This window comes from Cynocephalus volans, chromosome 5 (assembly GCF_027409185.1).
Source record: "Cynocephalus volans isolate mCynVol1 chromosome 5, mCynVol1.pri, whole genome shotgun sequence".
In the NCBI taxonomy this organism is placed as follows: domain Eukaryota; kingdom Metazoa; phylum Chordata; class Mammalia; order Dermoptera; family Cynocephalidae; genus Cynocephalus; species Cynocephalus volans.
This window is the reverse complement of record NC_084464.1, coordinates 102,441,358-102,507,807: the sequence shown is the minus strand read 5'-3', so window position 1 is coordinate 102,507,807 and position 66,450 is coordinate 102,441,358. Positions and strand designations below refer to the sequence as shown.

The 66,450-nt window shown below is 34.3% G+C and overlaps 2 protein-coding genes and 1 pseudogene across 4 annotated transcripts; all 3 read left to right on the top strand.

Moving 5' to 3' along the window:
• The first annotated feature begins 9,555 nt into the window (after positions 1-9,555).
• On the top strand, positions 9,556-28,985 carry LOC134379112 (ubiquitin carboxyl-terminal hydrolase 45-like). Its single transcript, XM_063098344.1, has 9 exons — positions 9,556-9,691; positions 11,604-11,695; positions 12,929-12,985; positions 13,341-13,484; positions 19,982-20,651; positions 22,367-22,464; positions 24,750-24,836; positions 27,660-27,813; positions 28,442-28,985. The coding sequence occupies exons 1-9, from the start codon at positions 9,556-9,558 to the stop codon at positions 28,570-28,572; spliced, it is 1,569 nt and encodes a 522-aa protein (XP_062954414.1). The 3' UTR covers positions 28,573-28,985.
• An 11,095-nt stretch (positions 28,986-40,080) lies between these two features.
• Positions 40,081-43,977, top strand: LOC134379111 (ubiquitin-conjugating enzyme E2 variant 1-like; annotated as a pseudogene).
• PNISR (PNN interacting serine and arginine rich protein) lies at positions 40,154-66,189 on the top strand. 3 transcript variants are annotated; one of them, XM_063097077.1, is made up of 13 exons: positions 40,154-40,242; positions 48,314-48,390; positions 50,421-50,535; positions 51,999-52,187; positions 53,552-53,775; positions 55,493-55,664; positions 56,797-56,987; positions 58,676-58,813; positions 59,786-59,885; positions 60,605-60,658; positions 61,828-61,998; positions 63,333-64,419; positions 64,660-66,189. In XM_063097077.1, the coding sequence occupies exons 3-13, from the start codon at positions 50,448-50,450 to the stop codon at positions 64,688-64,690; spliced, it is 2,445 nt and encodes an 814-aa protein (XP_062953147.1). In that variant the 5' UTR covers positions 40,154-40,242; positions 48,314-48,390; positions 50,421-50,447; the 3' UTR covers positions 64,691-66,189. The 3 variants fall into 3 exon arrangements, with proteins under 3 accessions (XP_062953147.1, XP_062953144.1, XP_062953148.1); XM_063097074.1 differs by having other exon boundaries at positions 50,417-50,535; XM_063097078.1 differs by lacking the exons at positions 53,552-53,775; positions 55,493-55,664; positions 56,797-56,987; ... (4 more) ...; positions 63,333-64,419; positions 64,660-66,189 and adding an exon at positions 52,409-53,267 and having other exon boundaries at positions 50,417-50,535.
• Positions 66,190-66,450: the final 261 nt, after the last annotated feature.

Sequence of the window (66,450 nt, the reverse complement as noted above, 5' to 3'; positions counted from 1 at the left end):
TTTTGTAATGGTGAGAAATAGGGGCCTATTTTCATTCTTCTGCATATAGATCTCCAATATTTCCAGCACTATTTATTGAAGAGACTGTCCTTTCCCCATTGTATGTTCTTGGCTCCTTTGTCAAAAGTCAGTTGGCTGTAGGTATATGGATTTATTTCTGAGTTCTCTATTCTGTTCCATTGGTCTATGTTTGTGTTTTTATGCCAGTACCACGCTGTTTTGATTACTGTAGCTTTGTACTCTATTTTCACGTTGGGGAGTGTGATGCCTCCTGCTTTGTTCTTTTTCCTCAGGATTGCTTTGACTATTCAGGGTCTTTTATTCCATATAAATTTTCTAATTGTTTTTTCTATTTTTGTGAAGTATGTCATTGGTAGTTTGGTAGGGACTGCATTGAATCTGTAGCTTGCTTTAGGCAGTATGGTCATTTGATTCTTCCGATCCGTGAGCATAGGGTGTCTTTCCATTTTTTTGTGTCTTCTTTAATTTCTTTAATCTGAGTTATGTAGTTTTCCTTGTAGAGATCTTTCACCTCCTTGGTTAAATTTATTCCTAGGTATTTTATTTTTTTGTTGTTGCTATTGTAAATGGGATTGCTTTCTAGTGTTAAGGGACGCCCCAACCCCTACTGACCTTAACATATGCATTCTGCTTCTGTACAAGTCACTTGCTAAAATAAATGGGGGAATAAACAGAGAAGCATGGCCAACGCTATTTTAGGCGGCTCTGCCATTTTAGCCTGAAAAGTCCCTATGGGGAATCCAGGGTGGGGAGGGGCTACAGGGCTACCCACAAAATTAGCTTATGTATCACTGGCTTGCTTGCATTGGCTAGATTGTGTCAGGTGCGAAAAATTCCCGCCTAGCTAAAAATAAAAGCTGCGAGAGGATTCAACTCGGGGCTGCGCACTTCGATTGGCCTGCGTAGCCCTGGCTGCCAGAAATAAACCCTTTTCCCTTTCCTATCACCCAGTTCTCGTGGGCAAATTTCTTTTACCCGTCGGACGTTGGCCATAACATTAGATTTCTTTCTCTGCTAGTTCATTGTTGGTGTATAGAAATGCTACTGATGGGCCGAGCCCGTGGCGCACTTGGTAGAGTGCTGCGCTGGGAGCGCGGCAACGCTCCCGCCGCGGGTTCGGATCCTATATAAGAATGACTGGTGCACTCACTGGCTGAGTGCCGGTCACGAAAAAACGCCAAAAAAAAAAAAAAAGAAAGAAATGCTACTGATTTTTGTATATTGATTTTGTATCCTGCAATTTTACTGAATTTGTTTATGTGGTTTAGGAGGTTTTTGGTAGAGCCTTTAGGTTTCTCTCTCTATAAAATCACATCATCTGCAAACATGGACAATTTGACTTACACCTTTCCAGTTTGGATGCCCTTTATTTCTTTCTCTTGCCTTGTTCTGGCTAGGACTTCCAGCACTATGTTTAATAAAAGTGGTAAGAATGGGCATCCTTGTCTTGTTCCAGTTTAGTATGATGTTAGCTGTGGGTTCGCAATATACAGACTTTATTTTATTAAGATACTTTCCTTCTATACCTAATTTTTTGAGAGTTTTTATCACAATGATGTTGAATTTTATTAAATGCTTTTTCTGTGTCTGTCAAAATGATCATTTTTTTTATGGACTTTACTATTAGCTAAATTCAGCTTTTTTGGGGGGAGTGTCCTATGCAAATAGAGTACAGTTTATCAGAGAAAAAAGCAAAATATTAAAATGTCAAATACACAGCACTACTCCTCCACTTTCCCCCTTTCTCACTCACAGCAGACATTGCTAATTGTTCTTAACAGTCCTGCTGAGTCTGAATTCAGCCTCAGAATTATTCTCTGAATAAAGCACTGTGGGCAGCCCTTGTCAATCATAATTGGCATAATAGGCAAAAACCTGTTTTCCATTCAAGGCAAATACATTTCTTAACCTATATGTTGATATGTAATAAAACAGCCAAGTGTAAATGAAGTGCTCCTGTGCTTGTGAGAGGCATTATTAGGCAAGGTGGACCCTCCCTTTTTTTTTTTTTTTAATCCTCCTTCATTTGAATTTCAACATTGCAGTGTCTCTTTACTCCTAATGGCCAGTTTTCAGTTAGGTTTCTAATATTTTCTTATAAATTATCTTAAAAAATAATGAGTTCATCATTTCTTTCTGCTACAAAACAGTGTGTATTACAATCCCATCCTCTAATTGGCTGTTTATTGATTTTCATATTAAATTAGTTGAATTCAACTTTTCGGGGTGTTACTCCCTTTCTACCACCTCTCTACTTTTATATATTTTGATTATGAACTCTACCACCTTCTATTAGAGTTATGTCATTACCTGTCACCTCTCTTAGATTGTGCTCTTCTTGAGGAATGGTACTGTGTATTATCTCTATCCCATGTGCCTTGCACATAGTAGGTGTTCCATGAATATTTTGTTGAATGAGTTGTCCGCTTAACCTTAAATATAATTTCTTTTGACAATTTAAATTGGGAAGAAAACAAAATTGTCTCTTAAGTTATACAGTTATTGCTAGGTATCTGTGGGGGATAGGTTCAGGACCACACCCCCCCCATGGATACCAAAATCTGCAGATGCCAAAGTCCCTTGTATAAAATGGTAAATGCGGGGCCAGCCCGTGGCTCACTCGGGAGAGTGTGGTGCTGATAACACCAAGGCCACAGGTTCGGATCCCATATAGGGATGGCCGGTTTGCTCACTGGCTGAGCGTGGTGCTGACAACACCAAGTCAAGGGTTAAGATCCCCTTACCTTTAAAGAAATAAAATAAAAATAAATAAATAAATAAATAAAATAAAATGGTAAACGGAAGTACAGTTTGCCCTCTGTATCAGTGGGTTCTGCATCCATAAATTCAACCTACCCCGGATTGAAAATTCAGTGTATTGGCTCATTTATTGGGGATTTGCACTCGTTTTGAATATGTTATAATTTGAATAAATTGATAAATTGATAGAATAATACTGCATTATGTTTTATCTGTATCTTGTTTTTAAAAATCAGTAAAGAGATTTATGCTAATGTCCCTAAAACTTAATTATAACCTCTCTGAGCTAACATATGACCACATTTTCTTAGAGCTAGGAAATAATACTTAGAATGGAGATTCAAACTGAAGTCTTTCTGACTCCCAAACTAATGGTCTTTCTAATTCTATACAATACTGCTTATTAAAGTTTTGTTTTAGAGCTTGGTAATCTGTGCTCAGTATAATTTTTTTTAAGCCTATTATTTAAAATTTAACCATAATTATTTCATTATTTGGAAAAATATTATATCTGATTCAATAACTTTGGTATGTCGATATTCTTGTTGAGGGGGTAGATACATGGTGGCAAGGTGGGGAGAGATTGTTCTTTATATTATGAATAGTAAATTCAGTATGATTCTCCTGGGTGTACAGATGATATAAGAGTTACTTTAAGATTAACTCACACTATCAGTTGTTAAAATGATTTTTCCCCCCTGTGATTTGCTGAAATTTGTTTACTATGTGGTGTTTATGTATCATTGTAAATGGAATTAAAAATGATCTCTTTGCATTGTTTTTCTCTGTTGATATTACAAATAAAACAATAAAATCTGTGCCTATCATCTTTTTTTCAATTTCACTCCTATAAGTTTATGGCTGTTTTTATTATAATTAAATTATTGTTTGGTCGTAATAGTGCATTTGGTTGCATGGTATCTTAAAAACTCAGGCAATACATCAGGACACATCAATTTTAAAAGCTCTAATCTGTCTTACACTACTTGAGGGCTTTAGATGGTGTGGCAAAATTAAAATGTCAAGTCTGTGGATCTATTCAGTCTCACAAGCAGTGATAGTCATGGCAGTCGGTTACAGTGAGTATCCATCCAGGCAGGAGCTGCATTGTCTGGTCTGGGAACTCCACAGCTGTTAATCGTGCTGTTTTTGTAGTGAGTCATTGCCATGTGTTTTTTTATTGAAGAAAGTCTACTGTGTTATATCTGCCACCAGAATCTTTTAGAAATGATTAAAAACTGCTGATCTTCTTTCATATTGTTTCATTAGTCTTTTCTTATGACTATAAAGTTGAAGAATATACTCTTGCTAAATACAGTGATAAAGGGATCATTTGTGAAGAAATTTATGTACAAAATAAAATCAAATTTACTAGAAGTTCTTTTATAGGCAGTCCTTTCAATTTACAAATATGTGCTGCTTTGTTTTTCCTTCTAATTTGAGCTGTCACTAAATTAATGATATTACATTTTTATTATCTTCTCAAAAATATGTCACCTTAATACACTGTTGGATAGGATTATTTTAAAGGCAGATTATCTCAACTAACTTAATCTATACATTGCTTGCATTTTGTGTTCAAAGTTTAAAATGGAGGTTTGAAATAGTTGAATCTTGATACTGCTAATTGATTAATGTGCTGCACTTCTTAGCAACTCCCTAACCAAATCTGTATCTTTTTCTTTTAACCTAAGTAGTTCACAGCCCAAGTCTTTACAATGAAATGTTGTATATGGACCTGAACACCATTTACTTCTATTCAGCTTGATGAATTACCTGTTAACTCTTAAACAGTTTAGAACAAAATGTAAATTGGTGGTTAGGATACAACAAGAAAGCTAAAGTCTAATATTTAAAAGTTAATAATTTAAGCAATTTCATTGTTTTTACTGTTTTTAGAGTGTGGTGTAACATCTTTTTAGATTTTTTTAGAGTTGGTTACTACAGTTCAGAATATAGCAAAGGCTTATTAAATCATGTTGAAAGTCGTGTGAATTAGTAAAATGTTTAAGTCGTAGAATAAATTTACAGACTTCTAAGTTGAGTTAAAGGGTTTTATCTTTAGTTGCTTGAAAGGCTATTTATTGTTATATTAAATATTTACAGGTGAACACTGGTATTAATTGGGATTTTTCATTTAAGTTCATTAAATATCTCTTTTACATGGAATTTACACTAGCCTAGTTTATTTTAGTTCAATAAATTGTTTTTTCAAGGTGGAGAAGTCAGCTTTTGCTTAGACAATCTCTGCATTAATATCATGTTACAATTTATTGAGTCTGAATAGGAGGTTATTTCAATATTTAATAACTTCTGGGAGAAATTTTGATTTCTTCAGCATATATTTCAGGACAGTGTAATGTATGAATTGCTTTATGTTTACTTCTGTACCCTAATTTGTAAATGTTTAAGTGTTTTGAAGTTTGCATTAACTTTCAAAATATACTTTAAGAGAATAGTGAGCAATTATGGGAAATATAATGTGCTAATCATAGGCCAGTTAATAAAAGAAACTTGTTTTCACGATTATTAGGGTTGGGGTGCTTTAAAAACTTATAAAACATGTACCATACGTAGAAGAATGTATATAAATACATATACAGTTTAAAGCATAGTAAGAAAAATCATTTACCACTACCACTCCTTCCAACCACCATCCACCAAGTTAAAAAATAGAATATTAGAACCTTAGAAACTACCTTTTCCTTTTTTAAATATTTCTTCTTTTCTCATCTGAGGTAACCACTATTTTGACTTTTACAGAAATCATTCCATTGCTTTTTCTCATAGTTTTGAGAGTTACCTATGTATCTTTAAACAATATAAATTGTTTAGTTTTTCAAAACTGAGTAGCAAGCACAAACCTATTATCAGCTGAAGGCTTCTAAAAGAAGATAAACCGAGAGTCTCTGGAACTTAGTATGGCTTTGGCTTCCCAGAGTTTTCAAGAGTGCTTTCTGGCTGGGGATGTCAGTGGGCAAGATCATGAATGTGTTCTAAACCAGGTTTGTCCAAGTCAGAGCATCTGGCAAGTGTAGGAGAGACCAGGTAGTACGCTCTGGTCCGAGAATATTAGAGGCTACTCTGCATTTTCTCCTGAGTTCATCATGGCCCACCTTATAGCTCTCAAGAGTTGGTCAAAGCAGAAGTTATGAGGGATGATGTGTGTCATCTGCTGATCCAGGCAGTAGGCCATGGAGGGGAGAATAAGAACATTAGCAGCTCATTATCCATGTATTCTGTTGTCAGATTAAACTCGATACAGTAGCAGAGGAGATCTTGATGTTAACAGTATGTTTGACTAAAGTCTCACTGCTCCAGTCTGGATTAGTTACCTCCTCCTACTGATGGATGTATAGGTGTCACTCTGATATTCCTCCTAACCATGCTCCTGGGAGTTCCCTCACATTTATGTGTTGGCCCTGGTGTTGCTTGTTGTCTTTCTTGGTTTATGTCCCCCACCCCTCTTTCCCTTTATTTACTGAAAATGTGGCATATACTATATATACACCTTTCTGCCCTTTGTCTTTTTTCACTTAACATATTTTATTGTAGCAATCTTTCCACATTAGAAAATAGGGAACTTTCTTTTTTTTTTTAGCTTAACATATTTAACCAGCCCCTTATTGATGGATATTTGTTATTTTCAATGTTTTTGTGTTATGAATAATTTTATGATGAATAATGTTGTACATATGTTATTTGCAGTTTTCAGTGTTTTTGCATTATGAACAATATTTTTTGCATTGTGAAAAATGCTATGCTGAATAATGTATATGTTATTTGCATAAGTGTATCTGTATAAATACAGGGGAGAGATTGCTGGATCAACTGATATGTGCATTTGTAATTTTGATAGGTGTTATCAAATTGTCCTCCATAAATAGGGTTTGTACAGTTTTCACTTCTATCAGCAATATATCACATTAGAGAATCTGTTTCCACATAGCCTCCCCAAAAAATGTTTGTCAAACTTTTGAATTTTGCCAATCTGATAGGTATAAAAATGGTATCTTAGAGTAGTTTTAGCGTGTGTCTCTTTTTGAATGAAACTGAGCATCTTTCCATCTATTCTTTCTTTTTGCACATTTTCCTACTGGTTTTTGGTCTTTTGCTGATTTCTAAGAGATTTTTATATACCAGGGAGAGAAAATGTTTCCAGATTTGTCAGTTGTGTTTTGATTTTGCTTACAACGTGATGGTGTGGTACTTTCTGTGTAAATTTTTAAAATTTTTTCGTTTTTCAATTTAACAGTCTTTTTTTTATGGCTCCTGTATATTGAGTTATAGTTAAAAAGGTATTCCCACTCCAACGTTATAAAGGAATTTCCCCATGTTTTCTTCTGGTGCTTTTATTTTTATTTATTTATTTATTTATTTATTTTTTTATTTTTTATTTATTTATTTATTTATTTTTTTTTTAATTTATTTATTTATTTTCTGGTGCTTTTATGATTCAGTTTTAGGTTTAAACTCTTCATCCATTTGAAACTTATCCTGATCCCAGGATATTTTCTTTTTCCCCATGTAGCTATCCTACAGATATCTGAACTGTATAATAGGCTTTTCCCATACCCTAATTATACTAATTTTTCATATGCATTTGGGTCTTTCTCTGAAATTTTCTTTGGTTCTTTTTGTCTATCTGTTTGAGTAGTAGAATCACACTTTAAATTACTAAGGTTTTAATGCATTTTAATAAATCTAGTAGGACCAGTCATCCCTATGTTCCCTCACACGTACACACCCTGCCCCTAACCAGAGTTTTCATTGTTGTTCTTGTTTATTTTTTCATATCTAGTTTAGAATCTATCTGTTGCTTCACCTTCCCCCTTTAAACAAAACAAAACAAAACAAAACAAAACACCAGTCATCAATGCTGGTATTTATACTGGATTTATGTTAAAAGTATAAAGTCGAGGGTCAGCCCGTGGCTCACTTGGGAGAGTGCAGTGCTGATAGCACCAAGGCCAGGGGTTCGGATCCCTGTATAGGGATGGCCGGTTGGCTCACATGGAGAATGTGGTGCTGACAACACCAAGTTAAGGGTTAAAATCCCCTCACCGGTCATCTTAAAAAAAAAAAAAATTATATATATATATATATATAAATTTGGCAGACAGATTAATATGTTTTGAAATGTTTGTAATGCTAGGACCTGGTGTTCTTCTATTTGATCAAGTTTTCTTTCTTTGAGTAGTGTTTTAAAGTTTTTCTCATTTAGGTCTTACACATTTCTTAAGTTTATTTCTAGGTATTTTATCTTTTTTAGTTACTATTATAAATGGGGTATTTTCTTCCATGTCTTCTGGTTTTTTTTATGTGTATGAAGGCTATTGGCTTCATATTCATATACTTCATATTAAATTCTCTTATTATTTATAATAGGTTTTTCATTTCAGTTGGTTTTTTTGGCTTTTCCAAGTAAACAGTCATATCATCTGCAAATGTTATCTCCTTTATCATTTTTGTACCTCAGATTTATTTTTATGTCCAAATGTATTGACTAGAACTTTGTTACAATGGTAGATAACAGTAGTGAATAGGAGATATCAAGAAATTTGATCTTGTAATTTTTTCTCAAATTTATTATGGTAATATTAGCATATTAACAGATTTCCTAATATCCCTGCATTACTGTAACAAAAACCTCTTGGTCATAATATATTATTCTTTTAAAGTGCTGCTGTATTCTGTTGCTGATTTTTTATTTAGAATTTTTTCATAAGTAATATTGGTGTGTCTACTGTTGTCAGGTTTCTTTTTTAAGAAAGTATTGTGCTTTATGAAAATAATTTGGAAATTTCCCTTTCTCTCTGCCCTGGAACATAAGTTTGGTGCCATTTCTCTGTGAAATAGAGTGTGAGGTTTTTTCTAAGGGATGTTCTATTTAACATTTTTTATTGTTTTCTTCCTCCTGTGATAATTGGAAGATGTTTTTTGTCTCGTCTGGGGTTAATTTTAGTAATTGTATTTTCTTGGAAAATTATCTATTTTTTCTAAATTTTCAAATGTAATTACATGAGAATTCAGCAAAGTAGTGTCTTGTAGTTATTTTAAATTTCTTTAATTTTGTTAGTGTTTTTTTTTATTTCTTATATGAGATGTTATGCTTTTCATCTTTGTTAAGATTAGCTAGTGGTCTTATTTATCCCCCACCTAGAGAATCAACTTTTGATTAACTTATTCTCTTCAGTTTCCACTTTTGTCTTCACTAACTCTTTTACTTTTATTCAGTTTTGATGTCATTTTTTAAATTTATGAGTTGGCTGCTTAATCCATTTGTTTTTATTCTTTTTAATTGATTTAAATATTTAAGGCTGTGAAATTTCTTCTGAACACTGGGAAGTATCTTGGATTCTGATACATACTATTTTTATTCTCCAGGAAGTCTGCAATTTGAATTTAGTTTCTCTCTGTCATAATTTGTTAACAGTAGAATTATATATTTTCTAACCAGGGAGTCCAGACAGTGATTTTACATATTAAAATCTGTTATAATATGTAAATATTTACATATTAAAACCTGAGATCAATATTTACATATTAACATTTTACATATTAAAACCTGTGACAAAGACTTGAAAAATATCTTTTCAAAGATAATTAACAAGCTTCTCCACCCCACTGTAATAATGTGAATTAGAGAATACAGGATTCATCCACTAAGTTGGGGTATAATTAGTGTATTTTTTTTTTTTTAGTTCATTTTCAAAGTATGGAACTGAGATTCACAGTATGCTTTGCTGTTTGAAAAGTCCTTTTATTAAGAGGATGAGGTCTCAGTTAACTATTACTGGACCAGATTCTATTAACTTTGTTTTACAGAGAATACAAGCCAGTATTCTAAAAGCGTTTAACAACCCAACTACTAAAACTGCTGATGATGAAACCAGAAAAAAAATTAAAGGTATGTTGACTTTTTAACTGTTAAAACTTTTTTCTAGAAGAAAATATTAAAAGTTTTTCTTTTTAGGGGAAAAAGAACTGAGCATTAGGTGAACTAATTCTATCAAGTAGTGGCTTTCAAAGGAGAGAGTACTTAATCCACTGGCTGCAAGATATGCTAGTGGGACATAGAAAAAAAATGTTAGAATGTAGCCATGTGGATTTTAAAAAATAAAACTAATATGAAATATACAGATTGACACTGATGCCCTTATGTGAGGTTTTCTTTAGAAGACTTGAAAAGTTGTTGAAAGTAGCCACCTCACTTGAAGTTCACGTTTATCATGCTGTATCGTTTTGGAGTTGACATGTGTTTGGATAAGTGGATTTATAGATATAACCTAATTTTAGCCAGACAAAATGCTTAAGTGTTGTGAAGAAATCATTTATTAAAGAAAGTACTAATAAATCAAGCATAAGTGCAGCTTGCCTACTCCTAGTGTTTGCTCCTCATTAGTCAAAATGTGAGACAAAACAATGATTATCTAATCAAAGCTGATTGTTTATAATTATCAATATTGTACTGCGGGCTTATATCCTATGATATTAGCAATTTACCTTGTCCTAAGTGTATATTTTGCCTTGAATTAACTAATGTCAGTATGAAGTCATAATTTTTAGATGACATTTAAAAATATTATTTGTATTTTATTTATTGTCTCTTTTCTAACTTCTATTTTTTGTGGTTTCATAATGTACATACTACATGTCTATAATTTATATTTTTTTAAAAAGTGTGCATACATTGTTATTGTACATTCCAAAACTATTACAGTTAAGAGTTCAAGATATTTAAAAATGAATGTTCTCAAGTATTTTTGTTCTTTTGTGTTGAGATAGTGCCATCTAGTGAATGTTCAGAATAACAGCCCAGTTTTTTTCTTTCTTTTTCCAGTTTTGTAATCTTTTCTATTTCAATCCCTTATATAATTTTTCATAATGAAACATCTTAATTTACCATAGTATTTCTAAATCATTATCATAGTAATTAACAAATGTTTACTGGTAGGTGCAAACACTTCTGCTCTACCATTTAGTACTTCAGATGATGTTTCAAAAGATTTTAAATGTTATTTGTGTGAAACTTGAAGGTAGAGGCCCAAAAAGGATAGAAGAGAAGTCTAAAAGAAGGTTGGATAGGTTTGTTATACCTTCTCCCCCATGGGTCATCATGGAAAATTTCAAATTTCTTTTATAGTAGAATAGTATAATATAGCCATTTTTACCTATCACCTAGCTTAAACTGTATTCATTGCTTATTATGTTAATCTGTTTTCTTCCAACCTCAGATTATTTTAAAGCAAGTCACAGGTATACTTTTTTAAAAATTTGTATTTCCCAAGCAGAATAATTTTAACTGTTAAAAAACGTAACCAAGCATCCATATCTGTCTACCTGCCTACCTATCTACCGATCTAACATGAGTTATTAATTTGTCCATGTTAATTTCTTGTACCGTGCTGAGTTTGCTTATCTTTTATGACTCTCTTGTTTTCATAGCCACGGTCCTGGCGTCTGTGGCCCGGAAAGCACAATCTTCATTCCCATTCCATTCCTCTGTCTACCTCTGAGTTAGACACTGAGGCTTTAAAAGTTTAATGGGAGTAGTTGAGGTATGGTATGAATAGTGATTATTACTCTATTTTACCTCTTAAGTTTAAGAACAGTTTATTTCTTGGAGCCTACAGTAGTTTATACTTATATTTCCTCTACAAAGTCATAAAGGAGAAAAACATTATAACATTATATAGTAAAATACCTTAAATGTGGTATAGGACATCTCCCTTATTCAGATTACTTTTGGATAAACAGAATGTTACACTGTCAGATGAATGGTTAACATTTTTTGCATTAAAAAGTATGATTTTTTACAGCATATGGAAAAGAAGGTGTGAAAATGAACTTTGTAGATCGGATCTTTATTGGTGAATTAACTAGCACGGTCATGTGTGAAGAATGTGCAAATGTAGGTACTTTCGAATTCTCTTCAATATAGAATAGACTATAATCACATCATTTTTAGTATGTTTTCTTTCACACATAGTCATCGGCAGTCATTTTTTAAGTTTGTGACAGATGACTACATAATAATTCTTAAAGGTCTTTTTTCAGTATTATACCCTGTACTACTAAAAAAATAAATTTGAGAATTGATAATTATTTAAGTAAATGTGTTTGTGTGTTATTTAATTTTTCCTTGTGACACACCTGAGAGGTGCTTTTAGCCATTAATATGCTGAAATGTATTAGCTACCTGTTTAGATTGAAGTGAAAGGGAAACTTCTGTGAAGAGAGTAACTATATTACATTGCATTGCCCTAAAATGTAATTCCAATAGAAATAATTTAATGTAATAACTTAGGTGAGTCTATCACATTTGATTCAAAGTTTATATATGACTTAGTTTTTGTGTATGTAAACTTGATTCATCTTGAATTTAGTGATAAGATTCATTTTGAATGCCATTTTTAACAGTAACTTAAAGCATGTATAATTTTTATACGTTTTCAATTGCTTGATAAGGAATATTTCTGAAAGTATATGGCTTAGAATATGATAGGTTTAAACTTTTGTTGGATTTTAATGGTAAAAATGGTCCATTTTTCTGTCCCAGATTGTAGAATACTTTTCTGTCCTCTTATAAAATCAGAATTATAAATTATATCTCCTTCTAACCTGTCACACTGAAGCATAAAATGTGTCAACACAATTACTTAAATTTCTAGAATACTCAGCATACAGGTTGATTTCTTTCTCACAAGGCAGAGAGAATCTTTTAAAACAATTATCCTAAGTAATCTGCAAAACACAGTCAAGCTCTCTGGTTTTTTTTCATGGCTTTTCCTTAACATTTTATATTTTATTTATGTTATGGCACTAATTTCACCAAAAATATGTTTAGTCTCTTTAATCAGTTTTATTAAACACAGTTTATTTTGAAGTTACTTTAAGTATTGCAGGTTAGTTATATCGAGGTATTACAAAATTCAACCAGATTTGCTGTCATTGAAGTTTTGGAATATCTTGTTTTGATTAACAGTGTGCTACAGTTCCCAATTAAATCACTGTTTGTTCCAGGAACATTTTTTAACCTAAAGTTTTAAGTTGCCTGGGAAGTTTGATTTCTTTGATACTTTAAAAAAACTGCATGTCTATATTATAATACTTACTGGAGTTCTCAATCTGTTTTCTTTTTAAGATCTCCACAGTGAAAGATCCTTTTATTGATATTTCACTTCCTATAATAGAAGAAAGGGTAAGGAGAAAAAACTAATAATGAGCTTTTGTGAAGAACATTTATTCATTTGTTCATTCATTTAGACATTTGAGTATATTATCGAATATCTGAGAATTTTTTTTCTTTTTCTTTTTTTTACATATATTTGAGATTGTACAGTGTGTTTTATATTGGGGTTGGGTTTGTGTATGTGTTTAAGTGTGGTATAGTTCATATTCTCAAGAAATTTAAACGCTTATGCCTTGTATTTTGAGAATTAATATTTTTAAAGTTATCTTTATTTCTCAAGTGAGCTAGAAACTTTTTTTAAAAATTGGTGCTCAGAATTTATTTGCTAAAGAAGTTTTGTGTTATGTACATGGCATCTACATAGGTTTCAAAACCTGTACTTTTGGGAAGGATGAATAAATATAAAAGTTTACAGGAGACAGATCATGATCAGTACCGTGGCACTGTTACTATAAAAGATGCTCATCAATCCAGAGCCACCAAGAAGCTTTCTTCATCTAAAGATAAGGTAATACTATGAGCATTTGTTAGACATCTTTTTTTTTTTTTTTTTTTTTTTTTAAAAAGATGACCGGTAAGGGGATCTTAACCCTTGACTTGGTGTTGTCAGCACCACGCTCAGCCAGTGAGCAAACCCGCCATCCCTATCTGGGATCCGAACCCGGGGCCTTGGTGTTATCAGCACCACACTCTCCCAAGTGAGCCACGGGCCGGCCCAGACATCTGTTTTTTAACACTATTAAGAAAAAATTCAAACATATACAAAAGTAGAGAAAATAGTATAATAAACTCCCAGATACCCATTTCTCAGTTTCATAATTATCAACTCATGACTAATCATCTATCCCACATTCTCCCCTTCCCCCATTCTAGATTATTTTGAAATAAATACCAAATATATCTTATATTTCAATGTGTATCTCTAAAAGATAAATACTCTTTTTAAAAACGTAACCACAGTATCATTATAATTCTTAAAAATATTAATTCCCAGTCATCACTTAAATTTCTGCAATTATCTCATAAATACTGTTTGTTTAAAACAAAAAAAGAAAGTTTGAACTTAAGATCTAGAAAAGGTCTGTAGATTGCAGTTGATTGCAATGTCTTTTAAGTCTCTCTGAATTTTCAGATTCTTTCTCCCTCTTTTTTTTTTTTTTTTCTTTGCAATTTCTTTGCTGAAGAATGAGGTCATTTTTCAGCAGTTTCCCATGTTCCTGCATTCAGTAGTAATTCATTTTGCTGTTACATTCCCATGGTGTTAACAGGTTCCTCTGTATCTTTTATTTCCTTTCTAAGTCAGTTAGATTAGAGGCCTGATTAGGTTCAGGTTTGATTATTTAATTTTTGGCAAGAAAACTTTTAAGTGGTGGTTTGTATTACCATCAACAGGTGCACATAATGTTCAGTGTTTCTCTTTCTGTGATATTACCAGTCATTGATAACCATTGTCTAGACCCATTGAATTAATCCATTTCTGTTATTTATACCAAAATACCTGGAACTCGGTAATTTATAAAGAAAACAAAATTTATTGCTTACAGTTTCAGAGGCTGAGGGGTCCAAAGTCCGGGGAACACTTATGGTGAGGTTCTTCCTTGGTGGTGGCTTCAGCAGCACAGGGTATCACATTGTGAGATAACAGAAGCAGAGAGAGAGAGAGAGACTCTCAGTGCTCTCCTTTTAAAGCCCTTAGAACCATGCACATGACCACCATTATTAATCTATTCACTATGGCATGGTCCTCACAAATTCATCACCTCTTCAAGGCCCTACCTTTCAATTACCATAATAGGATTTCCCACCCTCTTAACAGTCAGAGTGGGGATCAAGCATCTAATACATACAACTTGGGGGGCACAGTTCAATCCATATTATCCATTATTTCACTAAGACATAACTGGTTGTTTAATTATTCCATAACAATGGAAATAAATCAATCTGAATTTATGCTTCTTTGAAGAAAAAACTTTTTTTACATGGAATGATTTTTACTAACATGGCAAATTCACACAGAGGTTGAGTATCCCTTATCCACAATACTTGGAACTAGAAATATTTCAAGGTTTCGATTTTTCAGATTTTGTAAAATTTGTAGAATACATTACCAGTTGAGCATCTCTAATCTGAAAAGCTGAAATGCTCCAATGAGCATTTTCTTTGAGTGTCATGTGGAGGCTTGAAAGGTTTCAGATTCTGGAACATTTAAGTTTTTGGATTAGGGATGCTTAACCTGTATTATCAAGATTAAGTTACTCTGTTAGAAGGCTTTTAAGTGGCAAGACAACATGTTTTCTTTAAATAAAAACTACCTTATCTCTGCTTTATAAGATATATAGGGCAGTTAAATATGACTTGAACATATGCCTTGTTCTCATGATGTAAAACAAAAACACCTTCACTGGAACCCCTTATGGAGTTCGAAAAGATTAAAGCATTGTAATAAGGTTGTTTTGTCCCCCCAAAGCACTAGTTATTAAAATACGAATATGTAATGATTTTTTTCTTTATTTTTGTTTAGCTTTAAAGAGTTAATAGGAGATTCTGTGGTACTCACCAAAATAGTCTTAATAGATCTGTTATCCAAATGTATGAGAGAAATACTCCCCCCCCCCAAAGTATTGGTCTGGAACTGAGAAATATGCTTCTATGGTATATAGAAACTGAAATATCTATGCCTCAAAGATCTGGACACCACATGGGTATAACTTGTGCTTATGCTGAACAATGAGCCTAATCTATTGAAAAAAATTTTTCATATCATAATATAGTTCAAAGTTACTTTTTTTAATTCATAAGAAATTGCATATGTTTCTAAGATTAGACATGTACAGTTCTAATAACATTTTTAAGGTGCTGTGTTGAAGAAGTAAAGAGTTAAATGGCATAAATATATTTCAGTCATTAGGAATATTATGTTTAGAAGTTATTTTCCAGTAATTCAGTAGTTACCAATTTCAATACTGATGTTATAAAGATCAATAAAGTCTTGTTTAACTTGACAGTAACGTTAATAAAGAGTGTAAGTTGTGAAGAGTCTATTCAGTAGTCTGTTCTCCTTCCCTTCTTCCCCCTCCCCACAGCTTTCTTTTTAAACCATCATGCTGATTGAGTAAATATAGAAACTAAAAACCCTCAAATTGATATCCCTATTAAAACCTTTCCTCAGTTCGTTAAGTCTGAAAGAAATTCAGAGGTCTAATTTGCTGAGCCACTTCAGCAGATGGGTGTGTTACTTTATGAGAGATGTTGTTATGAAATTGCTGAAACCTATGTTGTACCTCTCATCATTGGGATTATATTCACAAGATCATGGTCCTCTTATCTACATGGAAGAAGTTGAGAAAATTTTAATTTTCCTGTTCTTTTACCAGTTAGGCCAGTCACCAGAAGAATCCCAATATAGTTACAGTATCCATTGATATAGTTTAAAGTTGACTTGAGGGAAACCCTATATTCAAAGGGATTTTACCTGGTTTTAAATTGTAGTTGTCAAGTCCAAGTAAAACAGTTGCAAGGACATTTTTGTTTGTCATGTGGTATTGGCCTATAATTTACTTTTGGGAACACTCGAAGGCATATATTTCCTCTTTGATCATTTACATCTGTCTTATATATTTTAAGGTTTAAAAGTAGATTCCCCCTCCTAACACTTAGCAGTATCCATAACAAAAACAGAAGGTCCCTACATTTTTTAAAATTAATAACACAGGTACAAGTACTCATTTGAGAATAAATTGTTGAGTTTTTCACCTCTTCTTTTTGATAAATTATACTACAGTTATCTCATTAAAACCTTTAAAAGTTTAGTATGAATATTAAAGAAGCATCAGATTTTTTAAAAAAGGGGAAAAAAAAAGGAGAAATGAAACCAAGATAGTAATATGAATACAAATAGAGAGAGACCTGGCAAAAAGGCTGAAGATCCAACCTTATTCAGGATATTGTAAACATAAAGAAATAGTAAAAGGAAACAGCAAGTAGAAATTAATAAAAAAGCTTACTGGAAAATTGCATGAGGCAAAAAAGCATCACCAAAATGGTTTGAGAGAAAAGATAGTGAAGGAAGTATAATATAGCCTCCGACTGGTCTCTCTTCTAGTTCCCACTCCTCTCCCTCATTCCCCCCCAGCACTTGGTGCTCCACAGTGCAGTCAGGCCAGTATTTCTAAAACACAGAACTGGTTATCTTACTCCCCATTGTCTTCAGAGTCAAGTCTGTGACTTACATAGCTCTTCATGCATCTTTTGTCTGTTCTCTCCTCCCCACATTTGTACTTTATTTTCTAGCTAAACTTCCAAACTTCTTTTTCTTACCCGTGGGCCTTGGAACTTGCTGTTCCCTTTGCCAGGAACAGTCCTGTTCTTCTCCTGCACTCTCTACTAAATTCCTGCGGATTTCTCTGATCCACTCAACTCTGGATTAATTCTTCTCCTTTGGGTTTCTATAGTACCCGTATTTCTCCTATCATAACTACAATTGTACCCAACGTTTGAGTTCTTAACTATGTCATGACCACTGTTTTTAGTTCTTTACACCATTTATGTTGAGTCAAAAGACAGGTTAAGTAACGTATAAAATCATATAGGTAGCCAGTAGCAGGAATGGGTATTCAGACAGGCTAAACAAGGGCCATGTTCTTAACTACCTATACATCCTCTCACTGACATGTCTTATCATACTTCCTTCAATTGGGATAGATTGCAAGCTGGGAGACCAGGAACTGAGTCTGTCCTCCTCACTGCTGTGCCTCAGGTGCCTAGTTCAGTGCTTATATGTGGAAGATGTTTAGGGAGACCAGTGGTAATCATTCCCACGATTACTGCCAGTAATAATGAGTAAATACTCATGATGCTTATTATGGGCCAGGCACTGTTGTGTGGGCTTTAATGTGTATTGTCTCATTTAACCACCAAGATAACCCAATGTTGTTGGTGCTTCTGCTGTATAGGTGAGGAATCTGGAATACTTTGATGTGAAGTAATTTACTCACTAATAAGTTGCAGTCTGAACCCAGACTGAACCCAGGCAGTCTACTTCCAAAATCATGCTCTTAACCTCTGTCCTATATCACCTCTTTGATAGTAAAACTTTCTTCCATGCAGTTTTGATTATCCTTTCAGAATAAATTTATGAATCTTTGATTCTAATTTGTATTTTAAACTTAGAATATTTTTAGTGAATTAAGTCTGTTATATATCCACCAAGCAGAAAACAGGATGGAAATGGATACTTTCACATTTCATTGGCAGTAGGAGGGTTAAAAGGATAGATAAAATAGTCCTGTTCAAAAGTTCCTAAAACTGGCTGATCATCAGAATCTCCTGTTTATTAAAACAGATTCTCAAGCCCAACCTCAGACCTCTTTAATCAGCATGTCTAAGTGGTATTGCATTGGATATGTATTTTTAGAAACAACAAAAATCCTCTCAGGTGATTCTGATGATCACCTAGTTTGGAAACTTTTGGTTTAAAGGTTAGATGAATTGGATTCTGGACACAGCTATTTTTATTAATTAGCTATATGATCTAGGGCAAGTTACTCAACCTGTATCAGTCTGTATTTTCTCATTGACCATTAATATTATATACATAATAGGAAAGTTTGCTTTTTAAAAAAAGTGCTATATAAATTCAACAGAGTGGAACTTGTCGGATGTTACCATAAACTTCATTATTTATCACGTGCTCTCTGGTAAACGACATATCTATAGTGAAAATATCTTGTTTTCTCATTTAGGGAATTTAGAATATAGATGGTCCCTGACTTAACGATGGTTCAACTTAATGATTTTTCAACTTTATGATGGGTTTATTGGGATGTAATCACATCATAAGCCAGGATCATCTGTACTTGGTAAACACAGGAGGATAATGTTATTTTTCTGATATGGAAGATGAAAAAACTGAGGCACGGGTACTTTTTGTAATTTATCCCTCCTCTCCCCCTGAATAACTAAAAGTGCGTATCCAATTTGTATGCAATTCATGACAGTCTTTATTATTTTGTCTTGACCCTTAAGCCAAGCTACGGAAAAAGAAAAATGTAACTCAAACCTTCAGCTGTGTGGAATATTTAGTGAAACATTTCAGGTAGCTTAAAATCTTTGATTAAATTAGTTGGTGATTTCCCCCCCCCCCCAACTTTGTATGTTACAGAGATAAACCAACCTATAACAAGAAACAAGGTTGACACCCTCTTGTCAAAGTGCAGCAATTAATAAGCAAACTTGGACTAGATATGAATAAAATATTTTCTTTCAGAATCTATGGCAGCCAAGCAATACTGTGTAATAACACAGTTTATAATTTACTTTTGTTACTTTTTAATTTGTTTTTAAAATAGATAGTACATTTTCAGTGTTTAAAAATGAACAAATATGACATTGTTGGGTGGGAGGGGGGGAGAGAGGGGGGTTTCGGTAAAGGGCCACAATAATCAACCACATTGTGTATCGACAAAATAAAATTAAGAGGAAAAAAAAAAAGTAAAAAAAGCGAAAAGGAGTCTGAAACAAAGATAATAGGCAGTAAAAAAATTATAATAATATAAAAAAAAGAAAAAGAAAAAAAATCAACAAATATGGAAAGGCTTATAGTTGAAAAGTCTCCCTCATAGATAGCCCTGTTCTATAAAAGTCCTGCTCCCTTCCCCACAAGTAGGTAACCCACTGTTAGTTTCTTGTATAAAGGTTTACTTTTAAATTAGAACTATTAGTATGTCTTCTATTGACCTTAGTTTAGATAAATTTAGGAAATGGATCTCAGAGAAATTGTATTTATTTAATAACTGTGGAATGTGGCGGGGGGGGGTTGTTTTGGGGGTTTTTTGGCAGCTGGCCTGTATGGGGAACCAAACCCTTGACCTTGGTGTTATAAGGCTGCACTCTAACCAACTGAGCTAACAGCCCAGTCCCCTGTGGAATGTTTAAATGAAACTTATTGGCATTTATTTTCAATAAGATCACAAGATTCTTTTCTCTGAATACACTGTCAACTTACAGAATCAACTAATTCATGACAGAAAACGTGTAAGGAAGTTGTCATCTGAAGAGAAAATTGTCATATACCAGAAAAATGAAAACCTTGAAATGAATGGGGATTCTTCATTGTTTGCAAGCATCATGAATACTGAGTTACCTCTGAATGAAAGCCCTACCAATGGCAGTGAAAAGGAAGCCAACCATTCTGAAAGTAGCATTGATGCCGATAGCGAGGCTTCAGAATCTGAAAGTGCTTCAAAGCAGACCCTGCTGTTTAGATCCAGTAGTAGATCCTGTGTGCACACAGACAGACGCTGTCACCATCCATCAGCAAGCGAATTGCCGTACACCAAGGAGACTGATAGTGGTGATGAGGGAATGGCTGAAGCTATTTCTGAACTTCATTTGAACAGCACTGTAACTGGAGATAGAGATTCTGATAGAGAAAATCAGCCACTAAATTTTCCAAATAATTTATTTTTTTCAGAGGAGAAGTGTATAAGTTCTCACAGTCCCCAAAATGCCTTTCAGACACTTTCTCAGAGTTATATAACTACTTCTAAAGAATGTTCAATTCAGTCCTGTCTCTACCAGTTTACATCTGTGGAATTACTAATGGGGAATAATAAGCTTCTATGTGAGAATTGCACTGAAAAGAAAGAGAAGTACCAAAAGGAAACCAGTTTTGCAGGTAAATATTTAGCTTAATTTTTTTAAACTTTATTTTTACAATTTTTAAATTGACACATAATAATTGTCCATATCCATGGGGTACAGAGTGATTGATATTTCAATTAAATTTATACAGTGTGTGAATTTTTTTGTTTTGTTTTAATATTGATGGATTATGTGGTAGTCAGTGACTAGTGAATTACAGATCCCAAACAGAGGTAACTGAGAAAACCTTATCTCCATACCTGAGCTGCTCAGGCACAGGGATTGTCTTATTCATATTTGTGCCTCAGCACTTAAGACACTGACTGGGCAGAGGAGATTTTCATTAGGTTTTTGTTGAAATAAATTGAAAACCAGGAAGTATACATCTCTGCCTTGAAAAATGCAAGTCTACATAATCTTATCTGATGGAACTAGCTATCTGAAATCTTTCCTAAAACTTACCATTTTTATCACTAGCAAGATTAACGATGAGATTAATGTGCTTCACAAATTCTATCAATCTGTTGTAAACTCAGCATAAGATATAAATTTGAAGATTTAAAATAATTATATGTCATGAAGCTAGTAGTATAATGACTATGTTTAGTTGAGCAGAGAAAAGTGGAAAAGGGGGGAATTGTGAAGTAAGAAATTTTCAGTGCATCTGTAGCCCTGATTAAATGGAAGGAGTATTCTGATTCTTAGTGACTAGTTTTTTTAAAGTGTAGGTTTTATTATTATTCCATTACAGTGAAACCAAAAGATCAGGAGATGATTGCCACTGAAAAAATAATTTGTTTGGATCCCTATGCTGGCCAGCCACTAAAAAAAAAAAAAAAATGTTAATCACAGTTCTCAGAAAATGGGCACATGCCATGCTACTTGGCCTCATGAGGAAGCACCAGGCTCAGGAAGGAGTCAGAGGGAGTGAAGGGAAAACGTGGGCAAGAGCCTTTATTGTGGTTTCTGAGGAAAGGAAGGGGTGAGGCAGGTAAGCAGATTTAGGAATAATTTTAGCGGGCTCTGGAGTATAGGGGCTGGCTCTAGTTATCTGATACCTGGCCCTGGAATGATTAGGGCAGGTGGATAGTGGCCCAGAGTGTAAGAGCTCAATGTTTATGAAAGATATGGTCAAGTTGTTCATTATCTCTAGGAATTAGCCCTGGAAGGGGCTGTCCCTCCAATATTAATAAGGCCCTGAATGTCAAAGCATCAAAATAAAGACATGCCTAATACACTAGAAATTAAAGAAATGGCTAGATGTAAGAAGGAAGAACTACCAATTTACATTAATCCAAGTTAAATATGCAATTGGCCACATTCAAATCCTATCACAAGTCCTTTCTAATAAACTCTTACTGAAGTGTCTCATGGTTCCCCATGGTGTACATTCTCCCTTTGCTGCAATGAGTAATAAATCCAACATTTTCAACTACAGGTGTGCTTCTGGTGATCTTTGGCTGGAGGGCATTGACACAAGTTACTAGTCCCTGCTTTCCAGCTTTCAAAATTGTGTTGCAAGTGTCACCTTCCATATTCTTTGTCCTTATGTGTGTGTGACTTTTTTAAAAAAATCCCTTTTACTTTCATTTTAGTGGAGTTTTGGAAAGGAGTAGAGGCACCCTATAATCAGAAGTCCAATTTCTTTAACATACATAAAAAGTGGTGCTTCTATATGTTTGCTTATATTAGATGGTAGATAATCTATAAAATGGAATTTTACAAATAAATTTATTGTATTTTATGCAGAAAAGCAAGCAGAAGGGGTTTATACTAATGCCAGGAAACAATTGCTCATTTCTGCTGTTCCAGCTATCCTAATTCTCCATCTAAAAAGATTCCATCAGGTAAAAGTCCCTTTAGTAGCACTGTAGTTGTTTTTATCATGTGTTTTGTAGAGCCCTAAATTCTGTAGAATATTGTCAAGCATTAGACAGTAATTTATTGAATTTAAAAATCTGTCGTGTGGGATTTACTGCTATTCCAGCCATAACAGTTTACATGACTTTTCTAATTAAAATTGCTTAATTCACAGTATTTGAAGATTTAGACAGTAGGAACCTAAGTAGTATCTCTGTGTGTTTGTATTAATCGAAAATATGTTTTATTAAGAACACTTACAAGCAGCAAAGTAGCAAAGTACACCAGCTTTCTGAGCTCCCATGATCCCACTGAGAGGGGTACTTGGGCTGGGCAGAGTTGGCTAGGACTGAGTGCAGAAAGAGCTCCAAGGCTGGGTCTATACCTGTAGGACTCTACAGTGGGAAGCAACCTGAATATTTTTAATGTGTTAGATTTTTCTCCAGTTATTTATAGTTTTAATCCAATGCCTTGTCTTAATGGGACTTTTTTGGTGCATTTTTTAAAAATGATTTTAAAATTTCTCTGTAAGGATGAATGTGAAAATGCTAAAACATTTTTGAAAAAGGTAGGAGGAGTTATTTTTTCATACCTGTTTTAAAATAAAACTACCATAATTGAAACAGTATGGTTAGAATTGTCAATAAATAAAACCTCTTGAAATTAACAAAGTAGTGTTGGTAAGGATGGAGTGGGACATGAGCGTTCTCACTTCCCAGCAGCAGGAGTATAAGTCGTAACACCTTCTAGAAAGTCATTTAGTAATGGATATCAATAATAGTAAGTGATGTTTTAAATAAAACAATTTTTGAACAAAAGTAATTACTTTTGACTAAGTAATTTTACTTCTAAAAACCTACTGCAAGGAAATAGAGATAGACATAGATATGTGTATCCCACTCGTAGATCATGCCAGATGTAAGGCCTAGCCTGTGTCCACTGTGCAGGACATCAGAGTTAAATTTTAATGATGTGGGGGAAAATATTTACAGTGTATCATTCCATTAAAAGAAAAAGGCAGGAGACTGCATATGCCCAAATATAAGGCTAGATATTTTCCAAAAACTATCCTCTAGAAAAAGATTCATCTTATAATAAAGTTCCTTACAAAGTCCCTTCTATTAAGGAATGTTTTCCCAACAGCAAAGTACCAATTGGGGAGGACACATAAGCCTGAAATGATCTCAGATAGTGCTGGTATTGGATGCTTATAAAGGTCACCTGATGAAACTGGAGGCAAAGAAATTGAACACAGGTTAAATAATTATTCCTGGGATATGATCTCATAATTTCATAACAGATATCATGTTAAACCTTCTAAAGATCACTTGAAAAAGCAAATCAGTAAATGGGTATATTTTGGCCAAAAAAAGATTTTTTTTCCCCTTTTAAAGAAAGGTAAGAAATAAAAAGGCAACAGATCTCTATGGTAAAATTATGTGATTAATATGCAAAAGAAAAGACCAGTCACTGAAGCCATGAAAACCTTGCATGAAAGGTTGCATCTATTAGTTTTTGCCTGCCCAAACAATTCACATTTGTCTTCTCATTCCCACAGAGTCCTTCTATTTATGGGTCTCCTACTCAACACCTTTGATAGTCCGTCAGCTAGTTATCACCATTACATAATGCAAAGCATACATTTTCAAGGTCTGCCTTTGGAAATTAAAAATAGAAAAAGAGGTTGAGTTTATTTAAGAACGTGATGGTTCATTTTGATTTATGTAGTACATAACATTTACTTTTATTGATAAAATGTTTTCAGTGTTCAGGTTTTTGTTTGTTTGTTTTAATGAATGAATATCATTGAATTTTAGAACTGAAAAGGACCTAATCTAATTCACTTATATCTGTTTTCTGCCTTGACCTAGATGAGGTTGCCTAGAATCAAGTTAACTTTTAACCAGTGAGTTGAACAATGACTAGAACACCAGGCTCTTGACTCTTTAGTTAGATACGTTTTCGTGATAGCATATGTGTCAGTAGCTTATCTTTTATCACTTTGAATTTATTTTTCTTTAAACCACAGGGAAAGCAATTATTTCCCTTATTGCTCATGGTAGAAATCTCCATATAAATTAATAATTTTTGCAGGAACAACTTATGAAACCTAATTTTTAACTTAGTCATATCAGTTTTCTACTATTCATTAGTCTCGTTTTTATGTCTGTGAAAACATTATTTTCTAGAATTCCTCTTTTGGTTTTAACTAACAAACACAATGCTTTAGATCTAATTAAGCTTGTTGCATTAAAATTTTTTGTTTTTCAAGGCTGGCTTGAGTCTTCGTAAAGTAAACAGACATGTGGACTTTCCTCTTATGCTTGATTTAGCACCATTCTGTTCTGCTACTTGTAAGGTACAGTATATTAAGATATTTAATTGACTTGTACATAATTGCTTAAAAGTATGTATTGTTTATTAGGTAATGTTTTTGTTGTATGTATTTTTTTTTTTTAAACAAGCTTCTCTGAAAGGGAATTTTAATAGTAAAGTTAAATCAAGAACATGTGGAACATTTAGTACACTGCATATGACTTTTTTCCTTGGGGAGACAAGATAAGGGAAAGTTGAAAAGATGAGTAAGGCGTGGTGGTCATGGAGATCAAAGCTGCTTAAATGCTGCTAGAAGCTGATGGTTGCTGAGAGAAGTGAGTAGGTTTTGTGCCTTCTCCTTGTGAATGATGTGCTTAACCATTAGTAGTTTTAGCATTTGTGTAGTTCTGTATCTTTTGTAAATCAGTATACTAGTGTGTTGTTTTTCAGGCCATTTCATGTGTACTTCTGAGAGTAGTGTACTTCTCCACTGAGTATGATACTTCAGAATTGTTAATGCTTTAATAATTAGGTATAGAATGCACCCTGGTTTATAATTGATTGTACTTACATGTAAGAATATGTAGATGAAATTTATGACTTTGTCTTCCTTGAGGGAACCAAATAGTTATGGGGTAATGTATTGTCCTGTTCATGGTTACTGGCTAGAAGTCTAGGTTTTGTGTTATATAATAGGATGCTTATTGAATCTAATATTTTCAGTACATTGATCAATCAAAACAAAAATATCTTAAATACAATTTTTCAGTCAATCCAGTTTATCTGCTGTGGAATACCAGCACTATCTGTCAATTATTAACATTTAGTATTCTTAGGACTTGATAATGTGGTAAATAATAAGGAAATTTGACAAGCTTTTTGTTAAATTTATGAAAACATTATATATTTTTTAAAGTACCTATTATGGAGAAGTTCCAACATACACAAAAGTAGAAAGGACAGTACAATGAATCTCTAGCACCCAGCCCTGAAACCTGAGATACATGGCCAGGCCTGCCCCATCCACGCACTCATTCACTTCCTCCTTCTTTAGTGTTTTGAAGTAAATATCAGGCATCATTTCATCCATAAATATTTCTTTATGTATCTCTAAAAGATAAGAATTGTGTCCCCCCCCTTTTTTAAACATAACTACAATACCATTTAATAATTCCTTCACATCATCTAGTGTCCATATTTCCAATTGTCTCATAAATGTAGTTTTTAAAATAGTATCCAAGTCAGGGCCACACATTATGATTGGACAGTGTCTTTTATGTCTCTTTTAATGTATGGTTTCTTCTCTCTCATCTCTCTCCTCTTTCTTGCAATTTATTTGTTGAAGGAACTGGGTCTTCTTTCTGGTAGTGTCCCATAGTTTAGCTTTTGATGACTGTTCCTCTGTCCTCTTTATTTCCTACAAATAGGTAGTTGGGTCTAGATGTTCTTGAACAAATTCAGGTTTGATATTCCCCCTTTTGTGGGAGGATGGGGTAAGGCTATTTTATAGGGGTATTCTGTTCTTTCATCAGGAGGCACATAATGCCACTTATCTTTTGTCATATTAGCAACCAGTGATGTTCAACGCTAGACTCATGAGTGCCTTAAGAATTGCAGAATGGTGATATTCTAATTATGACATTTCTTCTTCATTTATTAGTAAAATACTTCTATATAAAGAGAAATTCCTTTCATCTGCTTATTTATGGTATAATTCTTATAGGAAAGGCAGAATAAATGCTTGACTCCCCCAGCCCACTTTTGAGCAAGTTTTCAAAATAATGAATTATTTCACTAACATCCTCAAACTGTGATCAATTAATGTATCATTATGAATTCATGGACTTAAACTATTAGCTGTTTCAATTCATTACATTATTCTTTTTATTCATGTTCTCATATATTAGCCTAATAGGTCCATATTTGGCTACCGAAAGCCACTTCAAGTTGACTCCTGGGTCCTTTTGACATGACCCTAGTGGTTTCTCTCTGTATGGTTATACCGCCAACTGGATTATTGTTCATTTGTGTAATTTTTTAATTTTCATTTTTAGGGATTGCTTTTTAAAATTTAATTTTGTTTAATAATTACATAAAATATTTACATAGTTTCAAAGTCAAATATATCAAATGTACTAAATAAGAGAAATTCAAAGAAGTCTAACTTTTCTCCATGTTCTTTCTACCTGTTTCCTCCTCCTCTTATAGATAACCATTTTAAAAATTATGGTTTATTTTTCTGTTATTTGCTTTTAAAATATAAGTAGATAGTTATGTACATTTGCATCTCCCTTCTTAAATAATGGTAGCTTATACTATGTATCCTTTCTTTTACCTTATTCTTAATATTACATCCTGGAGATTATTCCATAAGCAATATTGAGAGTTAGGCTACACCCCATTTTTCAAGCAGCATAATAGCTCTACTGTGTGGATGTATCATAGTTTATTCAGCCAGTCCTAGTTTATGGACATTTGTGTTTATTCCAGTCTTTCAGTATTACAAATAATCCTGCAATTATTAATCTGGTGTATGTCTTTTTACATTTTGCTCATTTTACACCTGTTGGATAGAATCCCAGAAATGGGATTTCTAGGATTTGATGAATCCAAGAGTAATACATACTCATATGTAACTTAGATAACATAAAATATCCCTGCATAAGGGTTGTACCCCTTTGCATTTGCACATGTAGTGTATGAGAACTTTTTTATTTTTTAACATACCATCTATCAGAGAATCTTGTCAGGCTTTGGATTTTTGCTAGCCTAATATGTATGGAAAGGCAGGATACATTTACTTACCTTTTATCACAACAGTATTTCACTAAATACTACTAATTTTGTTTTTTTCTTTGTTTGAAAGAATGTAAGTGTGGGAGATAAAGTTCTCTATGGTCTCTATGGCATAGTGGAACACAGTGGCTCAATGAGAGGAGGTCACTACACAGCTTATGTGAAAGTGAGAACACCTTCCAGGAAATTATCAGAACATATCACTGGAAAGAAAAATGTATATGGTATGCCATTCCTAAGCTTATTTTATTCTTAAAAACAAATGAGTTCTTCCTTTTCTGAAGAGAGAAATTATTTCACAGATAACTCAAGTGCATCTGCTTTGTTAATGTTAAGAGTGCTTAGATAATCTTAAGAGAATCTTAAATATTGTAAGACTGTACTCTTCTAGATAATATGAAGTCACACATGGTTTTTAAAGATATTGAATCATTGTGTGTTACAGTGAAGTATTTAACAATTTATTTAACAATACCAAAAGTTTTTGAAAACATATCAGGTCCTTAGAATACAGTTGGAGTTGAAAATCTGCTGGCTTTGCTTATGGGTCATCAAACTAACTTTCCTTTTTCTCTTTTAGCAAAAACGAATATTTTCCCTGAGCAATTAAGTATTTACAAAGCTAATATTTCAGTACATATTTAAAGTGTTACTAACTAGAGATGATTATTTATTATCCCTATAATATTAATGCTTTGAAAGAATTAGCTCATTTTGGAAAATGCTTAACACAAGCAATAAGATTTAGCATTAGATAAATATAGTTTGTAATGATTATGTTGCTGTTTATAATTTAGAGTAAGAACATAAAACATACTTATTGTAAAATTGTACTTCTTTTTATTTTATTAGGTTTGAAAGAACCTGATAGTGAATCAGCAGACCAGTGGGTCCGTGTTAGTGACACTTATGTGCAGGTGGTTCCAGAATCAAGAGCACTTAGTGCACAAGCATACCTTCTTTTTTATGAAAGAATATTATAATTACTTGTTAATTATTAATGGTAATGATTACTCAGATCACTTTTATTTGAATGCTGCAATGATAAGCATAATATGCAGTGTGCCTTTGTAGTCTTCTTTCTTTTGCAGGAATAGCATGTCCCTCAAATGCTCCTGAACTTTTCCACCATTTTGGTTAAAAAAGTACAGTAAATTTACTCAATGCTTTCAAATTTATATTCTTAAAATAAATGTAAAAACAGGGTTTTTTTCAAGATTCTTGTCCTGAGTGACAAAAACACCCAGAATTTACAGTAGAAGAAGAAACCTATGAAGTGGCTTATTATTACAAGCATTCACAAATGATGATGGCTAAATCAAATCATTCCTTAAGATAGTATTTCCTAAATGTAATACCACCTTCCTGATCATATATATGTATATGTATTATATATCCTGAGCCATTGTTTATTTTCTTAATGTTCTTAGCCTTACTTTTTAAAATTTAGCCTTGTTTTGAGCAATGACATTTTATGTGCTTGTGATATTTTTTCTAATAAACATTAAAATAAATATATAACTATTACCAAAAAATTTTTCATCCATGTACCACTTCACTTAAAATCATCTCAGGGCTGTTCAGTGGTATATGTGTACTACTGTTTGGAAAACATGACATCATGAAGTAACACCTAATATGGCATAGTTACGTTGTCATATTTTGTATGATTCAGCCATATAAAAAGGTATCACTGGGGCCGGCCTGTGGCTCACTCGGGAGAGTGCGGTGCTGATAACACCAAGGCCACGGGTTCGGATCCTATATACGGATGTCCGGTTCGCTCACTGGCTGAGCGTGGTGCTGATAACACCAAGTCAAGGGTTAAGATCCCCTTACCGGTCATCTTTAAAAAAAAAAAAAAAAAAAAAAAGGTATCACTGTAATTTCAGTAATGTGGGTTTACAAGTAATATGTTTTAGTTTATTGCTTTGAGGTTTTCAGAACTTGAAAAATATAGAAATGTTTCGTAAACATCATTTGCAGCCTATTCATGGTAGAGTTGATATTTGCAAGTAGTTGGCCAAAGTTAAAATATAATTGTAGATTTATGGTTTTATATCTTTTAATTAAATACATATATAAAATTGTAGATAGTTGTTAACATGCAAAATTGGTAAATAGAAGTTGATAATCGATATGGGCCTATAAGAAACTTGTGAAATATAAATCACCAAGTGATATTTGTAAATGATAGAGAATTATATTCTTACATTTAACAGGGAAATATAATACATTTTCTACTTCTGTATGAGGGTCAAGAAGTTTGTGGGAAAATGGAATTAAAAGATATTAATCTTCCCATGAACTTTTTGAAGTACCCTCATATTTCAGTAAATATTAAACAGGGTTTTGGGGTTTTGAGATTACTTTTTTTTGTCTTCAACAAGCATCATTAATAAGTTCAAGTGGATTTAGCTTTTATTTATTTATTTTATTTTTTTAAAGATGACCAGTAAGGGGATCTTAACCCTTGACTTGGTGTTGTGAGCACCACGCTCAGCCAGTGAGCCAACCGGCCATCCGTATATGGGATCCGAACCCGGGGCCTTGGTGTTATCAGCACCACACTCTCCCGAGTGAGCCACGGGCTGGCCCAGCTTTTATTTTAATAGGGTATAAAGCTGGCATTTCTGATTTTCTTTTTAAATAATTAAATAATAGCAAAAATATAAATTTTCCCCTGTAGCATACAAATTATTGTCAAACTTAGCATGAAAAATATTACTATTACTTAGGCTTAAATTTCAAGAAATAATGGCATATTATTGAATCAAAACACAACTGTGGGCTGGCTGCTTAGCTCAGTTTGTTAGAGTATGGGGCTGATAACACCAAAATTCAGGGTTCAATCCCTGTACTGCCCCAGCCACCGAAAAAAAAACCCCCAAAAAACATAACGGCATGGTTCAGGCATCCTAATCATTAGTGCCAATGAATGATACTACAGGCAAGTACCAGATAATTGCCTAGTCCCAGTTCATTCTCCTCTTGGGAAGAAAGAATAAAAATAGTGGTTGTTGATAATGAGTGGAAATATTTTACCAAGACTGAACCTTTATAACATATAACATTAACATATAACATTATCTAGTTTACCAGTACTGCCTTTTGATATATGGATGACTGGAATTGTGATTAGTGTTAAAGGTGGTAATAGCATATAAAATATAGAGCTTAAAAATATTGCATAAATTCTATTTTAAAGCTATTGAAATTTTAATAGGGTTTTCTTGATTTTTAACAGTGAAATAATGGAGAAATATATTTATAAGTTAATCTGCAAAATCAGGTTGTATCCTATAAAAGGTAGTGTACAGTATTTTTTTTGTTTAATTGTAATCCATTAACATTGAAGATTTCAGTACCAGAGCAGTAAATTTTTTGAAAAATATTAAATTTCTTTATTCAAGTCAGCCATCTTGGTAGTAGCAATTGCCACAAAAACAAATGTAAATATTATGTCACCTCAATTTTTCTCCTATAAAAGATACTATTAAGAGACATGTACTTTCCATTGGATAGTCAAAGGTAGATATCTAGAGAGATACCCATATCTGCTATGGGTCAGGCACTGTGCTGGCACTGTTTTAACGTCTTTTAAAATGGAAAGACCGGGCTGGCTGGTTAGCTCACTTGGTTAGAGCATGGTGCTGATAACACTGAAGTCAAGGGTCGGATCCCCGTACCAGCGGCCACCAAAAGAAAATCTTGAAGAAAAAAAAAAAAAAAGGAAGGACCTATATAGATTTCAGACATTATTCCAGCAGTAACATGCAAATATGACACTTTCCTTTCATTTCTTTAGTGTTAAATGCACTAATTCTGAAATCTGTTTTTTATAGCCTAGAGTTTATAAATGAGTCTTCTGAAAATGGAATAAATTTGGTTTTGATACCTATGAATTTCCTAAAGAATAGCTTTTGTAATAGAGAAAGCACGTTAAATTACGTATGGGTTTACATTTAAATTTTTGTTTCTATTTTGAGTATTTCCAAAGCACATTTGCAGGGATATTAAATTGTGAGGCTACTGTAATAACAATAGTTTCCAGATCACCTCAGGAAACAGTACAAATAAATGAGAATGTTTACAGATCATCAACACAACTACCGTTTGAATGAATTTAAGAAGTAAAACAGAGAAGTTTCACTAGCTTTGGTTTACAGGGTATGTCTAACCCCAATTTCCTCCAGTTTTTCCATATTTAAAATGATAAAATTTTGATTATGTGCCAATTATGTGAATATTTTTGACATGAAAAAATCTTAGGCATAGATGTATATTTGGTTATTTAATGTTTTAAAAAGTTATATGAAGACCATCTTTTTAGGTGGCCAAGGAGAGTGATAGTTGGTATAATTCAATGAGTATTTGATACCTATTTTCTTGTTTTAAATGTTCAACAGAGCTATTTTACTGTATTCAATAGGTCTTAGCTCGCATGTATGATGATTTTAATTAGTGATTTTATGCAATAACTGAATAAAATTTCCTGAAGATTAAGCTGCAGAATGTATCAACTTTTATCTAAGTTTTGTAATACAAAAAACGTCCTGCCTACGTTTCTTAAATTCATATTCATAATTTATTTTTCTGCATGATACTCAATCAAATACACCTAAACCAAATATGTTAAGTGCAATAAAATTAAGCCTTTAGATAGCATCTAGTGCGCTATTAAGAAAGACTGTTTCTAGGTATTTAAAGTGTTTTTGGTCATGTAGAAATCATTAATTCAAATCTGTTTAAAATCTGTTTAAAAGATAGATATTTTCAGTTTTGAGTAATAAACTCATAATGTCATTCCTACTGTTTTGTCTTTACCTTTTTTTGCAGTGATTTTAGAAAATAGCTATGTAACATTCTGAGCATTACTTCGGTGTTACTGTGTAAATATGCATAATAAATATTAAATTCTTATTTATCTTATGTTACAAGATTGGTCCTTGAGTTTTTGCAGTGCATGTTATTGACAGAATGTTTTATTTATCAACATTGTATTTACTTGTCTTAGTCCACTTGGATTGCTATAACAAAATATCATAACGTGGGTAACTTATTAACAACAGAAATTTATTTCTCACAGTTCTGGAGGATAGGAAGTTCAAAATCAAGTTGCCAGCAGATTCGGTGGCTGTTAAGGGACCACTTCTGGTTCAGAGACAGTGTCTTCTAGTTGTGTCCTCACGTGGCAAAAAGTGCAACTCTCTGGGGCCTCTTTTATGAAGGCACTAATCCCATTCATGAGGGCACCACCCTTATGACCTAATCACCTTTAAAATGTCCTACCTCCAAATACTCTCATATTGGGTATCTGTGAATTTTGGGAGAAATAAACATTCAGTCCACAGCAGCATAGTCAGCTGTATTCAAAATTTGTTCATACTTTAGAAATTCACTATTTCAGAACAAAATATATATTATAAGCCACTTGCACTCAAATTTCAACACAGTAATCCCCCCTTATTTGTGGTTTCGCTGTCCATGGTTTTTTACCCACAATCAACCGTGGTCCAAAAATATTAAATGCAAAATTCCAGAGGTAATGCATAATGAAATCTTGCACCATCCCACTCTGTTCCGTGACATCAATTATCCATGCTGTATACACTGCCCACCCATTAGTCACTTAGTAGTCATCTTGGTGATCAGATCAGCTGTCAAGATATCACAGTGCTTGTGTTCAAGTAGCCCTTAATAGCCTCAGTGCAAGAATACGATGCCTAATTTATAAATTAAACTATATTATAGGAGAAAATATAGGGTTTGGTACTATCCACAGTTTCAAGCATCCACTGGGGGTCTTGGAATGTATCCCACACAGGTAAGGGGGCACTATTATATCTAGCAAGGGTAAAACTTCCTTTCAGATATTTCTCTAAATATTTGAATTATTTAGACAGGACAATTCATTAGGAAATATTTGTCTACTTGTTTGTGTTTAACCTTGTCTTTGGGTCATGAAGCTCTTTGAGTTTATGATGAAAGACCATCTTTCATTTGTTTAATCGTTTAATAAATATTTATGATTACCTGCTATATGGTAGGCATTAGGGATATAGCAGTGAACATGAGACAGAAATCTAAGAAGTGAGGAAATACACATTCTAAAAAGAGAAGAAAAGGAAAAGATAATGTCAAGTGGTAATGATATGGAGAAAAATCAAGTAATATTGCTTATGAAGTCATATGGGAATTAAGGTCCAGGGGATAAATGCTGTCCTAGGGATAAAAGGCATAGTGACACTAGTCTTGATAGTCCCATAGAGATAGCTGAGTATTGAGGGGAAAATAGGGATCTTAATTCTGGGGCCTTCTCTTCTGGCAGTGTAGAGGCTGGGAAGGGAAATCTTGACACTTGTATGTTCCCAGAAAAATGTATGTCCCAATTTTTATACATAATTTCAGAGGTTCATGGATCCCCTGAAGCCATTTTCATACATTTTAAAAATTGCACACATGCAGAAATATCCAAAATGTTTGCACTCCCATATGTATTAGGATAGGGTGGTTTAAAGTACAGTAACAACCCAAAATTCCAGTGGCCTACCACAACAAAAGTTTTCTTGCTCACCGAAAGTTCACTGTAAGTCTGGGCAATTTATGAAGGCAGCTGTTCTCCAACTGGTAACTCCATAATCCAGGCTTATTCAGTCTTGTGGTTCTATCATTTTAATACCAGGCCTCCCTACTATGGCAGGGGAAGAGAGTGAGCACTGAAAGGTCTTGCATCAGCAATTGGTTCTTCATCTTGGAAGTGTCTCTCACAACCCATTGGCCAGAAGTAGTCACATGACCCTGCCTAATTGCAAGGAAGGTTAGAATAGGAAATAGCCTCCCATGGGCTCAGAAAACAGCAAGAATGGGATATGTGAGTTTACTAGAACTATCTATCACAATCTACCCTTCTGATTACTACATACTCAGCTTACTCTTTACACATGGAACATGGCTTCCCCTTTAAAGGACACTTCCTCAAAAGTGTCCATCCAGGCAAAGTTTTATCTTCCAAGACCAGGCTCTCTAAAAGTGCTGTCAGGTCTGGATGTTGTTCCCACTGGTCTGGAGATCCAGTAACCAAAAGGATATGTTCTATTTTCCACATACTTAATGTACAGTGGTGGAACAGGTGGAACTGTAATCACAACAAACATGCTCATTCAGAAAGGGTAAGAAGAAAAGGAGATACTGTCAGGGTCCCTTGCTCCAGGCATGGGGTATGTTCATGATGAGACTCTATTCTCTAGGAGGGATTCCCTTGTGCATCATTCTGTGATCTCAGACTCTATCCTCTGGAAAGATCTTTTTTTATTAACTTCCTTGTCTACATCTGAGTGGCTGTTGAGGAAGATGCCATCCTTGGGACTTGCACAACTTCAAGACAATTTCCTAGATGACTGGGGGCTGAAGTTATTTTAAATTTGGAACAGTCACAAGTTCTTTTAGCCAAGGTTATGGTTTCTTTTCTAGTACAGCTCTTACAAACTTAGTAGGCCTCTCATCTGTTTCCAGTCATTCATATGCCAGTAATCATGCCACAGGTTTTTGAGAGAAATATTTCTTTGGGCTAGCTAAATTTCTTTGCTTTCCTGACCCCACACTCTGGCCTGACATTATGGTAGGCACTTTGATGGGAGAGACAAACTTTTAACCACATTTTCACCCAAACGCATGTTTTTTTCCCAAGTGAAGAAAAAAATTAAGGTTTCATACCCTTAATTAATCCATTGCAAAATTTTCCAAAATAGTTATGAAATCTGCATCCTTAGTTATGATCTTTGCTGCAAAGCTGAGTTTTAATGACCCTTTGGCACTTAAAAACTTCCTCAAGTTTATCTCCTACTGCTTGGAGTTGAAAAGCCCAACCCCATGAGGCTCAGAAGTTTTGGCTCTTCCAATTCCCTCTTGTCTTGGCTTTAATAAGCCAACCATTCTTTCCTGAGCTCTACTCTTTCTTACAATACCTTGCCAAATGCATCCAAAAGCACCCACTCTATCTTGTTTTTCAACCTCTTCTAGCTCAAAATTCATTATGTACATTATCTGTCTCCTAGCTTACTGTGGGTAACAGTTACATCAAATGTTTTAGTGCTACACAATGTGAAGTGCTATATCTCTAGCCTCTAATATTAGTTTTCTATGTCTGCCAACCAACCTCTCAGCTAATGCTTTTCCTTTTAGGTTCTTCATTTCAGCAGCACCCAACTCTTGTTACCAATATCTGTATTTGTCTCAAGATATGTTAGTCTTATTCTGTATTAACAAATGACCCCAGAATCTCAGCAGCTTATTTTTTGGTAATTACAAAGTCCTTTGCAGACTTGGGCATCTTTCTGACAACTGTTTCCCTTGAAGAAACTCAGTGATCCAGGCTGACAGAAGATTTGCCAACCTGTATCTGCATTGTCTGAAACATTCTGCATCATCTAAAATAGGCAGTCTGGTGATAGTGCACCAGGTCTTTCTTGTAAGCATAGGCCTAGAAATGACTTCATCACTTAACCTGCAGAGCATCGGCCAGAACTAATTCACAGAGTCCTCCCTAACATTAAGGAAGCTTAGAAATGCAATCTTCTGTGTGCTATAAGTTTGTAAAGAATCAGTTACTGGTGAACACTAATAATAATATTTACCTCGTCATACAAATGAATTAACTACAGAAATAGTAGTTTGAATCACAAAAGATTTTAGGTAAGAATATGCAGTCTTTGAAAATAATAGGTTTACCTTTCTCCAATCTGGCCTAAATGACCAATACCTGCATAAAGTCCAGTAAGGTTCATTGTTGAATAATTATTATTTTATATCCTCATACTTCATTATGCCAGATGCCCTCACTACTTTCTAGGAGAGTCTTAAGTAACCATATTACTAAAGAATTAAAGAGTTGCAATTTGTAGTAATATGCTTGTAGCTTTAAATATTTTAATAGTTTTAAATATTATTAGCTTTAATATTTTAAATCCTTTATTATTTATTGTGGTAAAATATAAAATTTACCACTTAAACTATTTTTAGGTGTACAATTCAGTGGCATTATGTACATTCACATTGTTTTGCAAACCTCACAGCTATGGATTAAATGCATCACCCAGAGGTTCATGTACTGAAAACTTAATCTACACTGTAACAGTGTTAAGAGAGGGTGGGAAATCCTATTATGGTAATTGAAAGGTGGGACCTTTAAGAGGTGATTAGATTGTGAGGACTGTACACCCTTGTGAGTGGATTAATCCATTGATGGTTTAAAATGGGTGTAATGGTCACGGTTCTGATGGCTTTAAGAGGAGAGCAAATGAGGTGGTTAGCTCTCTCTTGCTTAGCCTTTCTCCAGGTGATACCCTACATTGCTATGGAGTATCACCAAGAACAAGGCCCTCACCAGATGCACCCCCTGGACTGTGGATTTCCCAGTTTCCAAAACTGTAAGAAACAAATTCTATTTCTTTATAAATTACTCAGTTTCAGGTATTCTGTTATAAGCAACAGAAAACGGACCATTATTCATTTTTCAGAACCCCTTTCATCATCCCAAATAGAAATTCTAGCTATTAAACAGTAATTCCCTATTCCCCTCTCAACTCCTGGCAATGTCCATTCTGCTTTCTGTCTCTGTGAACTTGCCTATTCTAGGTAGCTCATATAAGCAGAATTATACAATATTTGTCCTTTTCTGTCTGGCTTATTGCACCTAGCATAATATCTTTCAGGTTCAACCATATTGTAGCAAGTATAAGAATTTCATTCCCTTTTAAGGCTGAATAATATTCTATTGTATGTATGTATATGCCACAGCTTTAAATTTTTATTAAGTTTTTAAATGGTTGTGATGTGGAACCTAATACTATAAAAATTCAGATATTGAGAAGCAGGAATGGTTTCTATTTCCATACCTTTTACACATCTCATCTTATATAGCTTTTTTTCCATTTTACTTTAAGGATCATTTCTTTCCATAATCAAGGTACTGGGGCTGGCTGATTAGCTCACTTGGGAGACCATGATACTGATAACAATAAGGTCAAGAGTTTGGATACCCATACCAGCCAGCCACCAGGGAAAAAAAAAAAAAAAGAAAGAAAGAAACACAAGGTACTAACTTAAACATATCCTCCCCTAGAATTTTCTACTACATACACTGTGCAAACTGAGTAAGTTAATAAAAAAAACTTAATTTACAGAGTCCACTGATTGTTCATCATTAACAGCAGATTGCCAAGTAAGACTGACAAGATGGTGGGTGCTATAGCACTTGATAATCAGAGTGCAGAATGACCAAACTGCAGTTCATGCACATGACAGCCATTTGAGTAGACACTTTAACTCAAAAACACATTCTGAGAAAATTTAGTGTTGAAATACATACAGTTGCCTGATGTCTCCATCAGATCATGTTACAGGGAAATCCTAGAAAAGAGTGGTTAAGGAAAGGGAAATGGAACAATAAAACTCATTTTCTGGTCTGGCAAATAGTGATTGCTGAGAGTGTCTCGTTAAACTGGCACAAGGAACAAAATGTGAGGTATTTAATAATCTTTTCCTTTTGGCAATGGATTTCAAAAATAATTGGCCTACATCAGGGTCATCGTTCAAAATACTGATTCAGCCATTTGACAAATGTAAAAATTTCTGTTTGCTAAGCAGTATGCTGGACAGCTAGAGGGCAGAGGTGGAAAAAAAAAATTCTTACCTTAAAATTGCCTAAACTTTACTAGGGAAACAAGCAAACAATTACAGGACAATTATAGAGAGTAGGAACATAGGACAGTTTCACTAGGGCAATCAGGTTTCACTGAGAAGATAAACTATTTCTCTGATCAGAATGTTTCTCAGAGAAGTAAACTTGAAAATCAGGCCCTATGCAAAAAAAAAAAAAAGTAAAATCACAAAGCAAAATCAGGTAACTACTGATAACATGGTATACTCATATGTCCTTCTAGTTTAATCTTTAAAGTGATTTTAGAAATCATATTAGACTGTTGAGTAGTCTTTGTGCTAAGTGGAAACGAGGGAAAGGGTCAAAGAAATGGAGCTCTCCTTTTGACTAGGACTATCTTCATGAACTAAGATCACGGTGTTACCAGGTGTAATTAGTGAACGTTTCTCCCAAGATAGATTTTATTTTGAGGGCCACTGGTATTTGAAGAATGGCAGATCTTTGACTAGTGAGAACTTTATTCTAATGCTAATCAAGGACTATCTGCGTTTTAAGTGTGTTTTTTAATTAAGGAAGACTGAATTTCATGCAAAGGGCATCTATATTCTCACATCTATCTTTATTTTTATCTATCTAGCTGTATCTCTACTGTTTTGTTTCTACTGTAATTTGCTATTTCTTTTTCTTTTTTTTTTTAAAGATGGCCGGTAAGGGGATCTTAACCCTTGACTTGGTGTTGTCAGCACCACGCTCACCCAGTGAGCGAACCGGCCATCCGTATATGGGATCCGAACCCGTAGCCTTGTTATCAGCACCACACTCTCCCGATGGAGCCACGGGCCGGCCCATAATTTGCTATTTCTTTTGCACAAATTCCCAATGAAACAATATGGATACTTAGTACACTCTTTCTTCAGTCTCGCAAAAATTTCATGATACTCTCTGGAAAGTCATTTCCCAAGATTTAATTAAGAAATAATTACTGTATTTTTGGGACATTTTTGTTTTCCTTGTAACTTGTAGCTCCTCGCCTGGAAATGAGTACTTTTGATACGTGAACGTTGTTCATATTAAAACACCATGGAATCAAAATATTCTTTACGAGGAACTGCATTGCTTATGTCCTTTTCTGGAGGCCATCTTGTAGTTGAGGGAAAGGAGGAGCCGGGCGAAACTAGACCCCCTCGCCACTTTTTCCTAAAGGTCATGGGGAAAAAATGAAATATTGGGACTAACTGGGCGAAGTAGAGCTGAGCAAGTGTCCCCGGGAGGGGGCGCACTGTGTGGAGGCTAACAAAAAGAGAGACCGCTGCGGGGTCAGATAAGGGGTCGCCTTTCGCTACCGATCCAGACTGGCCATTCTGTTTCAAACATCCTGTTTGCCCGAAGCGGAACCCTCGGCGGCGCTTAGTGAGACCCAAGCCTGGAATACTCTGAGAAGGTTCGGGCAAGACGCTGGCCTGCTTGAAATGCCGTTCAAGGCTAGAGTTGGCTCGGTTTGACCCTGGTTCCTCCGTAGTCTGAACTCACCCCTTTTCCGAAGTGGGAGTGTTTCCTAGGGGAGAACATACTTCTTCTTGAGGAAGGATCACGTTGCCAATGTATGAAATTTGAGAGTACCGTCTGTATAGAATACTTCAGCTTTTGGCTTTCTGCCACAGTATATATAAAAATGAATCGGGCGTGGTGCCAGCTACATTAAAAGGTAATGTACAAGAGTGTTCAGTTCCCTAGGTTCGATCATAGAGTCGAGGTGTTTTTGCCCATAAGAAAAATGGCCTCGAAGCATGTCAACCTGGTAAGGTCTTGTGCTCACAGACCAGGTTGAAAGATGGCATGGCTTCAGATGACGAGCGGATGTTGTTATTATTCACTTCCGGGTAATAACACCCGGGCGCCATCTTGTCTTGTTCGTGAAGAAGTAGAAGCATCGAAAGGGTTGGAGAGGTATTCCGGAGACGGTGGCTACAACAGAGTTCCGGAGCCAGAGTGGGTAAGTGATGGAGAACAATTACACGTGGGGACTTGCCGGACCATTACGATCCTCTTGGTTTCGGTGGCGAAGGGGGAATAACTTAAACATGCTGCGTACGCCGCTTGGCGCGACCGCTGAAACCTCATTTCCTTAAAGCGACGGCGTCCGCTTGACTTGGTAAAAGCAGAGCGGTCTTCTAGGTGAAAAGGAAATGTTCTCGTTAGAGAGTATTCACAACCCATTCTAGTGACTATTTTCCTCTCAGATGAGAAGAGACTAATTGTTGGCCCCCCTGACCGGCCGTTAAGCACTACGCGTGCGCAGTGGGAACCCCTTTTGAGTAGGGGGTGCGGGGAGGCGGAGGCCCCGACCTGGAGCTTATACCCTGTGCGTTTTCGACTACGCAGGCGCGGCCAGGGGCAAGCGCGTCCCGTTAGCTACAGTTGGGTTTCTTAGTTTGTATTTTTCCTGTGTTCTTATCCAGTGGTGGACGTTATTTGTTAAGCTTTACGAAAGAAACTATCCAATATTTCAGTTTTATCTATGGTGGATAGTATTGAGCAAATTGGGCACTGGACAAATTTTGGTTGTGAGTTAAATTGTTAACAGTCCAGTTTACGATCTTAATCTATTAATCTTTTTTTCTCCTCCTGCCCCCAAATAAAATAAACTTGGAATTTCTTACTTGAGTGCAGCAAGGCAAAAACAACAAAAACAGACCAGAACACTGAAGATTTTGTTTGCGGAATTGTTTTGTAAAATGTCAAGGGGCTATAGGGAGAGTAACAATAAACCAGTTCTAATATTTTCTTGAGGGGCTCTATATATATTTAAAGTTTTGTTAATAAAGTTTTTTTTATAAGTTTTTGATTTACAGAGAAATTGAGCAGTTAGTACAGAGTTCCCTTAATACACCCGCAAACACACATTCACATAGTTTCTCCTTTTATTAACATTTATTAGTATGGTACATTTTTTACCATTAGTGGACTAATATTCATAAGTTGTTATTAAAGTTTATAGTTTATTCCTATTTCATTATTTTTTTACTTAAAGTTCTTTTTCTGTTCCATCTTGGATGCCACATTACATTTAGTTGTCATGTATCCTTAGGCTCCTCTTGGCTGTGACCGTTTCTCAAGCTTTCCTTGTTTTTGATGACTGTTGTGGGCTGAATTGTGTCGCATCTCCCCCACCCCGCCATTCATATGTTGAAGTCCTAACCTCAGAAAGTGACTGTATTTGGAGATAGGCTCTTTAAGAAGGTAAAATGAGGTCATTAGGATGGACCCCAACCCAATATGACTGGTGTTCTTATAAGAAGAGATTAGGACACAGAGGGAAGGCCATGTGAAGACACAGGGAGAAGCTGAACATTTGCAAACCAAGGAGAGATGTCTTCGAATGAAACCTGCCCTGCTGAAACTTTGATCTTGGACTTCTAGCCTCCAGAACTGTGAGGAAATAAATTTCTGGTTGTTTAAGCCATGCTGTGGTTCTTTGGCATGGCAGACCTAGCAAAGTAATACAGTGACCTTGATGTTTTTGAGGAGTACTGGCCAGGTATATTGTAAGGTGTACTATTGGAATTTGCTAGATGTTTTTCTCATGATTGAAATGGAGTTATGGATTTGGGGGAATAAGATCACAGGTAAAGTGCTCCTTTCATCACATACTGTCTAGGGTGCATACTATCAACATGATTTGTCACACTGATATTGACCTTGATTACTTGCCTGAGGTATAGTTGGTGAGGTTTCTCCACTGTAAAGTTACTCCCCCCACTTACATGTTATACTCTTTGGAAGTCAGTCACTTTGCACAACCCACACTATGGAATGGAGAGTTATGCTCCCCCTCTGTTAGGATGGAGTATTTACATAATTTGAAAGACTTCTCCATGGGAGATTTGTCCCTTTCCTCCCTTTGATTAACTTATGGACTCTTGGCTATTCATTTCATATTATTATCCAATAGTACTGTATTTTGTTGCTCAAATTGTTCCAGCTTCGGCCATGGGCAGCTCTTCGGTTGTCTACTGTTCTTTGATATGCACCCATCAACTTTTTTCTTTCTTTTTTTTAGCACTTTCTTACTTCCTTGCATTATAAGATGCTTCGGGCTCATCTGTATTTTTTTGCCCCAGTCCTAGAATCAACTGTTGTTCTAAGGATCCCTGATTGCTTTTATTAAAGAGTGGTATTAGAGCCAGAATGTAGGTGCGTAGGTTTGTTTGTTGCTACTAGGCCTTTCTATATTTATTTTTCAGTTATAGATATTTGGGGGGGGGGTTATAACCGAACTATCCAATTTTCCAATATTTTTTGAGTACCTCTTTTGAACCTCAAACTACAAAATATTTCAGTGTATAATAAAATGCATGTCACATCAAGTAGCAAAGATGTTTTTATCACATTCCGGATGATTACAAGATTAATTGTTAGTGCTATTTCCATCTAGCCTGACTGAATTGAACAAATGAATTCTTTTCAACTTCGAGATCAGTCAACTCGTGTCTAAGACTGAAATGGCAGGGGTGAAGAGGATTGTTGTATTTTGTGGCTTCTCAGCTTTGTGTTTTTTGTGAGAAACATTTCACCATATACCTCAAAGGACAGATGTGTTTCTGTATCTCTGATTTTGCAGTTGATGCTCAGGTGCTTTAAAACACTGCATTTTTAATTCTCACGCATCTCTTTGTCATATCCTATGACTAACTTTTGCAAATATTAATGATTTTCATTTAAACACGTCATTTTAAAGAACCTCAAAGTAATGAATGTTCTTAGAGTCGTTTAAGGAAGGGATAAAATAAGTGATGGTCGTTTCTGGTTGTATTAGTTTCCTAGGGATACAGTAACAAATTACCACAAACTGGGTGGCTTAAAACAATAGAAATTTAATCTTTGTCACAGTTCTGAAGGCTAAGAGCCTGAAATCAAGGTTTTGGCAGGGTCATGCTTCCTGATGGCTCTAGAGGAGGAGCCTTCCTTGCTAGCTTTAGGTGGTTCTTGTCAATCCTTGGTGTTCTTGACTTGTAGATCTATCACTCCAATCTCTACCACTGTGGTCTCATGGCAGTCTCCCTGTGTGTGTCAGTATCTCTTCTAAGGACACCAGTTTAGATCACACCCTAATCAAGTATGACCTCATCTTAATTTTAATACATCTGCAAAGATGCTGTTTCCATATAAGGGCACATTTACAGGTATCAGGGGTTAAGATTTCAACATATCTTTTGGTGGGACATAATTCAATCCATCCACACTGATGATAGTTAAAAGCTTGATCCCCTTTCCCCCCAGCAATGTGATAGTTTTGATGATCTGATGCAAACCTTGGTAGTTGATCATTTTGTTCTTTCCAAACCTGTTTTCCAAGGAAATAGCAGTTAACCTGCCCCATAAAGGGAAACTCTTAGGAAAGTCTTGTAGCCCAGCTCATCAGTAATCAAATATCAGCAAAATGGCAGCTACCATGGGCTTTGACAATTTATGAAAACCAAATATACAGCCTTAAAATAGAATGTGGACCTAAATACCTAGAAGCACTCCCTATTTTGCAAGATTTGTAGCAAAAATTAATATGAATGGAGTTAATAGTTCTGACAGATTGGTGGACCCAAGAGCCATATCAGTACTAGCAAAATGGAGGAATTCATATAGCATCAAAGTTGTCCTGCAAGAACTTCGGTACCTAGTGATGTCTAAAGAAAATATGAAACTCTCTCAGCCTCCTGAAGGACAGTGTTAACACCACTTGATTAAAAAGAAAAATCACAGGCCCTTCTCCTTCTCCCCCATTTGATTTTCTAGCTATGTCTTATAAACCTCAAGGTACTGGAAAGGAAGCTCCCATTCAAAGGCAGTTTATCTTAAGATACTGTATATGATACTAATTTTTTGTCCATTTGAAATATACAAGTTGTGGGCCGGCCCGTGGCTCACTCGGGAGAGTGTGGTGCTGAGAACACCGAGGCCCCGGGTTCGGATCCCATATACGGATGGCCGGTTCGCTCACTGGCTGAGCGTGGTGCTCACAACACCAAGTCAAGGGTTAAGATCCCCTTACCAGTCATCTTTAAAAAAAAAAAGAAAGAAAGAAAGAAAGAAATATACAAGTTGTGCTGTACCAACAAGAAATCAGATTTCTCCAAACTCGGCAAGTTGAGCCTAACAATCTTTAAAATTAAAGGTAAAGGAAGAACAAATAAATTGGAATCAATTTTTGATGTTAAAAAAAGTCACAGTAAGGGCCAGCCTGTGGCTCATTTGGGAGAGTGTGGTGCTGATAGCACTAAGGCCAAGGGTTCGGATCCCTATATAGGGATGGCTGGTTAGCTCACTTAGGAGAGTGTGATGCTGACAACACCAAGTTAAGGGTTAAGATCCCCTTACCAGATGACCATCTTTTAAAAAAAAAAAAAGTCACATTAGCGGTATTAGAATGTCATTTTCACGGTAGAATTTTAATTGTATATACTTGATGATGTATTTCAATGAATGAGTAAAATATTTACCCACTCAATATGGGCAAAGCAGTATGGAAATTCAAGTAATTACAAAATGTTTTTTCTGCCCTCAAGAAGATTGTTGTTTGAGCCAAGACAAAAACATGAAATACAGTCCCTCTATTAGAAGTACTGTACATCATCTTTAACTTATCATCATGGAAAATTTCAAACAGTACAAATTAGAGTGTAGTGAACACGCATCTTCAACAGTTAATCAAAATTCTCCAAGTCATTATTAAACCAATGTGTAAATGTCATTTGCAATGTGTAAATGTCATTTGTAATGGTATGACGTTAAGTTATTTTATTAAACCATAATGAAATTTTAAAATATACATCCTTTGATTACTATGTGGTGTGCCTTTGTATTCCTGTTTTCCAGGTTTTATGTTTGTTTGCTAGTTAGTAGTGAAGGTTTTATGGTGAAGATGAAGGAAGAGTAGGATTTCTAAATCCTTGCCATCAAATCACTTATCTTGCTCTTTAATTAAAAACTAATTAATGAAACCCTTTATCAAGCATTGTGCTAAAAGTTCACATTAAATATTTGAATAATCCTGGTTTTATACCAAGTCTTTCTCTAAAATTTGTCCCTTTTCTACAAAATTTTTAGCCTTAACTCTAAATTTAGTTTTCGTGACCCAGAGATACCTTTTTTTTGGACTAGTTTATAGAAATTTACTCCCAGTCCTGTAAGAAAATGAGACAGAGGTCAGGTGATTTGCCCAGTGTCTCACAGTTAGATGGCTTTTGTGTAATTTTTATTGCCCATATCAGTCATTATGGGCCATGCTTGTCATGCTTATCAGCTTTCTTTGATTATTCTCTGTATCTTTTAAAATATGTTTCTAAAAATACATTCACAATAAAATAATACAAAGAATACAGAAAGATATAAAATAAAATTAAAATTCTTTGATCCCTTTTTCCATTTCCCAGAGTTTACCAGTTTTAAAAGGTTTTTGTAATTTAGGAATTTTCCGTATATGATTGCATTCTTAAAATGAAAAGCCTCAGGTGGCATCATTTTTCATGTTGTTTCATGTAATTTTTTTTCTCTTAGTAATACAGTTTGTATATCAATACATCTCAGTATATAAGTGTGCCTTATTTGTTTTAATGGCTGAGTAGGTGTCCACTATATGACTCACTTTAATTCAACTTAGTTGCCTTTAATTAAATGTCACTAAAAGTAGATGTTAATTGTTAGAAAATATGCTGCAGGTTTTTGATTTATGGTGTGAGAATACTCATCCATGATTTAAGTCCCTGAAGTGGAATTGCTGGGTCAGAGAGATGTGCGTTTACAATTTTTATTTTCCCTTAGTGTTTGGCCAGTATGGAAATCTGAACCCTTGACCTTGGTGTTATAACATTTCTTGAGCCCGTGGCTCACTCGGGAGAGTGCTGATAACGCCAAGGCCATGGGTTCAGATCCTATATAGGGATGGCCGGTTAGCTCACTGGCTGAGCATGGTGCTTACAACACCAAGCCAAGGGTTGAGATCACCTACCTGTCATCTTTAAAAAACAAAAAAACCCCACTGCATTCTAACCGATCGAGCTAACCAGCCAGCGCCATATTTACAATTTCGGTAAGATACTGTAATCCTAAATTGTCTTTCAAAAAGTTTAATTTGGTATTCCACCTGTGCTCATCCAATAGTCATCTATAACCAAATCAACTCCAGATTTAATTAAAACAACTCATTAAATAGCTCCTAATGTCTTACTTCCTTGACTTTGTCACCTTCTTTGCTGATTTTTAATTCTGCTCTGCTTCTCACAATTTCAGTCTTTTTCTTTATTTTTCTCATCCTAAGATTTCAAATACTGTGCTTGATTAGTAGCTTCCATAAAAACAGTGGGGAAGAAAAGCTTTGGAAAACAGCCAAAGGAGAAGTGGTTGACTTAAACATAAAGAAAAATGGCTACAAGTAGTACAAATAAAACTCTTGAAAAAATGCAGTTAAAACCTCTTCATACATAGGAAAACTTTGAAGTTTTGTTTGTTTTTGTTTTTTAATAATAAAAGCTTTAACCCTGTGATATAGTGATAGGGACAGGAGGACAAACGGACTAAGAATTCTTCCAAAAATAAAATGAAATCTAAGTCTTACATTGCTTCTGTAAATGAAAATGGAGTTGAGCAGAAGTGGATTGGCATGGTCAATCTTTTTTTATTTTTAAAAAAACTCGATAGTTGTGAACTTAAGTGCTGCCAAAAGCAATACTGAGAATGTCCTAGTGATGATATTAACCACCACTAATTGAAGTGTCCTGTGCTGAGTTTTCATGTGTTTCTCATTTAATTCTCACACTAGCCCTATGAGGTAGACTTTTATTGTCTTCCATTTTACTGATGGGAAAACCAAGTATTAAAGAGTAATTAGCCCATGTTTACACAGCCAGCAAATGGGTATAGATAGGCATTGTAAACCAGAACTTGTGCTCTGAAATCTAGGTGACAGGTGATGACCAGAAAACTTAAACGGAAAACCGAAAAAGTTGTCCATGACATCCATTAAACATGAATAAGATTTGGTAACAACAAGGTCATGGATTCAGATCCCCCTACCAGCCAGCCAACAAAAATAAATAAATACAAAACAAAATATGAGTAAGAAAAAAATTTAGAGTGATTTCTGGAAAAATAAATTTATGTGTTGGAAATGATGGTAGGGAGTCAATACAAATTATTTTTATATTTAAAGTGGTTTTAGTAAGTGCACATCTATTTGCACCTCCAGTAGGCACTGTATATAAAGCTGGTGATAATTTCTACATTGTATGAGTTTACCACTTAGGACAGAAAAATCCTATGTGTTGAACTCTGATAAGTTGTTTAAAGCATTGGAAAACAGAGCAAGCTGAGCTTATGCCAGTGTTTTGGTTATCATACGTATAGATCAACAGCTTCTTATCATTAACCTTTAAACAGTAAACAGAAAGGGGAAGCTACAGACCACTTGATTATTCATTTGCTGTTTATTTAGGGCCTGCTATGTGCAAGATGCTGTTCTCTACCTCATGGAAGATAAAGAAGATGAATAAATTTGTGTTTCTATCAAGTTTAAAAAGCTGTTGATCTAATGGAAAGAAAACTAAACCATTTCAGGAACAAACTGTTTTCTTCTTGCCGATGTTAATTTCTAATCAGAATTCCTTAGAAAAATCTGAATTGATACATTTTATTACCTTATTTGTGCCATTTAAGTTAATATCAGGTTGATGAGTTTTTTTGGTTTTTTTTTTTTCAGTGTTGTTTTTTTCTCAATCTCTAAATAGTTTGACATTGTTTTATATTGTGAATGAATTGCTCAAGTAAATAAAAGATATTTTGAAAGAAAAAAAGGTGATAAAAAGCTTTGCCTCTTCATTTCTGATGTATCTCTTTTTCTTAACTCTATAATGGTAAAATAATTTCCCATTATAAGGTTAATGGAAGGAAGAGTTCCAAATTAATTTGCAGATGATCACACTTTTATGTTGCATCTCTAAGGTTTATTTTTATTCTAATAAGTCTTCATAAATCTACAAGCAGACTTATATACTCTTTTTTTCCTTTTCCCCTAGGGCATAAATAATCTTGCTGCTATGCTTCAAGCCATAGTCTGAATCAGCCTGTTTTAAACAGAAAATAAACATCTGAGGTCAGTTAAAACTGTAGTTGGTATTTCTTATTGATGTTTCCTATTATTTTATTTATTAACTTTAAAGTTGTAAGGGAAGTTACTTTTCAAGGGCTCTAATGACTCAGTTAGCTTTTAAAGCGCTTTAAAGGTATAATTGGGAAACAGGAGAGGAACAGAAGTGGAGGAAGAAAGAAAAACTGAAGAGGGGTTAGAAAAGGAAATGTATTTAGCTTGGAACTGATAACCCAATCCAGTTGTTGGCCTCAGTTGTGGTGCTATTTAGTGCATATTTTGCCATATTTTCATAATACCGTTGTAATAGGCTCTCTTAGTGTACCTAGAAGACAAATACAGTTAACCCTTGAACAACATGGGTTTGAACTGCACAGGTCCACTTATATTTAGATTATTTTCAATAAATATATTGGAAAACTTTTGGCTAGGTATGTCATGAAGGAAACAGTTAAGGTAGGCTATTAGTAGTTAAATAAAGAACTTAACTGCTACTTAAGTAACAAGGTGGAGACACCAGCAGTTTTGGGAGCACACCCTACTTAAGTAGTAGTTAAGTAATTAAGTTTTGGGAGAATCAAAAATTATATGCAGACTTTCACTTGCAGGGGGGTCAGTGCCCCTAACCCCTATGCTGTTCAAGGGTCAGCTGTACATTTGACTCATAAGTAAACCAGGGTGACTTAGTTTTGTTAATGGTGCAACCTCTTAGTTCTGTCACAGTGGCAATTAAATTTCAACTTGAGTTTTGGACATTCAAACCATAGCAGAAGGCAACAAAAAAATGTACTTGACAGTGTTCTTCAACTGAGAGGTCAGGATCTGCCCCTGAGAATGTTGTAAAGATTGAAGGGCAAACTCTTAAAACCCTGAGTTATAATGGCCAGTTGTCCTATTAGAGTTGGGATGTGTACTTCCTCTTTTTATCTGGCTTTCTACTTTTTGTGATCCTACAGTACTAAGGCTTGCTTTTGTCTTGTTTTCAGGGTAGAGGAAAGGTCAGTCTAGAAGAATGCATTTAGGAAACATTTATTCCTGCTATATGCAAAGCCCTAGGATACAAACAAAGAAGAAACATGCCTTGCAAACCATTTGTGTCATTGATTATTGAGTAGGGTTTTATATCAGTGTTGTATAAAATACCTGTACAAAGATATCAGACTTGTAAGACTTTTAAATTTTTGTTAGGAAAGTTTTCAAACTAGTTTATAGAAAATACCCATTTTCTATATTTAATAGTTATTAACAGAGTACCCTTTTCGTATTTTTTTCCATGCTGTTTACATGTTGAGAAACAAGGTCTTGGAGATTCTTACCTTCTGAATTTGTCTGATTGTTTTTTCTGATACTCTTTATCTCATTCTTTTATCTTAATATAATCGATCCAAAAGCTTGATTGGATTCAGTTAACCATTTTTGATGAGAATATTCACAGTGATCCTGGGGACATAGTATTATATCTCAGACACCTAATAATCTGTGGGGGTGATTTTTTGGCAACCTTTGAATTTCTGATTTCTCATCTATCTTCTAAGGTTTCCTGAATCAATTATTTTATTAGGTTTGGCAATATGGCAGTCTTCTAATTCTGTTCTACCTTCTGCATTTATTAGCTGTAATTATTTATGAGGAAGAATTTTTCTTCATCAGCTAGAGCTATTTGGTTACCCTCTTAGAGGAGTCTTGGTTGGGAGGAAATTAAATCACTTTTTTTCTTAGAATCTTCAAAATAATTAGATTTCCAGAGATTTATATTGGGAAAAATTAAGGGGGTTTTTTTGTTTGTTTTTTGTTTTTTAGCTAAATTGATTAGAGCTGTACTTGCCACCAAACTCTGACATCAATATTAGCATATAGTTTTTTTACTCTTCCTCACCAACCTAAAAATTCTAGTTGCCTCTGGCAACCTATTGACCAGAATTTTAGAGCTCTGGTTACATAGATGTATCATCATATATAATTTCTGATGCATGAGGTTTTAAAAGTAAAGAACTCTTACTGTAATTTTTAAACTATGGTTAATTTGTTGAAGATAGAAAATCAAGTATATTTTAAAAGAAAGGATGTGGGATCAAGGAGGACAGCCTTGGCAGCAGTGGCCCTTGAATCAACAACAATGGATGCAGTCATTTCAGCACCAACAGGATCCAAGTAAGGAAACATAATGAATTTGGAAGGGGAAGGGTGGATGTATGAAGATGGATAGGAAATAGGCAGTGGGGTTAAGGGAGATGGGATTAGGATTGGTTCATTGGACCATTTTGTGATCAAAATGTAATCTTTTCTCGTAAATAGCCTTGCCATCGTATATGTATAATAGGAAATGGATTTTCCTTTGGAAGACTTCCTCAGAGGGGATAAAGCTTTATGAATATTTTATATTTTAAAAGTGATTTTGTCCTTGTTTTTCTTAAGAAAGAGAAAGTCTAAAATGTGTTGCTTCAGTAGAGAGTTCTTCTGTCTTTTGTTCTGAGTCTTTTCAATTCTATGTAGATCATATTTAACTGTATAGTATGCTGTGTCATTAAAAATTTTCTTTTTACTGTGGAATATTTCAAGCAAATACAAAGGTAGAAAAAAGAGTTTAGGGAACCCCTATTTATTACTTAGCTTTAACAGTTATTAACTCATGGCCAATTTTGTTTCATCCTTTTGAACCTTTACATTGTTCTGCCCTTGCTGGGTTAATTTAATGGTATTTCTTTTTTTAGTAGCTATGTAGCGTTCTGCTGTAGGACAGTACTGTAATTTAACAAACTCACTTTCAGAAGTTTGTTTATAGCTTTTCACTTTTTGAAACAAGTAGCATAGTCTTTATATATATTGTTCACTTGTCCAATTATTTTTTTAGGAAAAGAGCTAAGTTTGCTAAGTCATAATTGCATACTTGAAAAATTTTAGATACACATTGCCAAATTTAACTTCATATGGGTTATGCCAATTTTGTTTCAACTGGAGTGTATGAGAAGGCCTGTTTAATCTTTACTAAACTGAGATGTCAAACAATGTATCATATTGTACTTTTTTTTAACTTTATTAATAATATTAGATTTTAAACTGTGAAGTATAGATTTCTAGGAAGGAAAAAGGGAGGGCCGTCAAAATAGTAGGGACAATGGATTTTGAGTAAAGAATGGCTGAGAAGTTAAGGAGATGTGTTCTGGCTAGGGAAGAGAGCCTTAGTTAAAGAAGGGCAACTGTGAGGGGAGGAGGGATAAATAGCTGCACTCATCCAAGGTCTGTAGGCTTGAATGAAGGCCTGGAAAGATGAAGAGAACAAGCTAAAGGAAGAAATGGTTGAGTTTGATTGTTTTTATGGTGGTTTTTTAAAAAATGACTGAAAAACTGAACTAAGATGAAGGGGATAAATTTCCTGTGAGTTAATACTGGAAACGAATTGAGTGTTTTTGTGGAGTTCTTTTCTGAAAATCTTAAGTAGTTTATATTATTTTCTAGCCTGAATATGGGTTATTTTCCAAGTGTTCTTTCAGCTATAACATTCTATAATATTTTAAATCTCTACTAAGGAATAACTGAAAGTCTTGTTTAACAGAAAGGCACTATCTTTTAGCTCTTAAATTCTGAATGCTAAGTTCCATGTTAATTTACTTTAGGCCAGATTGACTGGGCTGCATTGGCTCAAGCTTGGATTGCCCAAAGAGAAGCTTCAGGACAGCAAAGCATGGTAGAACAACCACCAGGAATGATGCCAAATGGACAAGATATGTCTACAATGGAATCTGGCCCAAACAATCATGGGAATTTTCAAGGGGATTCAAACTTTAACAGAATGTGGCAACCAGGTTTGTTGTTTATGTTTTCCAAACTTTAGGGCTGCTTTTAAAATAAAATGAGGCTTAATGTTAAATTGTTTAATTTTTTAGTTTTATGACTTCTTGAAATTAAAGGATAGGCGGTTTCAATTTGATTTGACCTTAACATTTTGTGGTTAAAATTATTCTGTACTCAGTCTGCTAGCACTGTGGCACTCAGTTTGATTCTTTTCTTGGTTCTTCATTCCTAGGCTGACAGGGGCTGGGAACACTCTGGAAACCTCACTTGGCATCTAGGGAAGAGAGAATTCTTTGTCTCTCTCTTGCAACCTCTGGCCTTTTCAGAAGCAGCACTGGCAGAATAAAACATGTCTAGCCTCTAATTAAAGAGAAATCGTTCACTATGTGACAAATCAGTTTGTCAAATATACTCTGCCCCTACCATCCACCCACCTTTTTCTTCCCCCCTTTTTTTCAGATAGTGAAGATCTTCTATCAGATTTTGTCTTTTAATTTTGTTTGTTTTTTTTTTATTTCACAGTAGGATGTTGATTCTTTGATGCTAATTCAGTTTTCCATGGCTTGTGTTATTAATTATTTTTAATAGTCACTTAAGACTGTTTATAGAGATATCTCACATTTGGGTATGCTGGTAGGTGAAGTCATACCCCCTTTTCCTTTTAATACTTACTGTTTCTCACTATAAGAATGGAAAACTCAGAAAAGTATCCCCTAACATCACTTTTAAAAGGATAAAAAATACTGTGATCTTTGATACTGTAAGGTGTTTACTTTCTAGCTTTCTTGAAAGTTAAATTTCCCCAAGTTTGAAAATGTTTTAGTTCCCAAGTTCAGGTTTATAAATGACTTACCCTGGCATCCCCACCCCCTAGTTTTACTCTACTGGCTTTCTTTGTGACCCTGGGCAAGTGGTTTACCTCTGTGTGCCTCAACTTCCCCTCCTGAAATTGGCAAAAATAATACCTGATTTCTCCCTACCTCACAGGGATGTTGTGAGGAAAATTGTGTTCATGGAAGAAAGAAATTATATAAAATCTTGAGGTATTATTTTTATGGTGTTGTTGCTGAACAAAAATAGAAAAATTCAAAAAAACTTGCTTTGGGTTTTGTTATATTCATTAAAAATAATTTTGGACATTTGGTTTTCATTTGTTTGGGGTATGAATTAGAGTTATTAGCTCATTTGAATTATTTGTAAGATAGTTCATTGCTTATTTTTAAGATATACAAAACGGATTTGACCAAGAAGTCATAAGTTTTTTTTAAAATCTGTTTCTTTACTGAAAAATAATAGCTTTCTTGAGATCTTGAAAATTTGTGCTGATTTTGTTATAACCCCCTGTTGAATGTTTTTATGCCTAAATCCTACATAGAATGGGGAATGCATCAGCAACCCCCACACCCCCCTCCAGATCAGCCATGGATGCCACCAACACCAGGCCCAATGGACATTGTTCCTCCTTCTGAAGACAGCAACAGTCAGGACAGTGGGGAATTTGCCCCTGACAACAGGCATATATTTAACCAGAACAATCACAGCTTTGGTGGACCACCCGATAATTTTGCAGTGGGGCCAGTGAACCAGTTTGACTATCAGGTGAAAGATATTTTGTTGCTTTAATATTGTAGATGTGCACGTAATTCATTCTTTGGAAGTGTCTCATCAAGAATACCTACCTAAGATATGTGTTTCACTTTTCAGACTTGTACAAACTCATATTATGTCTCAGAAAAGTTATCGATTTTTGAGTAGTAAAATCATTAGGTTTTTATTTTCTGATTTTTTTTTTTTTTTTTTAAAGATGACCAGTAAAGGGAATCTTTAACCCCCTTGACTTGGTGTTGTCAGCACCACGCTCTCCCAAGTGAGCTAACCGGCCATCCCTATATAGGGATCCGAACCCATGGCCTTGGTGTTATCAGCACCACACTCTCCCAAGTGAGCCATGGGCCGGCCACCTTCTGATTTTTTTTTATTTGGGAAAATGTTACAAAGGATTATTAGGGGAAAATTTGGATAAAATGAAAAATGTGTAAGTGCAATAGCTATAGGATTTGTATTCTAATTTATAATTTCCAAATAGTATATTTAAATGTTAAATGAAATTTAGAAAATACACAGTAGTTGAATATATTACTTATAAATAATAGATTATGGTTAAGACATAAATAAAACACTTGAACATAGATCATCTTCCTAAATGCATCTTAGATCCTAAGTGCACGTATAGATTATCTTCCATAGTTTATCTTCTGCTACAAAGAATAATGACTGTTTTTCTAGTGTTGTTTTTTTTTTTCCCCATTCTGACATGACATGTTAATGGAATTGTACATAATTTCATTTGTAGCATTTAATTCATTCCTAGGGATATAGAACTCTATGGGGAATAGTGTCATCATGTATGCCCTTATTTTTTTTATCTACTCTACCCTTAGATTATCATGCTCTAGTGTCTACCCTTAAGTCATAAGGCTAGGTATTACTTTGAAATAATTAATTACAATTGTTACCTTATAAACTCAGGTATTGTAATTTAAATTTTTGAAAAAACCCATACATTATTTCACTAATTCTAAGATGGATTTGATAATATCCTTGAATACTTGTACAATATTCACCTTGAGATAGGAATCCTCTAATTAATACACATTCAGAAACTTGTTGTAGACTCATACTTGGTGTACAGTTATGACAGTTTTCGATCTGTTTTTGAAGAAATGTCCTGGCAGGGACCTTCTGCTTACCCCACTTTTGCTTGGCAGATCCCATGCTAACAAGACAAAGAGCTCTATTGGCAACTAGCCTAGAATAGCCTCTGAAAATAGCAAAATTTCAAAAAATATTTAATGATTCAGTAATTTCTATTTGCTTATAAATAAACATGCCTTGCAAGATTATAGAAACAACTTAAGTTCACTAGAATTAAGCAGCTGAAATTGACAAAAAGATTTCTTAACATTTTCTAGCTAAAGAAAAATCGATATTTATTTGATGTCTTGATGGTGTTAGGTTAGTTTATAAATGGATTTAGAATGAAAAAGATCATTATATATATATGATCTTTTCTATACTTGGTTGAAAATAGCATATCAGCTGGCTTTTAGAAGGCCCTTCGCATTTACACAAGCAGAAAATCTTTCTTAAGAAAAGCAAGTCTTGGGGCTACAGAAATATCGATGGATATTAGAACCATGGAATTCTTGGATTTGCTGCACACATGGATTTCTACTGTCCCAGTTCATAACACGTGTGTGTCCCAGAGAATATATTGTATTAATGTGAAGAAAAATAAACTGCAATACTCTTTCAGCATGGGGCTGCTTTTGGTCCACCGCAAGGTGGATTTCATCCTCCTTATTGGCAACCAGGACCTCCAGGACCTCCAGCACCTCCCCAGAATCGAAGAGAAAGGCCATCGTCATTCAGGGATCGGCAACGTTCACCTATTACACTTCCTGTGAAGCAGGAGCCTCCGCAAATTGGTAGTTATTTAAGTTTAGTGAACTGCAATTGGCATGATTTCTTTATCATGTAAAAGGATGTTCTGTTTTCTTAAATGGTTCTAATACCTCTGACCTCTGAGATGTCAGGAGTTGATACTTTAAAACCCCATCATTTTATAGTCATAAACCTGAAAATTACAAAAAAGATAGTGGTCTAAAATATAAAAAGTTCTGAATAACAAACTCCAGATTTCATGATGAAATGTAAGTTTATGATATTTTTTTCAATGTTGACATTTCAGTACATTATGCCAATATATGAGTAGTTCCCCTTTTTTAAATATCCTATTTGTTCTGTCTCTGGTCTCTGTACATTCTCAGTTCATCTGATACACAGCTGCCAGATTAATTTTCCTTTGATTATTTTACTTTCCATAAATATTTTTGCAGAAAATTTCAGTTTTTAAATAACAGAGCCAGCTTATTTATTTCCAGTGACAAACTATGTATTTATGCCATTTTATATCTGGAGAGCCTCAGATCCTTCACCATTTAATGAACCAGAACATTTAAGTCTCCTTTCTTACATTTTAAGAAGAGTCAAACTTACTGCTTTTTTAACTTACAAATAATACCTGTTCAAGTGAATTCTTAGTGTGAAAACAGACTAGTGCTATTGTTTGGCCCTGCTCTGTTTTCATATCTTTGAATTAACCCACATCACTTTTTTTTTTTTTTTTCTTTAAAGCCAGCTGGCCAGTATGGGGATCCAAACCCTTGACCTTGGTGTATCAACACTGTTCCAAACAACCTAGCTAACTGGCCAGCTGCCCTGTACTCTTTTTTGGCTTTTTAACGTTGGGCACATTGCTTATTCTCTATGAGCCTCAGTTTCCTCACCGGCAAAAGAGATCAAATAATAGTAGTGATCTCTAAGGGCTTTTGCAAGGATTAAATGATGGTTTCATGTGTTTTCATTGTGCCCTGACAAATTGTGAGCATTAGAACAAAGTTTTCTGCTCCTATTAAAAGTAGTGTTAAAGAAAAGCCCTATGTTTAATGGGGTTTTTTTATTCACAATGTTTGTAGAAATTCAGGCATAGGAAACTCACGTGTTTATTATGATTTTTATTTAACTGACTTGTAAATATTTGTTTTCCATGTGAAATAGATGCAGTGAAACGCAGGACTCTTCCAGCTTGGATTCGTGAAGGTCTTGAAAAAATGGAACGTGAAAAGCAGAAGAAATTGGAGAAAGAAAGAATGGAACAACAACGTTCACAATTGTCCAAAAAAGAAAAGAAGGCCACAGAAGATGCTGAAGGAGGAGATGGCCCTCGTTTACCTCAGAGAAGTAAATTTGTAAGTAAAATCCCTTGACGTGTTAATATTTGGTTGAAAAGTTTACTGATATAGATATTTTAGCCTATAGGAAAGTATTAGAGTAATAGTCCTGAGATTACTTTCAGTAAGTCTATTGAGGATTATGTTTTTTATGTATGTGTTATTGAGAAGTAGAGTAAGGAGAAATGGGGCAATGAGTTTATAAAACATTTCATTCCAGAGAGAGATTATTCCATGGGCTGCAAGGTAGGTCTTATCTTGATTAACACATCTGTGTATATTTTTTCATTGTGGTACAGCTGACTCAGTACTGACGGATTATAAAACAAAACTACTTTAAAATGGCAATAGAAAAATAAATTTGCCTTTTTATGAACATTTAAATAGAGGGATATTTTTAATTTTCTTTTTCTTTTTCTTTTTTTTTTTTTTTTTAAAGATGACTGGTAAGGGGATCTTAACCCTTGACCTGGCGTTGTCAGCACCACGCTCTCCCAAGTGAGCCAACTGGCCATCCCTGTATAGGGATCCGAACCCGTGGCCTTGGTGTTATCAGCACCACACTCTCCCAAGTGAGCCACGGGCCGGCCCTGAAGGATATTTTTTAAAGTTTGTGAAAAAATAGAATAAAGGGATAATACGAATCTTTCCATGAACTTTTTGAAGTAACCTCATATATACTTACACTTGAGATGTAACAATTATTGGGTTTTTTTGACGTGATCACTGAAAATAACATTTTAAATCTTTAAATCTTCATTCATAAGTAAGATGGCGTGAGTGGTTTAGGAGTTTTTTAATTCAGCAATAATGTGTTCCTACCTGGCATGACAGCCACAGCACTGGCCAGTATGCAAGTCAGGAAAATGGTCTTCCTCCCGAGGCCATTTGTGCTTCAGAAATAAATCTCAAAGAGAATAGCAGAACTAGATTTTGGCAGACAATGGTTTTGCTTAAATGCAAAATTACTTTTATTTTTCTCAAAATACCCATGCCAAAGCTGTGCTTTTGTTCTGGATGTCATGGAAATACGAAACAACAGAAAAATACTATTAAGATAAAATTTACCTGTTTTTTTTCTTTTAATCTCTACATGAGATAATGGATTTCCAGATTTGATTTTGTTTGTTTGTTTGTTTGTTTTAGGTGGTCATCTTGTCTTTAACTTAGTAGGATTGTTAAGAGTGACTTGGTCAAAGAAGGGTTCCTTAGTGTATGCTGTGTGAAACCTAAAACCATACAAGACAGACAAACTGCTGGCATTTCCTCAATCTAAAGTAGACCTCATCTATCTATTATGTAGCTAGAAAGAAGCAAGTTGTACTAAGTTTCAGGATCACCTGAGATCTTGGAACTGACTAGAGATTTTTCATTTTTAAGTCACGTGGTTTTAGGTAAATAGCTTTAAAAAATAGCTATAAAAATTACACTGAGTAATATGTCTGTGTTCTATTTATTCAGAGTTCTACAAGCCACTTATTTTAGGACCGTCATATAAAATGGATATTAAATCAGTATCTGGGCATAATGTTTTTCTGGTTATTCTGGTTATTTACAAAATAAGATCAAAATAGACCAAAGAAAAAAAATTTGGAAGTCTTATTTCATATGCTTTTTAATTTGGGGTTCTAAATTTTTGATATGTAGTTAACTTGGGTTTACATTATAAGCAAGAATTGGGGCTACCATACTATTACTTTTTATAGGATAGTGATGAGGAAGATGAAGATACTGAAAATATTGAGGCTGCAAGCAGTGGAAAAGTCACCAGAAGTCCATCTCCAGTTCCTCAAGAAGAACAAAGTGAACCAGAGATGACTGAAGAAGAGAAAGAATATCAAATGGTACAATATGAAGTTTCTTATTATGTACAAGAATTTGTAATTTTTTAAAACTATTAGTTGGCTATCTTAAACATTTGAACTAAGAACTCTGAAACAGTTATACAATATTTATATATATATTTGCTGGGCCAATAATGCCTACAAAATCCAGATAACACTTAAAATATAAAATCACAGCCCATAAAGCAGTTATTCAGCCCATTTCCAAATACCAATGTTGTAATTAAACAATGTTTTATTATATGAGACCCAAGAGAATATTTATTGATCTATTATTTTCTTAAATGTGTTTTTTTTTTTTTTTTTAAAGTAGAAATATTGAGAATGGTTAAAAGAATTTGTAGAAAAATAAGTTTAGGAAGCACTGGGGTTGAACACAGTTAAACATTTCTTCATTATTATTTATTATCTGTAATGTGTATTGTCATTTTCTGAGACTGGGAATATAATATGCTGCCTTTCCCATATTGAAAGATCAGTGATCTTTGAGTGTATTTAGAAAATGCTGATTCAGTCTACTCATGTTAACTCTTACTTAAGGATTCTGTAATAGTTTATTAGTATAGTTCAACAGTAAAGAATAAAAGGATTTCATCTAGTAGAATAGAATAACATCCTTTTCCTTATTTTCCTTTTTTTTTTTCCCCCCTCAGATTTTTAACCTAACCTTGAGAAGTGACTTAGGGAGCTCGTTAATAGGGACTTTTAAAAGATATTTTGTCTCTAGATAAGAATTTAGAATCTCTACTATATAAATAAATTCATAATATTTTTTTCTTAGATCCATATAGTTTTAAAAGTTTTAAGGTTTTGATTTTTTACAATAATTTTCAAGATATACTCTTTGGAATGGCTGATCTGATCTATAGAAATGTTTTCTAAAATGGCTTTGCACTTTAATTTTTTTGATAATGTCCAACTATATTAGTAACTAATAAATAAAAAAAAGTATATGAAATTATTCTTCCTTAGATGTTGCTGACAAAAATGCTTCTGACTGAAATTCTACTGGATGTCACAGATGAAGAAATTTATTACATAGCCAAAGATGCACACCGGAAAGCAACAAAAGGTATACTGTGGGTGTTTGTGGTTTTGTTTTTCTGGGGGTATTATGGCTTTGGTGACAATTTTGTTGTCCTTGTTGGATTACTATCAGATATTTGAATATTCGCTTCTTGCATGTTTTAATTCCTTGAGAAAGGTTAGATTTGTAAAACATCATATTAAAACTGTATAAATACTTACCTGAGCAAAAATTAGCAATCATACTGTTGTCCTGTAAAATATATTGTGGAAAATTCCTGATGTTCAATTTATTTCACCTGATTTTTTTTTTTATATATACCATGCTATTGGTGTATGACTTATAATACAACTTATTATGACTAAGGAATTTTGAATTATGAACCTTCAGAGTTTTCACAGTTTACCAGTAATACTTCTTACAGAAACAAATGATTTCCACCATCCCCCTCCCCAAATTTTTAGTAACACTTTAAAAATATATTGAAAACAAAAATTAAATTATGTGCCATATCTCAGAAATAGAAATACAGATATACTGGTCAACATTTTTTCTCATTATAACCCAATTTCAGCTCACCTCAGAATTATAATTTCAAAGCCAGACAGGCTACTGGTTTAAAATGAATGTTATGTTTTTAATGTTTCTTCTCTCCCCAAAAAGCAGCAATAGTAGTAGATTTAACAATACCATAGACTCTCATGACTATGAAATCGTGGCTATTTGTGTTAACATGTTGTTCCTGTTGTTGATGTGATACAAAGCTCCTGCAAAACAGCTGGCACAGTCCAGTGCACTGGCTTCCCTCACTGGCCTCGGTAAGTGTTCTCCTTATTTGTGAGAGGGCCTAAAGGGAAAATCACACTTACCTTGTCACTCTACATTTTCTGTTTTGAAACTGTGCTATTCCTACTCAGTTTATAAAATCTAGGTCCTAGAGCTATGTTAGTCTCTGGAAGATTTGCCTATTTCTTTTGACTAAAGCATTTACAGTGGGAATATTATAAATGTGATGGCTAATTCATAGTTTATTGGGGCAAGTTGTAATAGAGGATTTACTCGTCACTTGCTCCAATATATGCATTTTATATATATAAAATTATATATAGTTTGTACTTAATAGTTCATAATTTGGCCGTGATAGTATCTAAGCTCACTTTCAGATATATTGCATACATACCTTAGGGTATGTATGCAATATTCACTAATATCCACAATCTATCCACTAATGCTTTTAACAACTTTTATATACATTGTGTTGCAGCAAGTCGAGTTTTAACATTAGAGGAAAGGGTTTATTTTATCATAGAATAATAGTAATGTGTTTATAATTTGCTATTTGCATGATATATTATCGAAGCTGTAAAAGCTTAAATTTGCCTTTTCCACATCTTCATTTCAAATTAATATTTGTGAGGATTAATAGAAATGGACAGAACCAAATACCCATGTGGTTTTATTACTATTTAGATCACTTCAGGGTGGGGAGTAGTTTCAGTATCATACCATTTTTGTGCCAGTGAGAATTACAGTATTCTGATTTTTTAGAGAATAATTGCTTAGCATACATCCTGGGATTCCTAAACTTGAGCAATGAAAGAGCTAATTTTAGAAATATTTTCAGGGTCATTGTAAATTTTATTAAGGTAGTTGAATTAATTAAGCTTTAGTGAGGCTTTGTTAACAGTCCTGTTAAAATGGTTTTGTTGGTTAGCATGGACAGTAAAACAAAACCGTTATCATGATTCCTTTATGGTGAGAAATACATGAAATAATCCAGAAAGCATGAGATACAAAATAACCATTGCTTGAGGATTCTGTGAACTTTTTCAGCATTTTAATTTATACTTCTCCCCACCCCGAATAAGCATATTCTTCCAGGAAAAGGCAATGAAAAAAGAAATGAGCTTTCTTCTCAGACCTTAAAAAAAGTTTTTAGTGCACAGCATAACTTTTTCATATGATAGACCGAGCTTTATGCACACAGGTGGACTGGGTGGTTATGGATCAGGAGACAGCGAAGATGAGAGGAGTGACAGAGGCTCTGAGTCATCTGACACTGATGATGAAGAATTACGGCACCGAATCCGGCAAAAACAGGAAGCTTTTTGGCGAAAAGAAAAAGAACAGCAGCTATTATATGATAAACAGATGGAAGGTATATCTTTTAGACTTTACTTAGTTTTTGTCTGGTTTTGTGTATGTTTCTTTTTATTTTTTAATCAACTTAAAAATATCACAGGATAGAATGAGGGTTAGATTATAAAAAATATGTGATGTCAGTGAAACTATGGTCACAGTTTTTTTGTTTGAAACAGGAGCTGTACATTCCAGTGGCTATAAGCCAGGCTATTTAGGATATTTTTATTTCTTGTTAAATTTCTTGAAATGAAAAAGAAGACTTTGAAATGAGAGAAATGTATTAGTAAGACTATTGAAAAGTAATTTGTAGCTAGGATATTTAAGGAAAATAGAAAGATGACCTAGAAGTTTTTTATTTAAAATATGTAAGTACAGTTTGAGTTTACATAATACTAGGAATAATGAAAAAGTATTTTATTAGAATTTCTTTTTTGAAAAGTCTTAATTGGATAATTTGAAGGGTAAATAAGATTTCACAGCTAAAAATTCCCTGTAAATCACTTATTTGCCTTTAAGTTACTTTAATTGGACAAAATGAAAATCTTTTCTTACTTGCATATATGCACCTCTACATTTTGATTCTGTGTCACTGCACTGTCTAGGAGGGTAGCTACATGTAGCTGTTGAGCACTTAAAATGTGGTTAACCCAAATCCAGATGTGCAGTAGGTATTAAAAAATACACGCTAAATTTCAAAGAGTATACATGAAAAACGAAGAAGTAGAATGTCTTAGTCTGTTTTGTGCTGCTATAACAGAAGACCTGAGACTGGACGATTTACAATAAACTAATTTATTTGGCTCATGGTTCTGGAGGCTGGGAATTCCAAGATCAAAGGGTGCATCTGGTGAGGATCTTCCTGCTATGTCATCCCATGGTGGAAGGTGGAAGGGCTAGAGAGCATGTACAAGAGAGAGAAGGAAAGGAAGGGGGCTGAACTCATCCTTTATCAGGAACCCACTCCCGTGATGATTAACTTACTCCTTGAAGATAGCATTAATCCATTAATCACCTTTTGAAGGTCCCACTTCTCAACACTGTTGCATTGGGGATTAAGTTTCCAACACATGAATTTTGGGGAACACATTCAAACACAGAATATCTCAGTATACTTTTTAATTGATTATGTGTTGAAATGATAATATTTTTGATATATTGGGTTAATAACATTAAAATTAATTTCACCTGCTTTTTTAATATGGCTACTAGGAAATTTTGAATTATTTGTGTGGTGGCTTGTAGTGTAATTCTTTTGAACAGTGCTACTCTATTGTTAGCTTGGAGTTTGATCGTATGGGAGTTTTTCATTTTACATTCAACTTTTCCTTTTTTTGTCTTCTTCTGTTTCAGAAGAAAAGCAACAGACAGAAAGGGTTACAAAAGAGATGAATGAATTTATCCATAAAGAGCAAAATAGCTTATCACTACTAGAAGCAAGAGAAGCAGACGGTGATGTGGTTAATGAAAAGAAAAGAACTCCAAATGAAACTACATCAGTTTTAGAACCAAAAAAAGAGCATAAAGAAAAAGAAAAACAAGGAAGGAGTAGATCAGGAAGTTCTAGTAGTGGTAGTTCCAGTAGCAATAGCAGAACTAGTAGTACTAGTAGTACTGTCTCTAGTTCTTCCTATAGTTCCAGCTCAGGTAGTAGTCGTACTTCTTCTCGGTCATCTTCTCCTAAAAGGAAAAAAAGACACAGTAGGAGTAGGTCTCCAACTATGAAAGCTAGACGTAGTAGGAGTAGAAGCTACTCTCACAGAATTAAAATAGAGAGCAATAGGGCTAGGGTAAAGATTAGAGATAGGAGGAGATCTAATAGAAATAGCATTGAAAGAGAAAGAAGACGAAATCGGAGTCCTTCCCGAGAGAGACGTAGAAGTAGAAGTCGCTCAAGGGATAGACGAACCAATCGTTCCAGTCGCAGTAGGAGTCGAGATAGGCGTAAAATTGATGATCCACGTGGAAATCTTAGTGGGAGCAGTCATAAGCATAAAGGTGAGGCTAAAGATCAAGAGAGGAAAAAGGAGAGAAGTCGAAGTATAGATAAAGATAGGAAAAAGAAAGACAAAGAAAGGGAGCGTGAACAGGATAAAAGAAAAGAAAAACAAAAAAGGGAAGAAAAGGATTTTAAATTTAGTAGTCAGGATGATAGGTTAAAAAGGAAACGAGAAAGTGAAAGAACATTCTCTAGGAGTGGTTCTATATCTGTTAAAATCATAAGACATGATTCTAGACAGGATAGTAAGAAAAGCAGTACCAAAGATAGTAAAAAACATTCAGGCTCTGATTCTAGTGGAAGGAGCAGTTCTGAATCTCCAGGAAGTAGCAAAGAAAAGAAGGCTAAGAAGCCTAAACATAGTCGATCGCGATCCATGGAGAAATCTCAAAGGTCTGGTAAGAAGGCAAGCCGCAAACACAAGTCTAAGTCCCGATCAAGGTAGTATACTTTTTAAAGTATTTTGTCTGATTTTTAAAAAAAATTTGAATTTATTCAAAGTTGAAAGTGTCCTTTCTCTCTCTCTCTTTAATAAACTCAGTTTGGTACTTGATAAATGATCATAGTCTTAAATAATGTTAAAAATCCTATATAATATTATTTATTTAAAATTGCAGATTTTTAGTTTAAAATACATTTTTATTTTTAAATTTTGTCTTTTCCCTTTTTTTTTTTTTTCAGATCAACAACTCCTCCCCGTCGTAAGCGCTGAGGAATGATGTGGCAAGAATGCCATGATGTTGTTTTAAAAAATTCCATGAGTTTTAAGGGCTTGTCTCATTATAGAGGCACATTGTGGCTGTGTAGGTGAAACCAGAATTTTTTTTTTTTAAATCTGTAAATAGGTGTACTTTTTCCAAATGCTGCTCCAAGTTACTTAATAGGATTTCTTTGTATTACATTTTTTCAAAAAACAGTGCATAATAAGACTATAAACATGCCATTCTCTTTCAGCTGTAATGTTCTTAAAATTATTCTTGAATGTACTGTGATGTCAATAAAGCTCTTTAGTTCATTTTTGTTAAACTCTTGCACCTTAATTTTATGATTTTAATCTAAGGAACGTACTTTAATAAAAAGGCAGCTGGAATTTTGTATAACAGGTTTTAAAGGTACTTCCTCCCACCTCCCCCAAAGAAAATGGTTTTAGCTTAATAGTTTGTTAAAATTTGTAAATTGTACCCATGGACTTTTGTCAAATTCTAACTTTAAGGCTGTGGAAGAGGTCCCAAAATAGACCTTTACTTTTCATTTGGAAGCATTTGACAGCTTTTTAAAGTTTTCTTTCTATTTTGAGGATTTTCAAGTAATATATTTTCTGTGTGTATAAAATATGGTTCACTCCTGTAAAATGAAATTGCTGGAATCAATCAAGCCAGTGCACCAGTAGAATTATTTACAAGGAACAATTGTGTTTGACACTAACAGTCAAGTCTGGAATTGTATTCTGCAGTCACCCAGTTCAGTTTTAGAAGCATCGTTAAACACTTTGGGATTATTATAGAAATAAGAGTCACAATTCAATATATTTATTTATATTTTTAAAGTGTAATACAACCTTAACTTAATGGAGGAATGCTGTATTATGCAGGTCTTTGTCAGTTACATAACATTAAAATGGTCTGATTTTGTCAATTTCTGAAAATTATGATCGGTGAGTGGTCTAGCAGTTTTAGGTAGGCAGTAATAACTTGTGAGTAGAATGGGGCTCTTGAGGCATTTTAACTTAAGTGCTCAACTGCTTTCAGGGTCCATTTTCATATTATTCACTTATGCAGTGATAGGTGAATTTCTGAAAACAAATGCTTTTAAATTTAATTTAAACAAAAAGCAGGTGCAGGACACAGAAAAGTTTTAAAGTATGCCTTTATACCAGCAATAGTTCATTTAAAAATAATGCCAGATTTTTGCCAAGATCAGTGTTTCCTCAAAATGAAGATAGAAGTGGATTTGTATAGCGTGCTCTTGTACCTCTACATAGGTTCTTAAATAATTTTGAACAGTTGTGCATTTATCTAAAGGAGATAAATCAACTGTGAATAAATGCATGTTTACCAAATGGCTGTTTACAGTGCATTTAGTTCTGATATTTATAAAGTTGACATTTCACAGAATAACTTTGAAATAGTTTGGAATTCTATATAGTTTAGACAACAGTCACATCTGGAGACAAAATAAAGGAAAATGTGCAATATTTTTTATGTAGGTGAGCTAGCACAGTGTACCTAATTGCAGATATAGCTGATTAATTTGTAATAGATACGTTGTATAACATTTTCATATCTTGAAATGTTTTTTAGATCAATCTTTAAGTGAAATATTTTCAAAATAAAATTCTACAGAAAAATTCTGCTGGTTATGATATCCACATTTTTGGGCAAGATGTGAAGTAGAGCCAAAAGTAGCATTTGATAGTTTCATTTACTCTGCCATAATTTGCAAGCCATCATAACATTTGTGATTATTAGTAGA

What these genes read in the sequence shown, in the direction of transcription:
- LOC134379112 (XM_063098344.1), top strand. Translation starts at nt 9,556, where the DNA reads ATGAGGTCTCAGTTAACTATTACTGGACCAGATTCTATTAACTTTGTT. An exon ending in TGTGTGAAGAATGTGCAAAT is followed by an intron (nt 11,696 to 12,928) that starts GTAGGTACTTTC and finishes TTTCTTTTTAAG; the next exon opens with ATCTCCACAGTGAAAGATCC. An exon ending in TGGAAAGAAAAATGTATATG is followed by an intron (nt 27,814 to 28,441) that starts GTATGCCATTCC and finishes TTATTTTATTAG; the next exon opens with GTTTGAAAGAACCTGATAGT.
- PNISR (XM_063097077.1), top strand. Translation starts at nt 50,448, where the DNA reads ATGTGGGATCAAGGAGGACAGCCTTGGCAGCAGTGGCCCTTGAATCAA. An exon ending in TACCTCAGAGAAGTAAATTT is followed by an intron (nt 56,988 to 58,675) that starts GTAAGTAAAATC and finishes TACTTTTTATAG; the next exon opens with GATAGTGATGAGGAAGATGA. An exon ending in ATATGATAAACAGATGGAAG is followed by an intron (nt 61,999 to 63,332) that starts GTATATCTTTTA and finishes CTTCTGTTTCAG; the next exon opens with AAGAAAAGCAACAGACAGAA.